Genomic DNA, 72,089 nt, shown 5'->3' on the forward strand with positions numbered 1-72,089 from the left:
TGGGGTATACAATAAAAGATGCTTGTATTAAAATTCTTCCCAATGCAATGCACAGACTGGGGTATACAATCAAAAGACGCTTGTATTCAAAATCTTCCCAATCTTGGAGTTCCGTAAATACAAAAAGGTTTGATGCCTAATTACAAGCTACTCCTCATGGCGCAAACGGCGAGCAAGCTGCATATCCTTGGGCATAATGGTTACACACTTTGCATGGATGGCATAGAGGTTAGAATCCTCGAATATGCTAGTTAAATATTGCTCTTCTGCCTCTTGGATTTCCTCTAGGGCCACGGCGCCCATCCGAAACTGAGTGTTGTACAATTGCAAAACCTCCCTCCATAGCCTTGCGAAAGGGGCCCTCCGAATCAAGAGATCGGTTCTCTTTTGATAGTGTCGAATCTCCGCAAAATCACGGCTGCGCTTTCGTACCTTCTGAGGTCGATGTGGAGGTGCATTTTTGGCACGAGTTGGGGCAGCTTGCTTCCTCTTCTTGTAGACAATGCTCTTTCTCTTTTTTTTCTGCACAGGCACTTCCAACACCTCATAATCTGATTCCACCCACTCTCCATCTGATTCGTGCTCTTCACTATTGACCAGATGTGATGGTGTAGGTCCACTCCCTTTAGGAAGTTTCTTACCCCCAATAGACATGTGAGCCTGATAAGTTTGTATTTCGACGCCGACCCATGGGGCATCTTTATCCGTTTGCGTCTCTTTGGATCCTTCTGACGGTTGCTTTTGGCTGTTTGTTTCTTTGCCCTGGTCGCTCTCATCCTCCCTGTTGCCATCAGAATCGTTGGAGTCCGATGAATAGACAACAAGGCGATGCTTCCATCTCTCTTTTGCTACTGTAGAGGACTGGCCATGCTGATTTGAAGCTCCAGCTTCTTCTGTGTGGACTTCACCTTGAGGTTGTGAAGTTCCAGGTTCTGTTGCTGTACCTTTGAGTCGTTGGCCATCCGGCCCCTCTAGATATGCAATCCTAGCCATTTGTTTTGTTCTTGACATGGTAGCACCTGGTAGGGAAAATGACAAAATGAGCACCTTCAACCTTTAAATAGGTTTTTTTGAGATTTGGGCCCTTTCACACTATGCGGCCAATTGAGTGAAACTCAAATAAAGCAATTGAATTTAACAACTAAACCTGGATCATGCGGACGGCTGACGCAACGCCCAAACGCTGCCTTTTCGATACTTAGTTGCACGCCAAGCTTCATGGCCCAGGGACGCTCGCGAGCGTTTCCACTTCTCGGATGCTGCAGTACGGGAGGCGTTGCGTAACTGCTTTGCTAACATCGACTCTCTTGCTTTCTCAATAGTACGAGTTCTCCCAAAGGTGTGCCTAAAAGACCAGTTAAACATCTCTTGGAGGTAGTTCGAGTGTGAACTACCACCACCATGCCGAGTATTCTTGAAGTAGACTCCTTTTTCTCGATAGTGGGACTTCTCCATGCCTTGTGTACTCCATATATCAAGCGAACCATAGCGGTCCATGAAGTATGCACCATGCGCATAGAGAATGTGCTAAAACAACCAAAAAGGAGATAAGCTAATAGAAAAGTTGCATTTTCAAACATTGCATATGTATTAAGTCCGTTAAAACAAACCATGTAGTGTGTAATCTTGCTTTTAGACCATCCGTCCTTAGCGGCCTTTGTGAATTCATAAAGCACCTTCTTGAAATCCTCTCGCTGCTCAATGGTGGTTCTTGAAAGATTCATCATTTGCACAACCTTTTGAAAGGATGACCATACTAGCTTGCGTTGGTTAGCAACCTCCACATTGGGATCTTTGTCCATCGTGCATGAACACAAATCTTTCCACAACTCCCACTGCTTCTCACTTGCTAGATCGACACTTTCCTTGGATACCTGCATTGGAGACTTTGACATCTTCTTGAAAAATCGAAGTGCCTTGGCTCCATTCATGGAAACCTTCTGTGCCACCTCATATGTCTTCTCCCTACAAGTCTCTGCTACAATGTTCACCCTTGATCGGTGACATCCAATCTCATTAAGGAGCGTCTCCACCCCCTGCAAGGAGTCTTTTGACTGTTGAAGGGGATTCATTGTGAAAGCATAATCAATGTGATTCTTTAGGATCCTATCAAATATTCGCATAAACGCATGCAATGTACAAAAGTGAACATTGTTGAGGGAGAAGGGAATTATGGGGTTCCACCCAGGATGCTACCTTCCAAGGATGGATGAATAGAGTGTTTGGTCCCTACTTGGGTAAGTTCATTCGTGTTTTCATGGATGACATTGGGTGTTATAGCTCAAGGGTCACACATTTGGAGAAGCTGAGGTTGAGTTTTGAAAGGCTTCAACAAGAGGGTGGGCAACTCAACCCAAAGAAGTGTAAGTTTTCTCATGCCAGAGTCCATTTGCTAGGACATGTGGTTTCCCAAAATCTGACACCAGAGAGGGAGAAATCGACAAAAAAACCCTAAAAAGGGGATTTTGGATCATCGCGCGCGAGGGACCCTATGGAGAATTCTAGATGACCCTCTGCGTGACGTGATCCAAAATCTCCGCCCCCCCGTATGCCGTAAGGAAAAATCTCCATTTTAGGGGTATTTTGGCAAGTAGATAGATGTTCTTAAAGTTTTTGGTCATTTTGGAAGCATTGACAGTATCAAAAACTTTAAATTCTAACACCAACTGATAATTTTGTGTATTTTTAAATTTCAATGATGATCAAAGCTATATTGAATGAGCGTCGTGTACTTCATGAAAACGACACACGCATTGAATTGAAAAGTGACCCTTTTCAAGTATTCCGTTGTCCTTTTGAACGTACGCAACAAGTGCAAGTATATTTTAAGAACATTTTCTAGAGAGAGAAATAGAATTTCTTAGAAGGCCCTTCAAATGACCTCCGAAATCTCCTAATGGCTAATGTCCCGGGAGACTTTAGGTCTATGTTCTAAAGCACACAAAGCACACAAGATTGTGTCTATTGGGTGTCAAAATTAAGGTAGCATACATGGGTTTTCCTAGGGTGACTATCAGCTATTTTATAAATGGACACATGAAGGATGGGCCATTTATGAGTTCTACCCAGAATGAACTTTTTATCATATGCTCTTATTTAATACATTTGGCACATTATAGCTATTGTTCTACTCTAGGGAGAAGAACTTCCAACACTCTATGTCCACCACAGAAAAATATTTTTTTTCACAAATGCATTATGAAACTGAGTGTCTGTAGCCACACTAGCCATGTCTTGGATAGTAGGAATATTTCTAGTAAAATACGACATCCTTGTACTATTGTTGAGAATATTCATTTTCATCTATGCAGCTTTTTCTATTTCTCTCTTTGTCCACTTAATAAGTATGTGACTATCACATGAGTTTAACAGAAGGGGTTATTAAATTTTGATTTTTCTCACATTTCACTAACCATAAAATGGTATTGGAAAAAAAAATTATAGGAAAAGATTGTTTATTACTTGTCAAAAATTTACAAATAAAAAACTTTAGAAATAGATGTTGAATGCATGTGATATACACATTATAAACATAATGACCCATGAGGACATGGCTAGGGGTTTGTAGTAGATCATTCTCTCAATGCACATTTTCTATCCAAAGAGTTACTACCAGGATACTTTGTCCATAGAGAATCTTTATGAGACATTTTGGCATCACTACAAGCATTTCTATGGTCATGTTGCATACACAACACCTTTAGAGATGCCAAAATGTGTTGATTCAGAATATTCATTTTCAATTATGCAGCTTTTTCTATTTCTCTCTTTGTCCACTTAATAAGTGGGGGTCCACTTAATAAGTATGTGACTATCACATGAGTTTAACAGAAGGGGTTATTAAATTTTGATTTTTCTCACATTTCACTAACCATAAAATGGTATTGGAAAAAAAAATTATAGGAAAAGATTGTTTATTACTTGTCAAAAATTTACAAATAAACAATTTTAGAAATAGACGTTGAATGCATGTGATATACACATTATAAACATAGTGACCAATGAGGACATGGCTAGGGGTTTGTAGTAGATCATTCTCTCAATGCACATTTTCTATCCAAAGAGTTACTACCAGAATACTTTGTCCATATAGAATCTTTATGAGACATTTTGGCATCACTACAAGCATTTCTATGGTCATGTTGCATACACAACACCTTTAGAGATGCCAAAATGTGTTGATTCAATAATGTATGGGCATCACTAGTGACCTTAGGGTAAAACACTCATTAAAAAGTGAGGGACCCATCTATCCCCAATACTAACTTATTATGTGTGTGGAAGTCGTGATACACAAACAAGTTATTGGTAGGGTGCATAAGGTAGATGAAACAAAATCATAGAAGTATGATCCAGAGTTTGAGCCTTGCAGATGCATTATACTTTCATTCAACAGATCCCAGCTTTTCATTCACCCCTCATTTTGTTACATAGGAAAAATGTAGTTTCCTCATTGGTCGTGTGTGTATTATCATGTAGGCTATGGATTTTTTTGCTAGTACATTTGGCATGTCACCACACGGTCCTTGATCTGACCTCCTAGCCTAAATGACAGCCCCGACTTAATGGATTGCTAGAGAGGGTGTCACAAAATTTTCCTAATTTGGTGGCCTAATAGTTCACTCACCTTTTATTTAGTATTATCCATGGGGCGAGACTTGTACTTAGGGCCCTATGGAACCAAGCGTCAAGGGTCTTCCTTTTAGGTTGTTGATAGTCAATCTACAATCAGAGGTATTTTTATCGTTGTAAGTTGCAGAGCTCAAGTTTTATGTTTAACACATGGATGCATATGCTCGTGGTGCTCAATTACCATAGACCTAACTTCCATCACCAGCTTGGTTAAAGGTTTTCCATTACTTTTCAATTTGAGTCTCTTTAAGATGGTTTTAAAGGAATGACATCACCTAAATCCCTATTTGTACTTACGACCCTATGGAACTAAATGTCAAGGGTCTTATAGCCAACATACACTCATAAGTATTTTACAACCGTAATCTACCCTTCTCCTAATCTCAAGTTCTATCTTTAACACATGGATGCATACACTCCTGGCATTGAATCACCATAGACCTACCTTCTATCACCAGCTCAGTTTAAAGGTTTTCTAGTACTTCTGTATTTTAGTCTCCTTAAGAAGGTTTCAAAGGAATTGCATGTGAACATCAACTGACTTCATGATTTGTACTTAGGGCCCTATCGAACTAAGTATCAAGGGTCATCCTTTTAAGGTGTTTACAATCAACCATAATCAATGGTATTTTATCACCGTGACCTAACCTTGTCCTAAGCTCAAGTTCTATGTTTAACACATGGATCCGTACGCTCTTGGTTAAACGTTTCCTATTACTTTTGGATTTTAGTATCCTTAAGATTCATCTTTTAAGAAATTATGAACATTCAACATATTTGAAATTTGCAATGTGTTGCTTGTTCGGATGCTCTTTCAATTGAGTATGCTCATTGTCGATTCTACTCTGATTTTGACTACTTGGTAAACCTATTGATTTGAGCGCGTTAAATAGTGTTTTTAATGTTACGACTATAGGAGAATGTTCATAAACCCTAGGAAGGCCCTCTTGATATGTTCAATTGCAGTTTTTGAGACCTCAATTATGATCAATTGTGATTTTGGTATGTCCTCAAAATGTGATCAAACTCTATAGGTTAGTGTCCCTAAGTGTGCAGGACATCCTCCTAAAGTTTTGTGGAATTTGGAGTCCCTTTGAGTGCTAAAATAGAGAAGGACATCGGTAAATTACCAGAACTAAGAGCAAGATTTGCATGTGTTAGAGATAGAAATATTCCATTGGTTCACTTCTTGAGGTTGACACCCTCAAAGAGTCCTGTGCCCCATCTGAGTCGCTTCCCTGAGTATTGGCAATGTGTTAGTGCCAAAAAGATATGCAGCTACAAACGTCCAATCAGGGCCACCCGCTAACAAGAGTCAATACAGATCCCTTTGTTTTACTAGAAAGTAAAAATGAAGGTTTTGATGAACATGTTATGGATAAAGATGAATAAAGAGAGGGCAATGCATTATATTTCTTTTAAAATAATGATGAAATTGACATTAAATGAAGATTGAACTTGCAAGAGATATGTGTGGCACATGTCGACCAATGTGCAAGTTTAGAGGGGATGGATGTTGTGAAATGACATATTTACAATGTGAATCTAAATTTTCACTCCTCTCTTTGTGCTTTTTAATATGAGGGACCAAACACAACAATTCACATAATGTCAAATGTGTGAGAACAGGTGCCATGACTATTGTCTTATATATACCTCACTGAGGCGACGAGGCACTATGGATTGTTTTATCACATTAAACTATGCGCAATTAATTGGATTATAATTGTACAAATTTCAAGTGTGCACGCTTGTTTTGCCAAAAAAGTTCAATGGGGGCGATCTTAGTAGCTCATTTGGGCTTTTTATGATTAAAAAAGGAGCATTGTTTAGCTAAATTTGGCAAAACAATAGTTATAAAATGCTAAAAAATGACTCAAAAATGGTCATCACTCATGGTACCATGACTATGAGAGCCTTAAAAAATAAACATTAAGAGATATATATGTTCATTCAGTCTCTTTGTGTGAAGGGTTACCTAGCTTGCTTCTATGGTATACTAGTGTAGTCTTGTGATGTTTCCACTACAATTTTTAGACTGTGAGGCCATCAATTAGGGTTTTCTCTCTTAAAATATTCAACTGGGCTTGTCGAATGAAGTTCTAAAGCTTTTATAAAATGGTTGTAACAAATAATTCTAGCATTAATCTAAGGTTTTTATCAGGGCGAAAGAGCACTACATCTGTGTAATTGGGAACGAGGCTAGCTACACCAAATCTTCACACACACAAGAGTTTTAAGTTATATTTTGTTCTTTTTCAACACTACAAGACGTGCTTAATAGTAGCGACGCTCGTAGTGCGACGCTCAAACATGAAAAAGCACGGCGTCGCTATGAGCGTCGCTATGTTACAAGTAACATAGCGACGCCTATATCGACGCATGCAGCGACGCCGCCAGGGCTAAAAAACATAACCAAGAGCGTCCGAAAACTCAGATCTGATATCTGAGTTTTTGACGCGTGCTCAAGCAAGCAAGGTAACGCTCTCCCTCTCTCTCTCTTTCTTCTCCACACACACACACGCACGCACCCTCTCGTGAGCCAGGTATGATCCTTCCCTCTCGTGACTCTCATGTTCCCTTCCCCTCTTTCTCTCTCCCTCTCTCTCACACGCACCCACACACACGCGCACACACACACACACACACACACACACACACACACACACACACACACACACACACACACACACACACACACACACACACACACACACACACACACACGAGGAGAGGAAGGAGAGATAGGTATTCTCCTTCCCTCTCCTCACTCTCATTGTCCCTTTTCCTCTTTCTGTCTCCCTCTCTCTCTCTCTCTCTCTCTCTCACACACACACATTGTGTTTTTGAGAGAGAGAGAGAGAGAGAGAGAGATAGAACTAGAGAGAGAGAGAGAGAGAGAGAGAGAGAGAGAGCACAAGAATAAACAAAAAACGCACAGACACATGCATAAACAAAGAGAGCACACACACATTGAGAGAGGAAAAGAGAGAGAGAGCATGCATAAACCAAAAACACACACATGCATAAACAAAAAATGCACACACACATTGAGAGAGGAAAAGAGAGAGAGAGAGAGAGAGAGAGAGAGAGAGAGAGAGAGAGAGAGAAGAAGGAGAATAAGAAGAGAGTCTTAACATCCTAGGAAACTATCCCAAGAGACCTTAAAGATCTAGTAAATAGTTAAGTATGTAAATAGTTAACATCCCATTTTAGAATTTATGTGCTTGGAAGCTCTCATGTAAGTTATGTGGCTCTGGCAGGTGATATTTCATCCTACAAAGTCTGCATCAAACTGGTGGTACATCATAGAGGTAGCCCCTCGTAGTGCACGGACGTATGAAGGATACCATGTGCCAATCACAGCGGCATCAATGGAGGAGATCGGAGAAGATGCTCAATCAGAAGCCATGGAGGTGGTGCCAAACGAACATCAAGCTTCTACTCTCTATGGGGTGCATGCAGATGATCTACAAAATGAAACAGAGGACATCTGTTTAAACGGAGAGCTCTATATAGATATAGGAAGTTATGATGAGCTATGCCAGGATGAGAGAGAGATCTCTTGAATCCATAAATATTATATTTGAACAATTTTTCTCCGTTTTGTAAATTCAGAGTTATGCACTTGCCTCTTCCATCACTCAAGTTGAATATAAGAAGAACGCTTTGTGTTGCTGCTAGCCTTTAAACATTCCACAGCTACAAGCACATTCAAGTTCTTGTAGGATTCTCCGTTTTGAACAATTTTGCTCCGTTTTGTGAAAACTATGGCTCTTTAATTATTTGCGTCATTCGTCATTGTATTTATATGCGTCATTGCGTCATTGTATTTAATGGTCTTTGCGTCCACTCCAGGTACGTATGCTCTAGGTATGTTCTCATAAGTAGAGAGGACAAGCACCTCCTCTCTCTCTCTCTCTCTCTCTCTCTCTCTCTCTCTATCTATCTATCTATCTATCTATCTATCTATCTTCTTTGTCACCCCAGCAGAGACAGTGGTACGTGGAGCATCATCGCTCTGGCGCACCATCGCGCGTTCCTACTCCATCTGCATCTCCCTCTGTTTTGGAGTCCTCAGCGCGCTCCGAAGCTTTGGTGTTGACGAGACGATCTTCACACTCGTCTAGGCACCGACGCTCTAGTGGTGGCGGTGGCGGTTGTTGTGGGGGTGGTGCCACCGATGCTTCGACACCCTCTCGTGTTCGATGAGGCTCTTTACCCTCCCCTTATTTGCCCATCTCGACACCGGCTACGTCATCGCCATTGACACCAGGTTTTACGCGGCTGACTGCCATTCCGAGTAGCTACATACCACTAGCTACTCCTCCAGGAGTCACTCCAATGGACACTCCTCGCTTCGGGGCTCAAACTCCAGTTGACACGCCACTAGAGACCCCTGCCGAGACACCCAGGTTTACGCGTCAGCGGCAAGAGGGCTTGCCTTACTCCGTCGACTTCAGCGGCGGCATCATCTTGGATGATGAAGGCAAATGAAGGCAAGAAGGTGATTTCATGCATGCGCAGTCTTTGCTCTCAGGTGTTTAGACACTACATACTAAACACCTGGAGTGACGTACCGAATGAATTAAAAGATAGATTCATCAACATGCTTCATGACGAGTTTCCCGTTCCAACACCAGATGACCGCTTCAATGAAGATGTGATGAAGGTTCGAATGCGCGAATACTGCAAGCATAACCGTTCCGAAGTGCAAAAATCAATCAAGCATGGGTGGAGCATACCAGATTGGCTGGCCAAAGAAAATTGGAAGCATGCGAAGAAAGAAGCGCGCCAGAATCTCGACAAGTGGAAGTAACAAAAGGAGGCAGCCAGAGCACGAGTAGAGGCAGGGAGCTCGCACCACTTGGGGAGCAGCGGGTGGGCATCATTGGACGCCGATTTTGTAAGTGTTTTTGCATCTATGTTTGATAGTTTAGGGTTTCTGGGATTTGAAATTCTAACATAATGGATTTTTTGTATGTTTTGACAGTGGTCGTTTATAGGATGTGATCCCACACCGTATGAGCATGAGTATGCAGGCAGGAAGGGCTTAAACTCCCTTATTAACATCCCGAGTTCTCGCGGCGGCATGGTTAGTATTAGGGTTTATTCTTTTCTATTTATTGTATTGTTTTATAAACGTCGCTCTATGTTTATACTTACAAAAAGCTATCTTATTGTGTTTTTTTTGCAGAATCTGACAGATACGGCGCTTCGACGCGATGAGACGTCTGATTAGACAACGTCGGTTTAGCCATAGCTAGATAGCATTAGTTTCTTTTTTTCATAGAGCATGTATCATGAGACGACTTTTATACGTCTTTTTGAAAACCATGTATGTTTTTTAAATAATGACAATGGTTTGTAACTATTACATTTGCAATGATTAACAATCAAGTGATTTTGCCCATGTGTACAATTGTCATTGATTTACCTTCATCAATTCACGCTTGTCATTTTTGTATGTTTCATTTGCAAACAATACGTGCTATGGATAATGGAGTTAATGATTATATTCTCTTGTGGGTGACTATTTTGGGTCTATATTTACCTTTGCATTTTTTTTCAAATGTGAATAGACAAATGAAACATTCAATATGGTTGATGGGTGAATGCCCTGCCACCAAAAAATTTTCATTTCAGGCGTCACTATGACCGTCCCTATATAAGGCTCTGCAGCGTCACTATAAGTGTCGCTAATGATGGCCCTCCAGCGTCGCTATATAGAGACGTTTATAGTGACGTTTATAGCGACTTCCATAGCGACGCGTATAGTGACGTCCCCATATCGACGCTTATAGAGACGCTCTTAGCGACGTCGGGGTTTATAAAAACACAGTGTATTTCCATCGCTAAAAGCGTCACAAGAGCACACAACCTCTTGTAGTGCAAAGTGAAACTTTCATGACTAGAGTTTTGGTCTTTATGAGTGTGCCTTTAGCTTCAAATCTTCTATGACGCGCTTGATTTTATTGCAAATCCTCACAGTAAGAGGCCGGAGGCTTTCCTAGCCACAATGCACATTTCTTGACAATAGTCATAAGACCATTCTATCATTACAAGGATCAAATCCAAGATTGAATTTTAGATAGCAATAGCATACTTCAATTTGAAAACAAAAATCCTCAAAATGCTTGATCTTAGGGCCATGCTTGAAAAGGTAATGATAAGGATCAATGTGAAGCTAGGAATCTTGCTCCAAATTCCTAGTATATGGAAAAGTCTTGAGTTCCAAAATATATATCATGCTCACAATACCATGCATTCTTGCTTAGGTTTTGGATTTTGATATCTACAATTATAATTCTTTATGAATCATCAAATGCATAACCCTTCAATATCTACAATGAATTGAAATCTCTTTCTTCAAGTGAAACGTCATATATCAAATATCTGTGTAAAATATTAGATGATGGATAGTATTCTCTCTACAAAAACATCATGTAACTCTTAGTAGATTCAATAAAAGAAAATCTTGATTTCATATTTATCATACATCATACACAATCATGCATCGAAATATATGTGATACACATAAAGAGTAAATATGGAGATCAATCAAATTATCTACTTCTTTCAATATAATTGAAAATGATGTAGATTCAATATGCTTACTCTTGATCTAACTTATTTCATAAAAACCAAATTTCGTATGATGCATGAAAATCAAATCTAAGAATCATGCAATAGGAAATTCAACGCGTATCAATATGTAAATCTAATTGAATACATTGTAATTTCAAATAATTAACTTTTGACCTAATTTCTTTTATGCAATCTGAATTATATATGATGCATAACAATCAATTCAAACATTCATAACAAGAATCTTAATACAAATGGATTCAAAAATATAAAACATGGCCCAGTAATGTATCTTCAGTGACCAAAAATTGACATTTTTTGGGATTGAGTTTCAAACGTGACTCCTTGCACCCGAGGAAGACGGTTGAGAGTTGGGCAAGGTGTTCCTCTAGATTCTCCACTGAGGTCGAACATTGAGCACCCGAATCATCCATGAAGATGCAAAGATGATCCATAAGCAAGGACAAAATATGAGATATATTCTACGATTCAAAGAGGGCGGACCATGTTTTTAGCCCAAAAGACATTCTGATGTAAATAAAAATGCCCCATGGAGTGGGAAAAACCGTTTTGATCAGATCACGCGGATGGATGCCTAACTGATTGTAACCTCTGAAGCCATCCATGAAACTCTACAGTACGTGCCCTGCAACATCTTCAAACACTCAGTGAAGGGGGTGGGGAAACCATATGGGATAGTTACCTTTTCAACGCACGGTAGTCAGCGCACACGTGGATTTTATCTGATTGTTTTTTAGCCGCGATGACCATGGCATGTTAGCCACTCAGAGTGCTCCACTGGCAGAATGATCCCTACTTCTTGCATCTTTTCTAGATCTTTCTTGAGAGCTTCGGCATACTTAGGGTTGATCTTGTAAGCCTTCCCTCTAACTTGCTTGGCCCCTTCAACGAGAGGGCTAGTATGGACACCCAGTTCTGGTGGGATTCCTTCCAAATCCTTGTAAGACCATGCAAAAACATCTTTATAGGAGTACATCAGTGAGACTACTTGATCGAGTAGTGTGGGATGATCCCATAACCAAGAGGCTAGGAGGATGTGCTGAGGGTCGTCAGGGTCACCTAATTTGACTTTTCTAATCAGGTTTGAAGGCATCACTAGTAATGAGTGCATCAGAGGATGAAGGCTAAGCCGCTTCTTGCAGCTTTGAAACATCATGGGCCGGAGTTAATCATACGCTAATTCTTTAGCACATTACTACATGCTACATTCTCTTGGATGAAAAAACCTAAAAAGAAATGAGAACTATGTTTACTTTTTGTATTCTAGCATGGTCCCAGGACCAAGCATCCCATCTATACCTTTCCTTCTAGCATTCTCTTGCATAAACATTGGTCAATTGTTGCATTCAATAGATGTCATGGTTCTTACGTGTGAATTTAACATCCTCTTAAGATCATGCTCATGTTTCACATTTGATGATTTGTCCTAACATCAAGAATTGCTAGTAGATTTCATGTGACCAATCATCCTAGTTTGGAGATATTTACTGTGGTATGTAGATTAAGCAAGGTCAAACTTAGCACTTTCTTAAATTTTGCATGACCAAGAATTTGCTATTGGTATGTGCTTTTGGGACCATGATGACTTTGAATTTTAATTATGATATTATGAACTCAAAAAGGTCTTCAAGACCTATCTTTCTTACATGGAACTAGATTGTTTGGCATGGTTTTATAACTCTATCACCCTTATGTGGTCCTTAGGTTAATTGTATACCTTGGTTTAGAGACTATTGATACATAAGGGAGATAGGGTTTTGCAACCCTATGACACTTATGTGGTCCTTGGGTGACACTTTATACCCTCGTTTAGAGACTATTCATACTTATTTATGCATGGAAGCATGGACATGGAAGCAATAATCTCAGCTTCAAACTAGAATGGTAGCATGTGTTGAGCTTATATGTGAAGCTACTCTAAATATATCCCTGGGTCAGATATATATATATATATATCATCATCATCATCATGTGCATGTATCCTATGCACTTTGCGATTGCACATTTTTCATATCATCTTTTTGCTCTTCATTCTCTCTTTCTACTCAACAGGGTATTAGAGTGTGGTTGCTTTTTTTTTTCATAGAAATAGGACATGTTTTGCCTCCCGTGGTTTCGCGCAACGCATACGTAGCAAGAATCCAAAATTCAACAAAACATAAAATTGTCATAACTTTCAATTTGAAACTCCAATTTCAGCATTTGAAGAATCATTCTAAAGGGGTGGGGAGTTTTGGAGCTGTTCGTCATGATAGATTGGCCAGATTCTACACTAGGATGAAATGGTAATTATTTTCAATACGTTTTCAATTGAAACCATCAATTCCTTTGTAGGCCATATAGGGTATCATCGACGATTCATTAGGATGAATGCCAATGTTGCCCAACCCGTGACCCGCCTGACAAGTGCTGATGTACCATTTCAGTGGTCCAGAGCTGAAGCTTAAGCCTTTGCTTAGCTGAAAAAGCGCCTGAATGAAGCTCCGATTTTGGTAGCCCTTTATTGGTCTCTAACTTTCCATGTATATATTGATGGTAGTCAGACAGCTATGGGTGTTGTCCTCACTCGGCCTAGCAAGGATTTGAATCTCAATTGTCCCATTCACTATGCAAGCAGGTTGCTCACGAAAGCTGAGTGCAATTACAGTACTACTGAGAGGGAAGGTTTGGCCATTGTTTATGCTCTTCAAAAATTTTAATTAACCAGCCCAAAAGGCATTCTTTTGTAGGCAAAACAACCCCAAGGAGTAATGAAGGTCGTCTTCAATCAATCTTCAATCGCTATCAAGATCTGAAAGTAGCCAGAAAATCCATCTATGATTGAGTAAAGTTCATGACCTGCAACCTGATTGAGGATTTCATCTAGAAAGGGTAGTGGATAATGATTCCTTTTTGTGGCAGCATTCAAAGGTTTGAAATCAACACATATCCTAAATCTTCCGTTCGTCTTGGGCACAATAACAACTGGAGAGACCACTTCGGACTCCTCCACTCGAAAGATGAAATCTGCTTCCAAAAGCTTCGTCACCTCTTCATGAAGTGCCTTCTCATGAATGACCCCCAACCTCCTAATCTTTTGAACCTTTGGCTTGGCACCTTCTTTTAGATTGATTCTATGCTCGACTCCTTTAGCTCCTTGCAACTCTATATATTCAGTGGAAAATAGCTTTGGAAACTCTATAAACATGCCTTCATACTCCTTTTTTTGTTTTTCTATCAAGTCCTCTCCTAGCATGCTCCTTACATTCACTTTGGTAGGCTCTACAATTGCTTTTGGACTATCCTTCTCCTCCTTGACCTTCACATCATGCATTGATGCTTCCTTTTCAACACTTATCCTAAAAAGATCAGGACATAATTGCATCAAGCCTTCCTCTACACTTTCTTCTGATGATGTAGACGAAGCATCACTATCGTATGATGTGGTTTCCGTCGAATCCGTATCTTGCATCTCCACTAGGGGCTGTGTACGGCTCTCGTGTGTCTTCATGTTGTAGACAATGGTCCTTCCTTTCTCTTTGTTGGGGATGGTGATCAAGCCCGTGCCCCAATCCTGCTTAGCACCAAGGGTTATAAGCCATGGCCTCCCTAAAATGATTGGATACGCATTCTCACCCACTTGCATCATGTAGCAATCACGTAGAAATCAACCAAGCACTCACATCTTGAGCTATTCCAAGACACCTTGCCTTTTTGTGGTTGGCCATTCTCATATGGATCGAAGCATTCACTAACATCTTGATACCTGCTTCTTTCATGATAGCCTCGGTCATGACACACACCTGGGCACCACCATCCACATATGCTTGCACTTCCGTCTTCTTTCTTAGCATGGCTTCAACTATTGGCACCATATCCACTGGGTGACCAACCCTTAAAGATGACACCATGCTTTGATGCTTTTCCTTCTTGAAAGGAAGCCGCGTACTCACACACTTGGTCCATTGCCTCCTCAATTCATCATTCAAAGCCACCAATTGACCAAAAGATATATTTTCCTTTTGATTTCGTATGTCGTCCACAAAATCATAGTCTTCAACACCTTGGCCAAGGAGGTAGTCCTTTGGACCAATTTTCCTTCTTCGTCGCCTCTTACTACTTTCTGGTTTGTCTTTTACCTTAGCCTTTCCTTTTCTTGCTCTTGTTTCCCTCTCTTATTCTTTCTCTTTCTCCCTATCATGCCTAGCTCTCTTATTGGCCAAAACATCCACATCTTGATGCTCGAGGGTAATGATTTTGATAGCCCTACCTTCTCCATTTGCAGGCAACGGTTGCGGTTGTTGTTGTGGAGGCGGTGCTGCTAGTGCCCGTTCTTGATGATTCTCTTCTATTCTTCCTTGACCACGTCCATATAGGGGATATATCCCTCCTCTCTCCCTTGGTGGTTCAGGACAATCAGGGGTGTAATGACCCTCTTCAAAGTTAGCATGAACATCTTGCAGCAAACCTCTCAATTTTGTTGTCGCTTCTCTTGCGGTTAGTTTCTTTCCAAACCTGTCAAAAATGAAGTGCCTTCTCATGAATGACCCCCAACCTCCTAAGCTTTTAAACCTTTGCCTTGGCACCTTCTTTTAGATTGATTCTATGCTCGACTCCTTTAGCTCCTTGCAACTCTGTATATTCAGTGGCAAATAGCTTTGGAAACTCTGCAAACATGTCTTCATACTGCTTTTTTTATTTTTCTATAAGGTCCTCTCCTAGCATGCTCCTTACATTCACTTTGGCAGGCTCTACAATTGCTTTTGGACTATCCTTCTCCTCCTTGTCCTTCACATCATGCATTGATTCTTCCTTTTCAACACTTATCCCAAAAAGAGCAGGACATAATTGCATCAAGCCTTCCTCTACACTTTCTTCTGATGATGTAGACGAAGCATCACTATCGTATGATGTGGTTTCCGTCGAATCCGTATCTTGCATCTCCACTAGGGGCTGTGTACGGCTCTCGTGTGTCTTCATGTTGTCGACAATGGTCCTTCCTTTCTCTTTGTTGGAGATGGTGATCAAGCCCGTGCCCCAATCCTGCTTAGCACCAAGGGTTATAAGCCATGGCCAAGCACTCAACCAAGACTTTTATCACGTAGCAATCAACCAAGCACTCAATCCCCAAGACTTTTATCTTCACATCTTCAGCTATTCCAAGACACCTTGCCTTTTTGTGATGGATTGAAGCATTCACTGACATCTTGATACCTGCTTCTTTCATGATAGCCTCGGTCATGACACACACCTGGGCACCACCATCCACATATGCTTGCACTTTTGTCTTCTTTCTCAGCATGGCTTCAACTATTGGCACCATATCCACTGGGTGACCAACCCTTAAAGATGACACCATGCTTTGATGCTTTTCCTTCTTGGAAGGAAGCCGCGTACTCACACACTTGTTCCATTGCCTCCTCAATTCATCATTCAAAGCCACCAATTGACCAAAAGATATATTTTCCTTTTGATTTCGTATGTCGTCGACAATATCATAGTCTTCACCACCTTGGCCAAGGAGGCAGTCCTTTGGACCAATTTTCCTTCTTCGCCGCCTCTTACTACTTTCTGGTTTGTCTTTTACCTTAGCCTTTCCTTTTCTTGCTCTTGTTTCCCTCTCTTCTTCTGTCTCTTTCTCCCTATCATGCCGAGCTCTCTTATTGGCCAAAACATCCACATCTTGATGCTCAAGGGTAATGATGTTGATAGCCCTACCTTCTCCATTTGCAGGCAACGGTTGCGGTTGTTGTTGCGGTGGCGGTGCTTCTACTGCCTGATCTTGATGATTCTCTTCTATTCTTCCTCGACCACGTCCATATAGGGGATATATCCCTCCTCTCTCCGTTGGTGGCTCAGGACAATCACGGGTGTAATGACCCTCTTCAAAGTTAGTATGAACATCTTGCTGCAAACCTCTCAATTTTGTTGTCGTTTCTCTTGCGGTTAGTTTCTTTCCAAACCTGTCAAAAATGAAGTGCCTTCTCATGAATGACCCCCAACCTCCTAAGCTTTTGAACCTTTGGCTTGGCACCTTCTTTTAGATTGATTCTATGCGCGACTCCTTTAGCTCCTTGCAACTCTGTATATTCAGTGGAAAATAGCTTTGGAAACTCTGCAAACATGTCTTCATACTCATTTTTTTATTGTTCTATCAAGTCCTCTCCTAGCATGCTCCTTACATTCACTTTGGCAGGCTCTTCAATTGCTTTTGGACTATCCTTCTCCTCCTTGACCTTCAAATCATGCATTGATGCTTCCTTTTCAACACTTATCCTAAATAGAGCAGAACATAATTGCATCAAGCCTTCCTCTACACTTTCTTCTGATGATGTAGACGAAGCATCACTATCGTATAATGTGGTTTCCGTCGAATCCGTATCTTGCATCTCCACTAGGGACTGTGTACGGTTCTCGTGTGTTTTCATATTGTAGACAATGGTCCTTCCTTTCTCTTTGTAGGGGATGGTGATCAAGCCCGTGCCCCAATCCTGCTTAGCACTAAGGGTTATAAGCCATGGCCTCCCTAAAATGATTGGATACGCATTCTCAACCTCTGGCATCACATAGCAATCACGTAGCAATCAACCAAGCACTCAATCCCCAAGACTTTTATCTTCACATCTTCAGCTATTCCAAGACACCTTGCCTTTTTGTGATGGATTGAAGCATTCACTGACATCTTGATACCTGCTTCTTTCATGATAGCCTCGGTCATGACACACACCTGGGCACCACCATCCACATATGCTTGCACTTTTGTCTTCTTTCTCAGCATGGCTTCAACTATTGGCACCATATCCACTGGGTGACCAACCCTTAAAGATGACACCATGCTTTGATGCTTTTCCTTCTTGGAAGGAAGCCGCGTACTCACACACTTGGTCCATTGCCTCCTCAATTCATCATTCAAAGCCACCAATTGACCAAAAGATATATTTTCCTTTTGATTTCGTATGTCGTCCACAATATCATAGTCTTCAACACCTTGGCCAAGGAGGTAGTCCTTTGGACCAATTTTCCTTCTTCGCCACCTCTTACTACTTTCTGGTTTGTCTTTTACCTTAGCCTTTCCTTTTCTTGCTCTTGTTTCCCTCTCTTCTTCTGTCTCTTTCTCCCTATCATGCCTAGCTCTCTTATTGGCCAAAACATCCACATCTTGATGCTCAAGGGTAATGATGTTGATAGCCCTACCTTCTCCATTTGCAGGCAACGGTTGCGGTTGTTGTTGCGGCGGCGGTGCTTCTAGTGCCCGTTCTTGATGATTCTCTTCTATTCTTCCTTGACCACGTCCATATAGGGGGTATATCCCTCCTCTCTCCCTTGGTGGTTCAGGAATATCAGGGGTGTAATGATCCTCTTCATCACAATTGTTGCATCTACCTTGTAGCCTTCGTCCCCTGCCTCTCCCAGCTGGACGGTCCTCTCTTTGGTTCCTATTCATTATGTTAATTCTTAATTCTTGCGACTGACCAGCAAGATCATGCAAAACCCGGGCCGTAATGGGATCTGGACCTTGAACCACTCGTTGCACTCTATCATCTGTTGTCACAGGGACCATTGGTTGCACCACAACTGGCTCAGTATGTGTCAGGCCTTGCTCCCACCTTCTCTTGATCTTCTTGCTCTTGGCCTCGGCAATTTCCACAGCTCTTTCAAATGTAGCAGGCTCATCTTGATCGACCTTCTCCCTTACACTTGGATGGAGACAATCCATAAACTGACACACTTTAAAGAAATCCCTTGGAGGTTCTTGGGATGCCGCCTCTAATTGAACCCAAAGCCCTTTGAAGTGTTTCAAAAACTCTTTAAAGTTAGCATGAACATGTTGCTGCAAACCTCTCAATTTTGTTGTCGCTTCTCTTGCGCTTAGTTTTTTTCCAAACCTGTCAAAAATTGCCAGCTTCATCTGCTCCCATGTTTGATTTTTTTCTTCCTCTAAACCTTCAAACCACTTCCGAGCTTCTCCTTTTAGCGCAAGAGGAAATACATGAAGCTTGGCTTCGTCATTCACAATGTGCATACCTAGCGTATGCCACTCGAAGTCCGCAATCCAATCCTTCACATCCTCATTCGCTCTAAACACTCGCCGACTATATGCCATCCCTTTGAAGTCGCTTCTCCCTTGCGTAAGTAATTCCACAAAAGTTGAAGTCTTGCACCTCAACCAAACCACCACTTTTCTTCAATGAAGCTCGAACTTCACAGCAAAACTGCTCCACCTGGGTGCACAACCGGCAAATTTCCGCTCCCTAGCAGGATCGCCAAAGGATGATGGAGCAAAAGATGTCGTGCGCACACTCACACACCCAGACAACTCCACAAACACAAGGAATTTACTTGAATTCCTCAACTCACTCACTACCACTCAAAAGCTCCCTAAAAACTCTACCCACAAGCTCAATTCAAACTCCAAACACCTCGACCTACAAGCCCTTGCCTGCCCGCAGACACTACAAGGTGAGTCGAGGTGATCAACACTTGAAATCACGCTTGATGGTGACCAAAATATACAAGAAAAACCATGAAAAACCAAAAACTCCAGCAACAAAAGTCCACTCTCAAACCATTGCAAAAGCTTCACCAAACTCCACTCTGTTGGACTCATTGGAGTAGCGCCAATCCTAATGGTACCGATACAGGGTCACATAGTCTTGCAGAAAGCCGGTGCACACCTTCTTCCCTCAATTTCTTGCACACACACATCCCTAGAAACCTCAAAACTCCCATAGACTCTCCCAAGTGCAAAATTGAAGAGAGAAAGCTCTCATTCACTCCTCCACAAACTCAAAAACAGGACGCGAACGCTACAGGACTACACTAGACCACCTGTAGGAACCCTGCTCCCTCCCACACACAGAGGGGTGAAAGTATTAATATTGCTCTTCAGAAGTACTCCCTCAGTGTGGACCATCATGGCACCATGAGTGATGTGGAAATTTGAAGCCATTTCACACCTTTTTTGACCATTTTTTGACCTTTTTTGGCCAAGTTTTGGCCAGTTCTGTCCCCTGGTGGGCATTTTTCGCAGGAAAAACCCCAAACGGACTTCAAAATTCACCAAATTTCGCACGCTTGATCCTCGATACCCAAAGAACATTTTGACATCCCCACATTCCATTTTTTACCACTTCTAGGACGATGCACGTATCACCGCAGATCAAGCGCCGCAAATAGACAGTTACCGCAGGTGCCAAACTTCTCGAGCGGGATGAGAGTACCTACACTTGTCACTTGCATTATTTACATTCTAGAAAGCTTAAACACCTTATCTAGAGCCAAAATAAGCCACCTAGAACCATTTCAAGGCCCCGATACCCTATCCAGGCATGTACGTAGGCTCGATTGCCGACACGCAAGCACGCATATTTACAATGTGCACACGTTGCACCTTTTTTCGAACTTGAAACCACTTTGCAAAGCTCCCAAATGCATGTATTTACATCTTTTTGTACATATGAACATGCATATAAATGCTACTTTGTACACGCCAAAAGCGGTCTATCAACGTAAGTCTACATCTAACCTAATCTTTAACATCTTTTGGGATAGTTTCCTACGACGTTAAAACTCTCTTCTTCTTGTGTGTGTGTGTGTGTGTGTGTGCCAATAAAAAGAGAAAAATGGTATAACCTTTCTATCACCCAAGTGTGGTAGATTGGTTATGCCATTTTCCCTCTTCAATAACAGATAAATAACCTAAATCTAATCTAATATAACATAAATAAACCTAAATCTAATCTAATATAACTTAAATCTAAATCTAACGTAAATAAACCTGAATCTAATCAAACGTAAATCTAACTAGAAATAAACCTAAATCTAATCTAGTTGAACTTAAATACACCTAAATCTAATTTAACGTAAGTCTACATCTAACCTAATCTTTAACGTCTTTTGGGATAGTTTCCTACGATGTTAAAACTCTCTTCTTCTTGTGTGTGTGTGTGTGTGTGTGTGTGTGTGTGTGTGTGTGTGTGGGTGTCTGTGTGTGCCAATAAAAAGAGAAAGATGGTATAACCTTTCTATCACCCAAGTGTGGTAGATTGGTTATGCCATTTTCCTCTTGAATAACAGGTCTTGAGTTCAACTCCTCGTCAGCTAGATTTTAGGTCTCTTTAATTAGTTTCCTATGACGTTAAATTAAACTCTCTTCTTCTCGGTTGTGTGTGTGGGTGCACGCCAATAAAAAAAGGAGAAAAATGGTATAACTTTTCTATCACCGAAGTGTGATAGATTGGTAATGCCATTTCCCTTATGAATAACAGGTCTTGGGTCAACTCCTGTCGACTAGATCTTTAAGGTCTCTTGGGATAGCTTCCTAGGATGTTAAGACTCTCTTATTATTCTTCTCTCTCTCTCTCTCTCTCTCTCTCTCTCTCTCTCTCTCTCTCTCTCTCTCTCTCTCTCTCTCTCTCTCTCAATGTGTATGTGCATTCTTTGTTTATGCAAGTGTGTGTGTGTTTTTTGTTTATGCATGCTCTCTCTCTCTTTTCCTATCTCAATGTGTGTGTGCTTTCTTTGTTTATGCATGTGTGTGTGCATTTTTTGTTTACGCTTGTGCTATCTCTCTCTCTCTCTCTCTCAAAAACACAATGTGTGTGTGTGTGTGTGTGTGTGTGTGTGTGTGTGAGAGAGAGAGAGAGAGAGGGAGAGACAAAAAGGGGAAGGGACCATGAGAGTGAGCAGCATACCTGGCTCTCCTTCATCTCCTCGTGAGGAGAGTGAAGGAGCATACCTGGCTCTCCTTCCTCTTCTCGTGTGTGTGTGTGTGTGTGTGTGTGTGTGTGTGTGTGTGTGTGTGTGTGTGTGTGTGTGTGTGTGTGTGTGTGTGTGTGTGTGAGAAAGAGGGAGAGAGAAAGAGGGGAAGGGAACATGAGAGTGAGGAGAGGGAAGGATCATCCTCGTGTGTGTGTGTGTGTGTGTGTGGAGAAGAAAGAGAGAGAGAGAGGGAGAGCGTTACCTTGCTTGCTTGAGCACGCGCCGAAAACTCAGATCTGAGATCTGAGTTTTGGGACGCTCTCGGTTATTTTTTTTAGCCCTGGCGGCGTCGCTCATAGCGACGTCGTGCTTTTTCATAGCGTCACACTACGAGCATCGCTACTATTAAGCACGTCTTGTAGTGTTGAAAAAGAACGAAATATAACTTAAAACTCTTGTGTGTGTGAAGATTTGGTGTAGCTAGCCTCATTCTCAATTACACAGATGTAGTGCTCTTTCGCCCTCATAAAAACCTTAGATTAATGCTAGAATTATTTGTTACAACCATTTTATAAAAGCTTTAGAACTTCATTCGACAAGCCCAATTGAATATTTTAAGAGAGAAAACCCTAATTGATGGCCTCATAGTCTAAAAATTGTAGTGGAAACATCACAGAACTACACTAGTATACCATAGAAACAAGCTAGGTAACCCTTCACACAAAGAGACTGAATGAACAAATATATTTCTTAATGTTTATTTTTTTAGCTCTCATAGTCATGGCACCATGAGTGATGTGGAATTTTGAGCCATGTTTGACCATTTTTGAGTCATTTTTTAGCATTTTATGACTATTTGTTTTGCCAATTTTAGCTAAACAATGCTCCTTTTTTTTATCATAAAAAGCCCAAATGAGCTACTAAGATCGCCCCCATTGAACTTTTATGGCAAAACAAGCGTGCCACTTTGAAACACTTGAAATTTGTACAATTATAATCCAATTAATTGGGCATAGTTTAATGTAATAAAACAATCTATAGTGCCATCTAGTGCCTCGTCACCTCAGTGAGGTATATATAAGACAATAGTCATGGTACCTGTTCTCAGACATTTGAAATTATGTAAATTGTTGTGTTTGGTCCCTCATATTAAAAAGCACAAAGAGAGGGGTGAAAATTTAGATTCACATTGTAAACATGTCTTTTCACAACATCCATCCCCTCTAAATTTGCACATTGGTCGACATGTGCCACACATATCTCTTGCAAGTTCAACCTTCATTTCATGTCAATTTCATCATTATTTTAAAAGAAATATAATGCATTTCCCTCTCTTTCTTCATCTTTATCCATAACATGTTCATCAAAACCTTCATTTTTACTTTCTAGTAAAACAAAGGGATCTGTATTGCCTCTTGTTAGCGGGTGGCCCTGATTGGACATTTGTAGCTGCATATCTTTTCGACACTTATAACACATTGCCAATACTTAGGGAAGCGACTCGGATGGGACGCGGGGACTCGTGTCAACCTCAAGAAGTGAACCAATGGAATATTTCTATCTCTAACACATGCAAATCTCTGGCTCTTAGTTTTGGTAATTTACCTATGTCCTTCTCTATTTTAGCACTCAAAGGGACTCCAAATGCCACAAAACTTTAGGAGGATGTCCTCCACACTTAGGGACACTAACCTATAGAGTTTAATCACATTTCAAGGAGGTACCAAAATCACAATTGATCATAATTGAGGTCTCAAAAACTGCAATTGAACATATCAAGAGGGCCGTCCTAGGGTTTATGAACATTCTCCTATAGTCGTAACATTAAAAACACTATTTAACGTGCTCAAATCAATAGATTTAGTCTACAACCAAGTAGTCAAAAATCAGAGTAGAATCGACAATGAGCATACTCAATTGAAAGAGCATCCGAACAAGGAACACATTGCAAATTTCAAAACTGAAATATCATTATCATAGCTCAAAATGTAATGATTACAAGTTCTAGAGTAGAAGTCACTCTCAGCCGTACGCTTTCAACCTTTTAAAACTTGATAATGATCCCCCCTTCCCACTTTACACCTTATGATTTATACCTAGGGCTCTCTTAGCTAATGGCCAACCATACAAGACTCAATTTCATTATAGACTCTATAACTTCGGTTCTCAATGTTTTCCCATATTTAATAAAAAATGATCAAAATAATTACAAGGCTTCCAAAAATGAATAGAAATACATCAAAATTTTAGGCTCTTAGAAGAAGGGGTGGACTTGAAGGGCACCCGTCTGGCTTGACTGCCAACATTCCCCCCTTCCTCGTCTTTGTACTCCCTCGTGCAAACTGCATCTGAAGGTGAAAATTCCCTTGATGGTTAACAATTCCTTTCTTGATCAACATGTTTTGATAGCTCAACTATCAGAATTGAGTAAAAATTTCTCCATGTTGAATGTTAAGGCTATTTACATCTTGGTGGATCTCATAGAGAGTCTGCAAGAATGTATCAGATTTGTGAGTAAAGATATAGTAGCTCAGAGTAGATGATATGTGATTCATGATCACTAATGCTTACATGCAATGAAAAAATGATTTCACTTGCACACATGTAGAGGAAAGTTCCCTAGCCAAGAAGGTGACTAGAAAGCAAAAGCGGATTAGTGTACAGTATGCTGAATGTTCATAATTATTTTATAACCTGAATCTAAAGGATACTAAAATCCAAAAGTAATAGGAAACCTTTAACTAAGCTGGTGACAAAAGGCAGGTATATGGTAATTGAACACCAAGAGCGTACGGATCCATGTGTTAAACATAGAACTTGAGCTTAGGACAAGGTTAGGTCACGGTGATAAAATACCATTGATTATGGTTGACTGTAAACACCTTAAAAGGATGACCCTTGATGCTTAGTTCGATAGGGCCCTAAGTACAAATGAAGAAGTCGGCTGATGTTCACCTGCAATTCCTTTGAAACCTTCGTAAGGACACTAAAATACAAAAGTACTCGAAGTGTATGCATCCATGTGTTTATGATGATTCAATGCCAGGAGTGTATGCATCCATGTGTTAAAGATAGCACTTGAGATTAGGAGAAGGGTAGATTAAGATTGTAAAATACTTATGAGTGTAGCTGGTTGGCTATAAGACCCTTGACATTTAGTTCCATAGGGTCGTAAGTACAAACAGGGAATTAGGTGATGTTCAAGATTCCTTTAAAACCATCTTAAAGAGACTCAAATTGAAAAGTAATGGAAAACCTTTAACCAAGCTGGTGATGGAAGTTAGGTCTATGGTAATTGAGCAGCACGAGCATATGCATCCATGTGTTAAACATAAAACTTGAGCTCTGCAAGTTACAACAAAAATACCTCTGATTGTAGATTGACTATCAAAAGCCTAAAAGGAAGACCCTTGATGCTTGGTTCCATAGGGCCCTAAGTACAAGTCTCGCCCCATGGATAATACTAAATAAAAGGTGAGGTTAACTATTAGGCCACCAAATTAGATAAAGTTTGTGAGACCCTCTCTAGCAATCCATTAAGTCGGGGCTGCCATTTAAGCTAGGAGGTCGGATCAAGGACCGTGTGGTGACATGCCAAATGTACTAGCAAGAAAATCCATAGCCTACATGATAATACGCACATGACCAATGATGGGTCCCTCACTTTTTAATGCGTGTTTTACCCTAAGGTCACTAGTGATGCCCATACATTGTTGAATCAACACATTCTGGCATCGCTAAAGTTGTTGTGTATGCAACATGACCATAGAAATGCTTGTAGTGATGTCAAAATGTCTCATAAAGCTTCTCTATGGACAAAGTATCCTCGTAGTAACTCTTTGGATAGAAAATGTGCATTGAAAGAATGATCTACTACAAACCCCTAGCCATGTCCTCATTGGTCACTATGTTTATAATGTGTATATCACATGCATTCAACATCTATTTCTAAAATTGTTTATTTGTAAATTTTTTACAAGTATTAAACAATATTTTCCTATAATTTTTTTTTCCAAAACCATTTTATGACTAGTGAAATCTGAGAAAAATCAAAATTTAGTAACCCCTTTTGTTAAACTCATGTGATAGTCACATACTTATTAAGTGGACCCGACTTATTACGTGGACAAAGAGAGAAATAGAAAAAGATGCATAGATGAAAATGAATATTCTTAAAAATAGTACATGGATGTCGTATTTTACTAGAAATCTTCCTACTATCCAAGACTTGGCTAGTATGGCTACAGGCACTCAGTTTCATAATGCATTTGTGAAAAAAGATATTTTTCTGTGGTGGACATAGAGTGTTGGAAGTTCTTCTCCCTAGACTAGAACAATAGCTATAAATGTGCCAAATGTATCAAAGAAGAGTATATGATAAGATGTTCACTTTGGATAGAACTCATAAATGGCCCATCCTTCATGTGTCCATTTATAAAATAGCTGATAGTCAACCTAGGAAAACCCATGTATGCTACCTCAATTTTGACACCCAATAGACACAAATATTGTGTGCTTTAGAAAATAGACCTAAAGTCTCCTGGGACATTAGCCATTAGGAGATTTCGGAGGTCATTTGAAGGGCCTTCTAAGAAATTCTATTTCTCTCTCTAGAAAATTTTCTTAAAATATACTTGCACTTGTTGTGTACATTCAAATGGACAATTGAATACTCTGAAAAGTGAGCCTAACCTTTTAAAAATCCTTGAAAAGGGTCACTTTTGCATTCAATGCGTGGTCGTTTTCATGAAGTACACGACGCTCATTCAATATAGCTTTCATCATCATTGAAATTAAAAAATACACAAAATTATCAGTTGGTGTTAGAATTTAAAGTTTTTGATACTACCAATGTGTGCAAAATGACCAAAAACTTTAAGAACGTCTATCTACTTGCCTCAATCTGACAGCAAGAGAGGGAGAAATTGTCAATATACCCCTGTATAAACATCACATTTCAGGTCCATTCTCGCGCAGTGTACAGCTTTGTAGAAGGAAGGTTCTGCAAATTCTGAGCGGTTTGGAAGATATGAGCTGACAGGCTGCAGGGTATTCGAAAAGTTGAAGATTATGTATGCATATTGTGGTGATTTGCTACATTCAGAGAGCTCTGATTAAGCTTTGTCATTCTCTTGTTTCGCGCATTGATGTTTTGCCCTCAGTGAAGAGAGTGTGGGTTGATATTTTCAACACATTTATGAGCACATATTGAGAACAGTTCGTGGATGTATGCATTCTTGTGGAGTCTTAGGTTCGAGAGTGGTTTCATCACAGGTTATGTGCATTGACTTATGCGATTGAGCAGATTTCGGAAAGTGTGGTGATAGATTTGCAGAGAGTTTTGCAAGCATTTTTAGCATGATTGAGAGCTGAAATTTCAGCTGATTTGGATGTTCATTTGCTACACAATTGATACATGCTTGATGCTCGTTTATATTGCCATGTGGATGCACATGATGTGCACTTTTTGGCGGATGGTATTCTTTGCCTTGCAATGGCATATGTGGGCTGATTTTCAGCTGTTTTGAGCATCAATTTGTGTCACATTTTGGTTGATTTGCATCCAAGTTTGTAACATTCAATGGCCTAATAACTTGTGTGTAGCGGAAATTAACATGAACATAGTGGGCATTTCATTAGAATAGATTTCTAATGAGAATTACAAGAGTGCTTGGGTGGAGAGAGCAACAAAAAGCATAACACCTAGTTATATAGCATCAACAATACTTTCAAAAGAGAGAAATTAATCTATTGACAACAGTTGAGGACCCGATTTTCATGGAGCCGCTCCCCCCTCCAAAAGGCCTCGTATTATGGTTTCTCCCATCAAGAGAGACATTGTACAATACAATTCTTTGTGTTCCTTCAAGACTAGCTAGTGCAATGAAGATGAAAGCTTCATGCACTAAGAAAAACACTAAGAAAAACACTTAGCAAAAACAACTTTAATTATCCCCGTTCTCAGACCCAAGACCTCACACACCTTCGAAGATGGTGAGAGCTAGCGGGGTATGAGAGTAGATTGAGAGGAAGGAGTATCTTACGAGAAATATGTACATCTCCTCACATAATCACCCATATTAGCATAGCTTTAGCTTAGTAATTAGCTTGGTAGAGGATATGAGCATGCATTGAAGCTTGGATCTTGGTTGGATTTACATCCACAAGCCAAGAGTGTGTCGATGTAGGCTTCTATCTCACAAGCTTGGAGTAGGTGATGAGCTCTCCATTAAAGCTTGGGAAGAGATAGTCTTCTCTTTCTTCACACATGAGATTGTGTGAGTGTGTGTTTGATAATGCTTTGCAAAAATCAGCCCCCTATCTCTCTCTTGGGTGAGCCCTCTTGCTATTTGCTCTTACTCCAACCTCATTCGCCCTCCCCAAGTCAAGCCAATGACCATTAAGCAGCATAAGTGATAGCCTTTTGACATGTGTCCCCCTTTCCCCTTTTGTGAGAGCTTTAGGTAATATAATACTTAAACTAAACTCTCATTGGACCCCTTTGCCTCCTGGCCAATAGGAATCAGGCAAGCCATTGGGCTCCCGAATGCTCATTGGACCCCTTGGGAGACTGCCCAATAGTCTTCTAGGAGACTTAATTCTCATTGGTTCTTTTATTACGTGTTTTTAAATTAATTAAACTAGATTTACTCTATCCTAGTTCCCTTTGTGTAAAGGGAGCCTGTGTGTGTGTGTGACTTTCTCTCTCATCCCCTACTCCCAAGGCTCGCCCCCTCCTATGTAGGGATTTGAAAAGACTTTTTGGTCACACACAAAGCAACCAATTTCCCCTAGGGTTGACCTTTGGACACAACCTTTGAATTTTGGAACCTTAGCATTTTGGAAGTCTTAATGGGCTGAACCTTAGGGTCTTTTTAGCCCATTGTTGCACATGGCTCTTTTGCAGATTGCCCCTCTTTTGGATCCCTATTTTCCCTGCTTTGGACCCCTACAGTGGCCGGTCTGCTAGCTTAACCAATATTCTAGCTTTTTCTCCCCTGGCACTTCCCCACATTAAATGATCAGTTTAATATGAGAAAATCATTTAGGAGAATTAGATATTGATTAATATGACATTACCTCTCTCTTGAAATCATAGCCGTCCTCGACTATGGTGTAGAGAAGATAAAGCATATTCATGAGTCCTTTTCTTAGCGGGTAGAGGATCCCTATGTTACCCTACGACATCATTCCACAATGGATGACTAGTCCATTTGGTGCTTGAGAGCCTGAGGCTGTCGCAAGCATGTCTGCACATTAGTCCAATCAGTCTTCCATAGTAGAGTGACAAGCTCTACTTGGTGTTTGGGAGACGTCGTCTCCGCAAACTTGATCTAATAATGCATACTACTTCATTTTTGTGCACAATAAAGAAAAAGAAAGTCTTATAAGATAAAAAAACTTTGTTCATTTTTAACATTTTGTACATTTGCCTACTCTTGGGAAGCATTGTAAGCATTGACAAGGTTTAGGTTATCCTTTAATTGTATGCCTTGCATCCATCTAGCATCTTCAAAAGGATAATTTTTAAACTTAATAAGATATCGTCGGATAGTCTTACCGCCTCTGAATACCTTGTCTTCATGTCGGAGAATGGACTCGGGCTGCAGCACCTCCTCTTCGTCCTCGATCTCCGGTGGGTCTTCAATAGTTGGTTCTTGAGGTGGCTCTCCTTTGTAAGGCTTTAATAGGCTCACATGGAAATCATTGTGTATGAGCCAGTGATTAGGCAACCTAAGTTGATAGGCCATTTCATTGATTGGCCTATGAATATATCTAAAAGGGACCATAGTACCTTTTTGCTAGCTTAGCATAGTACTTTTGGTGGCTCGTAGGATTCTTGCCCGTCATGTGCCTTAATCGAGCCTTGGGAAACTTTAACAAGACCCATTCGTTTTCTTTAAAGGCTTGGGCTCTTCTATGCTTGTCAACAACAGCCTTTTGCCTTTACTGTGAGATAGAGATAGCATCCTTAATCTTTTGGAAAGATTCTTGTAGGTCTCGGCTATACTCATCTATAGTGAAGATCTTCCCATTTACCTTAAGTAGAAAGGGACTTTTTTATCTTCCCTCAATTACCTCGAAAGGTGCTTTTCCCGTGGAAGTATGTACAGTGTTATTGTAAGCATACTCCACTAAGGGTAAGTACTTCTCGCATTGGGATCTTTGATGTACTTCCATTACATAGGCTTTTAGTAGATCGAGAATGGTTAGGTTAGCTCTTTCACTTTGGCCATCCGTTTGTGGATGATAGGCCGAAGAGAAGTTTAGCCTTGTCCATAAATTCTCAAAGAGACCCTTCCAGACATTACTGGTCATTCTAGGATCTCTATCCGACACTATGGACATTGGCAAGCCATATATGGTACTTGAAAATTTGTGAAATGAAGAGGGTTGCCATTTGATGGGCTTTGATAGTCTTTTTGACAGGTATAAAATGAGCTTGTTTATTGAACCTGTCTACTCTCGTCCATATTCCCATATTCCCATGGATAGACTTAGGAAATCCAAAGATAAAATCCATGGATATGCTCTCCCATGGTGAATTAGGGATTGGCAAGGGTTGAAGCAATCCAAGTTGCTTCCCTCTATAAAATTTTGTCTTTTGGCATACCAAACATTTAGAAACATACTCTTGTATGTTCACTTTCATGGTAGGCCAATAGAAATATTTTTCAATTCCCTTTAAGGTAGACTGAATCCCTCTATGCCCCGCATAAGGTGGACCATGAGATTCATACATTACTTTCTCACGTAGTAAGTTAGTAACGCATATTCTATTGCCATAGAGAAGATAACCATCTTGTAAAGTAAATGGTTCTTCTTTCTTCCCTAATGCAAGGGATGAAATCACATCTCTAAAATCAAGATCAATAGCGTACTCCTCTATCATTGAAGATAGATCATTGTGAGTTTCTATGGAAACCGCATTCACTCTTGGCCATCTTGAGAGTGCATCAGCTACTTGATTATGCTTGCCAGCAATGTGAGAAATATGAAAATGAAATTTTGAAAGGAAATTTGCCCACCTAATTTGTTTTTCGGAGAGCTTGGTCTGCGTCATGAAGTACTTAAGACTTTGGTGATCCGTTCACAGAATGAAAGGAGTCCCCAATAAATAGTGCTTCCATGAGTCTAAGGCATGTAGAACTGCAAGGAGTTCCTTTTCATATATGCCTAAAGCTTGCTCAACAGGGTTGAGCCTTCGACTCTCATAGACTATGGCATGCCCTTCTTGGAGCAAAATAGATCCAAGGCAATCACCAAAAGCATCACATTGGACCTCAAATGGTTTTGAGAGATCCGGTAGTGTAAGCACAGGTTGAGAGATAAGTTTTTCTTTAAGCTTTTCGAAAGCATTGTTCTCCTTAGCAGACCATGTATACCTAACTATTTTCTTTGTTAGGTCATGTAATGGTCCCGCAATTTGTGAGAACTTTTCTATGAAGCGTCTATAGTATGCACACATACCTATAAAGCTTCTTAGTTCATGAAGATTCCTTGGTTTAGGCCATCCTTTTATTACCTCTAACTTTGATGGATCCATTTGGATTCCATCTTGAGAGATAATGTGACCTAAATACTGAATCTCTTGCAAGAAAAAATCACTTTTCTTTCGATTAACATAAAGCCTATTCTCTCTCAAAACTTGAAATATTACCTGGAGGTGTTTCTTGTGTTCGTCTAATGAATTAGATTAGATGATGATATCATCAAAGAACACTCCAGTGAAGGTTCGATGAGGCCTGAACAGCTTCTCCATCAAGAGGTTGAATGTGGCTAGTGCATTAGTCAAGTCAAAAGGCATGACAATGTATTCGTAAAGACCAAATGTGGTGCGAAATGCGGTCTTTACAATGTCTTGATCAACTATCCTTATTTGATGATAGCCACTTTTTAGGTCAATCCTACTGAAGTAGGTTGATCCTTGTAGCTTATCAAATAGGTCTTCTACCCGTGGAACGGGAAACCTATTCTTGATAGTGATCCTATTTAGTCCTCTATAGTTGACACACATACGATATGTGTCGTCTTTCTTTTGCACGAATAGCACAGGTGAGCAAAATGGAGATGAGCTAGGCCTAACCATGCCCTTCTCAACTAACTCATGCACTTGCCGCATAATCTCCTCTTGTTGAGCTTGTGAAACTCTATAAGGAGGTTTGTTAGGCGGTGAACTTCCTGGAAGAAGTTCAATTGCATGGTCATCATTACCTCGTTTAGGAGGTAGCTCACCAGGGATGTCGTCAATAAAAACATCTTGAAACCCCTTGAGAAAATTGGATAACTCTAACTCATTTTGGTTACTTTTTTTTTCCTTTGCTAAAGCATTAGGTTATTTTTGAGAATCTTTAACAAAAATCATGTACACGGAAATAGAGCTCTTTATTGACTTGTTGAAAGCTGGTGTATGTACAATGGGGATAGTGTTACCCATTTCCTTAGCATCTATATACATGTCTTTTTCCCTGAACTTAAAGGAGATTCTCCTTTCAAGAAACTTAACATCGGCAGCCAGGCGATCAAACCATGGTGCCCCTAGCATTACATCCTCATGCTTGAGAGGAGAGATAAAGAAGTCCTCTTTGTCCACATAGCCTTGGACATGAAGCCTCAATTTCCTGATTAAGGGAGTGACTGAAGCTTCTTGCCCCTTGAAGGCACTGTCTGCGGGTAGGACATCTCCCATCTCGTAGGATTGTATGCCTAGCTTGGTGGCCAACTCTATAGATATAAAACTGTGAGTAGAACCAGGGTCAAAGAGAGTCTCCTCCTCTTGGATTTCAACCAAGGAAACTCTAGGAGGATCTTGGCGGTTGTTCTTTTGGGGACAAGCGCGGTACACATGCCCTTGCTCGCCGCACTTGAAACACAGGTTATCCTTACGATAACGCTCAAGCTCTTCAGGAGAGAGTTTGTTCTTACCTTTGTAAACTCCCGTCTCTTTAGCTTTGTTGGAGTTGCCCTTAGGAGACTATTGGACATTGTCCTTCCCCTTACGCTCATTGGAACCCTTGTTTTCCATGGGCTTATTATTTCTTTTAGCCCCCGTTTGGAAATTGATTCGAGAGGCCACCATAGTATGGTGTATTACCACCGATATGGTACATGGCATTTGGGAGTTGACATACTCTGCCATTTCTTCGGTTAAGCCTGCACAAAATTGTTGCTTTTGTTCTCCAAAATCCAACTTTTTGAAGACAGTGGCTTTGAGTTGTAGGTCCCAAAACTTTTCTACATATTTGTGGATGGATTCATTAGGAGAGATCTTTAAGCTTCTCCATTCGATGAGTACTTTGTCTTTGGCATCGGTGGCCAAAAACTGCTTCATAATGGAAGCTCTTAAAGCTTTCCATGTTCGGGGAGCTTCACCGTTGGCTCGTAGGCTAGACCACCATTGTCTGGCGGACTTTTGAAAGTGCATAGCTACATGGCGTAGCTTAGAGGACTCCGTGAAGCCCTCATCTCAAAACGCCGTATCGAATTGATGGATAAAGGCCAAGACTTTGTCTGTAGCACCAAAGGTGCCATCATAGGTAAGGAAAGAGATGCTCTTCCCTCCCTCTTTGAATTTCTTCAGTTTGGATGATGTCTTCCATGCAGCATAGGATTTCCTATGGCCTCTTCTTTTTTATGGTTCAAAGGTTGCACCATCACTTTCTTCAGAAGGTGAATAATTTGAAGAAGGCAGAGAAGAGGGTGTCCTCTTTCTCGCCTTTTTCTTCTCTTGCTTTTTATCATCCCTCTTTGAATTATGGCGTGGAGAAGAGTGTGATGGTCTTCTCCACTCTAGTGGTGATGGAGAGCGTTTAGACCGCCATTTTCGTGGAGCCATCTCCGCCGAGGTGGCGGAAGACTCACTTCTTTCTCATTCCTTCGGTGGAGGCTCTTGAGTTCTCCTTTGGGAAGGAGATGCATCATCAAGAAGTAAATTCTTGATCCCTTCATATGGATTCTCTTCTTCTTTCCGAATCGGAGAGAGACCTCTTTTGGTAGTCTCACAAGGAGGCTTCCTAGGTGTTCTCTTGTCATGGTGATGAGCTTGGAGAATCCCGTGAGCACGAAGCTGCCGTTGCACTTCACTGTGAAGAGATGGATTGCCCATGGCTTGTTGAAGCCTAGAAACAAGATAGTTAACAAGCATTGAAGCATCATTAGTAGCTTGCTCATGAGCAAAATCAAAGTTATCAACATTAATTTCACTCTCTTTACTATTGTCAGCCATTCTAACAACTTTTAGGTGTAAAATGTTTAGGTGTACTTTGGCACTTCAAGCCCTAGTTGCTACTCCTCTTTACCCCTTTAGAAAAAGCACTCAAGCTACTGTACCCGCGGCTCGAATACCATTAATTGCAAGGAATAGAAGAGAGGGTCTTTCAACACCAAAACAACCCCGGCTCCTGTCAAGCTTCTAATAGCTCAATAGTGGTTAAGCCGTAGGCAAGCCCCGTAGGATTCCACTATTAAGACCATAGCTCCCGACGGTGATGCCCCGTTAACTGCACGAAGGTAGGCGCACTGCAAGGCTGAAAAATCCCTATTCTACTGACTCACAGGCAATTAATAATACCAACCATTCATAGCTAGCTTGAGGACCTCCCTTCTTGAGCAAGAAAAGAGAAACCTTGTCCTCTGATACCAATGTAACATTTAATGGCCTAATAACTTGTGTGTAGCAGAAATTACCATGAACATAGTGGGCATTTCATTAGAATAGATTCCTAATGAGAATTACAATAGTGCTTGGGTGGAGAGAGAAACAAAAAGCATAACACCTAGTTGGATAGCATCAACAATACTTTCAAAAGAGAGAGAAATTAAGCTATTGACAATAGTTGAGGACCGCATTTTCATGGAGCCGGTCCCCCCTCCAGAAGGCCTTGTATTATGGTTTCTCCCATCAAGAGAGACATTGTACAATACAATTCTTTGTGTTCCTTCAAGACTAGCCAGTGCAATGAAGATGAAAGCTTCATGCACTAAGAGAAACACTTAGCAAAAACAACTTTAATTATCCCCGTTCTCAGACCCAAGACCTCACACACCTTCGAAGATGGTGAGAGCTAGCAGGGTATGAGAGTAGATTGAGAGGAAGAAGGAGTATCTTACGAGAAAGATGTACATCTCCTCACATAATCACTCATATTAGCATAGATTTAGCTTAGTAATTAGCTTGGTAGAGGATATGAGCATGCATTGAAGCTTGGATCTTGGTTGGATTTGCATCCACAAGCCAAGAGTGTGTCGATGTAGGCTTCTATCTCACAAGCTTGGAGTAGGTGATGAGCTCTCCATTAAAGCTTGGGAAGAGATAGTCTTCTCTTTCTTCACACATGAGATTGTGTGAGTGTGTGTGTGATAATGCTTTGCAAAAATCAGCCCCCTCTCTCTCTCTTGGGCGAGCCCTCTTGCTATGTTCTCTTGCTCCAGCCTCATTGGCCCTCCCCAAGTCAAGCCAATGACCATTAAGCAGCATAAGTGATAGCCTTTTGACATGTGTCCCCCGTTCCCCTTTTGTGAGAGCTTTAGGTAATATAATAATTAAAATAAAATCTCATTGGACCCCTTTTCCTCCTCGCCAATAGGAATCAGGCAAGCCATTGGGCTCCTGAATGCTCATTAGACCCCTTGGGAGACTGCCCAATAGTCTTCTAGGAGAATTAATTCTCATTGGTTCTTTTATTAAGTGTTTTTAAATTAATTAAACTAGACTTACTCTAGCCTAATTCTCATTGGTCCACCTCCAAGGCCATCCAATAAGAATTGGGCACACCTTGTGGGCATCTGGGCTAGGGAGCGGACATGTGTCCCTAATTCCCTCTGTGTAAAGGGAGCCTGTGTGTGTGTGTGTGTGTGTGTGTGACTTTCTCTCTCATCCCCTACTCCCAAGGCGCGCCCCCTCCTATGTAGGGATTTGAAAAGACTCTTTGGTCACACACAAAGCATCCAATTTCCCCTAGGGTTGACCTTTGGACACAACCTTTGAATTTTGGAAGTCTTAATGGGCTGAACCTTAGGGTCTTTTTAGCCCATTGTTGCACATGGCTCTTTTGCAGATGGCCCCCCTTTTGGATCCCTATTTTCCCTCCTTTGTACCCCTACAGTGGCCGGTCTGCTAGCTTAACCAATATTCTAGCTTTTTCTCCCCTGGCACTTAATCCCCACATTAAATGATCAGTTTAATATGAGAAAATCATTTAGGAGAATTAGATATTGATTATTATGACAAAGTTTATGCTAGTATATGCTTCGCTTGTAGAGTGTGGTTGATGCACTTTGTGTTTCGGATTACAGGATTGTTTTCCAAGTTTACGGAGTTGAGACTTTGGGGTAGCTCATGTATACTTGAGTGCAGATTTTGCGCATGATTTGCTCATGGTTTTGAGCATGTTTATGGCATGTATGGTTATTATGTTTAGATAGCCAAATATTGTCGAAACTCTGCCGGATTTTTCTTGCTAGTTTATTTGTTTATGCACATGGTTTGCAATCGTGTTTTGATTGCATTTGGCACTGAGTGGTTGATTTGCCATAGTGTTTTGGCATCGCATTGTGAGAGTGTTTGCTCATCGGATTATGTCATTTGACATACATGTGGTAATTTTCATGAGGGAGATTGTTGATGATAGTTTCATCGTTTACCACATAGTGCTCTTGGATTAGAGGGGGTGTTTTGGCATCATTTGAGTGGTTTTGCTCACTTTTTTTCGTTACATTGATTGCCATATTTGATGATACTTCTCTTAGATAGCTTATGCCATCTTATGTTGTATTTTGACAGTACTTGGTGTATGAGTTAGCCAGTCTTTGGCTATTGTCAGTTGATCGATTTGTGCTTGGTCTTGTCACAGGTTATCGCCATGGATTTTGCATGTACATCATTGTCAGGGTTTATGCTTTACCATACATAGTTTGATGGTTCAAACTTTGAGCATTGGAAAGCAAGTATGCATGATGCATTGACTCAGTTGGGCCAAGTGTTTCCACTACAAGGCATGGATGCTAGGCCAGAGTCAATGAATGACGATGAGTGGGAGGACTTGGATGAGCTTGCACGTTTGACGATCATGTTACACCTTGGTGAGTGTCTATCGCATTGGTTTGGATGAATGTACAACTAGAGATTTATGGCGAAGATTGTGCAATGCTTTTGGCACAAATGAGTCTAGAGAGATATCTACAGTCAAAGGACGATCTTGCAGACATAGAGATGTTGTATGTTGGCATTGTGGTCATACAGGGCTTGTACATAGGCGTTGTTTTCGACGGATGAGACAACGCATGAGACAACACAAGAGGGATGCTATCACTTTGGATGATGTGGGAGTAGATGTAGCGTATGTGGCTACGCATGACGGAGATGTCAACTTTGATTCCATGTTTACTCTTGACTTTCTCATGTCGGTTTTTGAAGACACATTACCTTCGCATTGGATACTAGATGTGAGTGCTACGTTTCATGTCACACCGAGTCGTGAGTGGTTTAGCACATATGCTAGTGGTATGCTTGGACATGTGTGTCTAGCTGATGGTTCAGTGCATGACATAGTTGGTGCAGGGGATGTCATACTATCGTTGCCGAGTGGTGCATCATACGTGTTGCGAGATGTACACCATGTGCTAGGTTTGACGCAGAGCTTGATCTCTGTGAGTCACTTACGAGACAGCGGATGCTAGGTAGTGTTGGATGAGCACAGTTTCAGATTGCATCATGGACAGCTAGTCATAGCTAGAGGTGCTAGTGTTGGCACGATTCATGTGATGCGAGTATGTTATGTGCGAGATGGCACAATTTTTGTGAGTATGCAGCCATGCAAAGAGACGAGGCATGTCTCCTTTGCGGATAGGTTGCATGCGTTAGGAAATAAGACGTAGCTAAATAGATAATTGAGTAGATTACTTAATGGAGAGAGACAAATTTATATACACGAGATTATAGAGTAGAGAGACAGAGAGAGAGAGAGAGAGTACACACGATATACGTGGTTCACCCAATGTGGGCTACGTCCACGGGAAAGCAGCCACTCAATGGATTTAGTACTTCAAAACAAGAAGTAGTTTACAAAAGGGACTATACCCTTAATGGAGCTCCCGCCTTGCTTCACTCTCACCACCTCACACTCACCTTGTTGCATCAACTTCACACTATGAAATGTGTGTAGAAATGGCCTCCTTTTATAGGCCAAAAGGGCTGCCCTCTCTTATGAGAGATAGCCATGTGTAGCCGCCCTTGTGCGAATAAGTCCAAATGGGACCCTCCAATCCGCCCATGTGTGGCCGCCCTTGAGAAGACAAGTCCGCTTTTGAATTCGGCCACCGGCCACCGGCCATTGACTTCCGACCACCGGCCATCGGCCATCGGTCTTTAAAGTTGCCCCTGATTCTTGTCCGTGAAAATTTTGGTTTCCGGTGAGTGATTTTCCTTCACGCACGATGGCTTCTCCTCATAATGGGGGCCTTACAAAGGTGCGCTTTTACCACAGAAAATTACAAGGGTAAATCAGGCTCCATACTTAACAATCTCCCACTTGGAGACTGATCTCCAAACCAAACCTGTGACTGCTTTCCATTCTGGCTTCTTATCCTTGAATGTCGATTGAAGATAAGCAAAAGCTCAACTTCTCCTTGTTGATCACCTTTGTAAACATGTCTACAGGATTTTCACTTGTATGCACCTTTCGTAACTTTAGTTGTCCCTCTTCCAAAAGAGTGCGTATGAAGTGATATCTCACCTCAATGTGCTTTGTCCTTGAATGAAAGGCTGAGTTCTTTGCAAGATGGATAGCGCTTTGGCTATCACTTTACAAGACACAATTGTCTTGTTTGAATCCAAGCTCTTCTAAGAATCTGTGAAGCCACAGAATTTCTTTACTTGCCTCCGTCATTGCTACATACTCTGCTTCCGTGGTAGAAAGTGAAACCACTTTCTGCAGCTTTGAAGCCCAGCTTACTGCTTTGCCTCCAACCATGAACACATAGCCAGTAGTGCTCCTTCGAGTATCTTTGTCACCTATCATATCTGCATCAGCATACCCTTCTAGAAAAATATCAGCTCCTCCAAAATACAAAGCATTTGTTGTTGTCCCTTTTAGATACCTAAGTATCCACTTCACAGCTTGCCAATGCTCTTTACCTGGGTTGTCCATGAACCTACTCACAACTCCCACTGCATGTGCAATGTCTGACCTTGTCCAGACCATATCCTTCGTTAGTTTAAAATGACCAGCCAAAGGTGTAGAAACTAGTTTTGAATTTTGCATTGCAAACCTTTCTAGTACCTTCTTGATGTAATCTTCTTGAGATAGATTTATTGTCTTCTTTGTCCTGTCCCTTGATATTTTCATACCAAGTATCCTCTTTACAGCACCTAAATCTTTCATTGAAAAAGATTTGGACAGCTCCTCTTTTAGGTCTTTGATGTCCTGCATGTTAGCACTTGCAATCAACATGTCATCAACATACAACATTAGGATGATGAATTTCCCATCTCCCAAATTCTCCGTTTAGACACAGTGATCCGAGTTGCATCTTGTAAATCCGTGATCAACCATCCATCGATCAAACTTCAAGTACCATTGTCTTGATGCTTGCTTTAAACCATACAAGCTCTTCTTTAATCTGCAAACCATTTTCTCCTTACCTTTTACTTCATACCCCTTTGGTTGAAGCATGTAGCTTTCCTCCTCTAAGTCACCGTGAGGGAATGCCGTATTTACATCCATTTGCTCGAGATTTAGATCATGAGCAGCCACAAGGCTTAAGACAAGCCTAGTTGAGTTCATTTTTACAACAAGAGAAAATATTTCATTGAAGTCAATACCTTTCTTTTGAGAAAAACCTTTTACCACAAGTCTAGACTTGTACCTTTTCTTCCCACCTTCTTCCTTTAGCTTGTACACCCATTTGTTTTGAAGTGCCCGCTTACCTTTAGGCAACTCAACCAACTCCCATGTTTGGTTGCGATGTAGTGAGTCCATCTCCACTTTCATGCTCTTCGTCCATTCTTCTTTGGATTCATGTTGCATAGCTTCTTCATATGATTCCGGCTCTCCAGAATCTGAGATCAAGAGATGGTTGAAGGAAGGAACAAACCTTTCTGGAGGTCTACTTGCTCTTGTAGATCTTTGGGGAATAGGTTGAGGCTCCTCATTTGGTTGACGTTGTTGCACATTGTCACCGTTTGCAGTCCTTGAGTCTTCACCGTCCTCAAGCTCCATGTACTCATCACCTGTTTCTTTTGTTTGTTTTCTTTCCAAGTAATCTCTGTACATATTTTGTTCGTTAAAAATTACATCCCTACTCCTTAAGATTTTACCATCTTCAGGATTCCATAGGCGATACCCAAAGTCTCCTTCTCCATAGCCAATGAAGAAACAAATTTTTGGACTTTGCATCTAACTTTGATCTTAGGCTTCTATCTATGTGCATGAAAGCCTCACACCCAAACACTTTGAGAAATGCATAATTCACCGGTTTACTTGTCCATGCCTCTTCTGGAACTCCCCCATCCAATGCCGTTGAGGGTGACCGATTGATTAAGTACACAGATGTACTTACAGCTTCCGCCCAAAGCTCAAGCGGTAGGCCTGCATGTAGCCGCATGCTTCGTGCTCGTTCCATGATTGTCCTGTTCATCCTTTCCAAAATCCCATTTTGTTGAGGTGTCCTTGGGGTTGTCCTTTGCCTCCAAATGCCATTGCTAGCACAAAAGCTTTCAAAAGCTTGGCTGCAATATTCGCCTCCATTGTCGGATCTGAGGCATTTAACCTTGGTACCTGTTTCATTCTCCACAAAGGCTTTCCACCTTTGAAATATGGAAAATACATCGGATTTATTCTTCATGACATAAACCCATGTTTTTCTAGTCGCATCGTCTATGAATGTTACATAGTACAAAGAGCCACCAAGTGATGGTGTACTTGCAGGACCCCAAACATCATAATGAACCAACTCAAGTTTTTTATTTTTTCTTTCATTTCCTGATTTTTGAAATTTTACCCTCTTTTGTTTACCATAAACACAATCTTCACAGAACTCTAAGTCCGCTTCTTTCAAACCTGGTAGAAGCTTCTTTGTTTGAAGGATTTGCATTCCTTTGGCACTCATATGCCCAAGCCGGTAGTGCCACACCGCACTGTCAACTTTTGTAGTTGCTGCACAAGCTGAAGGTTGCGTGCTAACAGTACACAAGTAAAGTGTACCGACTTTTTCACCCTTGGCAACCACCAAAGATCCCTTTGAGATCTTCCACCGTTTGTTTCCGAATGCAATGTTGTGACCTTCATTGTCCAATTGTCCTGTAGAGATCAAATTTTTGCGAAGAGAAGGAACATGCCTAACATCTTTAAGCTTCCATTCATTTCCGTTAGCAGTTTTGACAGAAACTATACCTTTGCCGACAATCTCACAAGCTTCATCATCTCCCAAGTATACATACCCAAAATTACCTTTGGTGTAGTCTTGGAAATGTTGCTTGTGTGGTGTCGCATGGAATGAAGCCCCGGAATCTACTATCCAGGAATTAGACACATTGTCTAATGAGAGAATTAGAGCATCTTGCTCTACTTTACCTGCCACATTGGCCTCCGATGTTGGCTTGTTGTCTTGAGACTCTGTCTCCTTCTTCTTCTTGGACCAGCAATCCTTCTTGACGTGGCCCTTCTTGCCGCAGTTCCAACATTGAAGAACTGACTTTGTGCGTGACTTGCCCCGCCTTGAGCGATCACGACCCTTTTGGTTATTGAACCTCTCCTTAAGCCTTCCTCTTGTTTCCACTGATAGTGCAGCACTTGATGATTCTCCTGTGCTTCTCCTTCGCATTTTCTCGCTTAGGAGAACACCCACAACATCATCAAACTTAAGAGTATTTGTGCCAGAGATAGAATTACTTAAAGCCATCACAAGGCTGTCCCAACTATCCGGTAGAGATGATAGTATAAGGAGAGCTCGCACTTCGTCATCGAAATTGATTTTCACTGATCGAAGTTGACTTATGTTTGTGTTAAAGTCATTTAGGTGTTCTGCAACTGAACCATTCTCTGCCATCTTTAGATTGAACAAGCGCTTCATAAGAAATACCTTATTGGATGCCGATGGTTTCTCGTAGAAGTGGTCAAGTGACTTCATCAAGTCCTCCATGGTCTTCATCTCCGAAACATTGAAGGCCACCGTTGACGCCAAGCTTAACCGGATTGTTCCCAGTGCCTTTCGATCAAGGACAATCCATGCTTCATCTACCATTGTTGCGGGCTTCTTCGCAAGACCGCCTAGTGGCAAATAGAGGTCCTTCTGGTAGAGATAGTCTTCAATCTGCATCTTCCAATGCTGGTAGTTTTTGCCGTTGAACTTCTCAATCTTGAGCTTCCCTTCCTCCGCCATAACTCCCACTCAATTCAAGGAATCCTTTCCTTGAGATAATTTAGCTACGAGCAAACCTTGCTCTGATACGAGTTGTTAGGAAATAAGACGCAGCTAAATAGATAATTGAGTAGATTACTTAATGGAGAGAGACAGATTTATATACACGAGATTATAGAGTAGAGAGAGAGAGAGAGTACACATGATATACGTGGTTCACCCAATCTGGGCTACGTCCACAGGAAAGCAGCCACTCAATGGCTTTAGTACTTCAAAACAAGAAGTAGTTTACAAAGGGATTATAACCTTAATGGAGCTCCCGCCTTGCTTCACTCTCACCACCTCACACTCACCTTGTTGCGTCAACTTCACACTATGAAATGTGTGTAGAAATGGCCTCCTTTTATAGGCCAAAAGGGCTGCCCTCTCTTATGAGAGACAGCCATGTGTAGCCGCCCTTCTGCGAATAAGTCCAAATAGGACCCTCCAATCCGCCCATGTGTGGCCGCCCTTGAGAAGACAAGTCCGCTTTTGAATTCGGCCACCAGCCACCGGCCATTGACTTCCGACCACCGGCCATCGGCCATTGACTACCGGCCACCGGCCAACCGACCGGTTGTTTTACGACCACTTTCTGGCCGCCGTCCGGCCATAATATTCCGGCGAAAAAGAATATTTCGGTGAAAAAAAAGGCTCGGGGGCTCCGCCCCCGAGGGCTTCAAAGTTGCCCCTGATTCTTGTCCGTGAAAATTTTGGCTTCTCCTCATAATGGGGGCCTTACAAATGTGCGTTTTTACCACAAAAAATTACAAGGGTAAATCAAGCTCCATACTTAACAGCATGATGCTCCAGTTTGTGAGCACGTTGAGCCAGTTGTGCAAACAGTTGTGCATTAGGGCATGTCATTCATGGATATGATGACAGATATGGATGGCTTGAGTGCTGAGGATTCAGCCGTGATTCAGTCATTCATGGATATGCTTAGGCCAGAGGCTGATGTATGTGAGTTAGAGCTAGGCATCGCTCTTACCACACAGGGTTCAAGATAGATAGATGCTCTTGGTACGCATGTGACATGCGATGGACACGAGGATGGATTCCAAGGATCGGAGTTCGGGTGTCAGGGTGATTTCCATGAGTGGAGTTCTGAGCCAGATTTGACTGAGATGGTCAGATTGGCAGATACTGCTAGGATTGCATCATCATTCAGGAGTCTCATGTACGAGATACTCATCTCGAGACCCGAGATTTCATTTGCAGTGGGAGCAGTTAGTTGTGTAGTGAACGTTGGCCTTGAGCAAAGGGATACTTTGCAGCGTATGGTGAGATACCTACAGGATATGTGCGCTTTGGTGAGGAGTATGGTGTCGATCACTCTATACTTCGTCTACAATTAGAGCTGGATGCACACTGATTCAGTGCGCCAGTGGGCGTTGGCTGAGGTCATACTTGTGATGGCCCTGTACATGTTTTGTACGGTTTTTTTTTCTCCCTCACGGCCACATTGGCATTTACATGGGAGGTTGTTGGGGTAAAGACCCGTGTGGCTAGTTAGGCCAGGTGCCCACCCACTATACTTATTCATTATGTAAATAATAGAATAAGGGGGCTCACATGTAGAGAGTGAGTTTCAGCCCCTGCAAACACAAGGTCTCCTCTTCTTCTCTCTTCTCCGTTGCTGCACACACACACACACACGCTCCCGCTCGCACACTGCCCCTGCAAACACAAGGTCTCCTCTTCTTCTCTCTTCTCCATTGCTGCACACACACACACACACATACGCTCCCGCTCGCGCACTTCACTTATGAGTGTAGGTTGGCTATAAGACCCTTGACATTTAGTTCCATAGGGTCGTAAGTACAAATAGGGATTTAGGTGATGTTGAAGATTCCTTTAAAACCATCTTAAGGAGACTCAAATTGAAAAGTAATGGAAAACCTTTAACCAAGCTGGTGATGGAAGTTAGGTCTATGGTAATTGAGCACCACGAGCATATGCATCCATGTGTTAAACATAAAACTTGAGCTCTGCAACTTACAACGATAAAAATACCTCTGATTGTAGATTGGCTATCAACAACCTAAAAGGAAGACCCTTGACGCTTGGTTCCATAGGGCCCTAAGTACAAGTCTCGCCCCATGGATAATACCAAATAAAAGGTGAGGTGAACTATTAGGCCACCAAATTAGGAAAAGTTTGTGAGACCCTCTCTAGCAATCCATTAAGTCGGGGCTACCATTTAAGCTACGAGGTCAGATCAAGGACTGTGTGGTGACATGCCAAATGTACTAGCAAGAAAATCCATAGCCTACACGATAATATGCACACGACCAATGAGGAAACTACATTTTTCCTATGTAACAAAATGAGGGGTGAATGAAAAGCTGGGATCTGGTGAATGAAAGTATAATGCATCAGCAAGGCTCGAACTCTGGATCATACTTCTATGATTTTTTTTCATCTACCTTATGCAGCCTACCAATAACTAGTTTGTGTATCACGACTTCCACACCCATAATAAGTTAGTATTGGGGATAGATGGGTCCCTCACTTTTTAATGAGTGTTTTACCCTAAGGTCACTAGAGATGCCCATACATTGTTGAATCAACACATTTTGGCATCGCTAAAGGTGTTGTGTATGCAACATGAACATAGAAATGCTTGTAGTGATGCCAAAATGTCTCATAAAGCTTCTCTACGGACAAAGTGTCCTGGTAGTAACTCTTTGGATAGAAAATGTGCATTGAGAGAATGATCTACTACAAACCCATAGCCATGTCCTTATTGGTCACTATGTTTATAATGTGTATATCACATGCATTCAACGACTATTTCTAAAATTGTTTATTTGTAAATTTTTGACAAGTAATAAACAATCTTTTCCTATAAATTTTTTTTCCAATACCATTTCATGGTTAGTGAAATGTGAGAAAAATCAAAATTTAATAACCCCTTCTGTTAAACCCATGTGATAGTCACATACTTATTAAGTGGACCCCCACTTATTAAGTGGACAAAGAGAGAAATAGAAAAATATGCATAGATGAAAATGAATATTCTCAAAAATAGTACAAGAATGTCGTATTTTACTAGAAATCTTCCTACTATCCAAGACTTGGCTAGTATGGCTATAGGCACTTAGTTTCATAATGCATTTGTGAAAAAAGATATTTTTCTGTGGTGGACATAAGAGTGTTGGAAGTTCTTCTCCCTAGACTAGAACAATAGCTATAAATGTGCCAAATGTATCAAAGAAGAGCATATGATAAGAAGTTCACTTTGGGTAGAACTCATAAATGTCCCATCCTTCATGTGTCCATTTATAAAATAGTTGATAGTCACGGGGCCGGAGATTTTGGATCACGGCGCGCAAAGGGTCATCTAGAATTCTCCATACAGTCCCTCGCGCGCCATGATCCAAAATCTCCTTTTTAGCGATTTCTTGGCAATTTCTCCCTCTCCGGTGTCAGATTGAGGCAAGTAGATTGGAGTTTTTAAGGTTTTTGGACGTTTTGGATGCATTGACGGTGTCAAAAGCTTCAAATTTCAACATCAATATATTTTTCTACGTAACGTAAGATCTTCTTTCATTGGAGGAGTGCTTTTTCCTCTCTCTTCTAAAAGGCCCTCCAAAAGACCTCCTAAATCTCGTAATGGATCAAGAGATATGATGCTTGAACATTGGTCGCATATCTCAAGCTGGGAAATTGGGTTGGGTCCTAGTGTGGTTGTGGTCATTGAGGGCCTTTTGAAAGCCTAACCATCCCTCACTGCTTAAGATTCTACTCTTAGTCTTGTCTTTTGTGGATGTAAGATAATGGTTCCCTACCGTCAACAGTATTAAGCCACTTGTGCCTCTCCTTTAGATGGCTTATGCTCCAAAACTTATGGACAATTGTTTTGGAAGACAAGTTTGGGCTCTTTAAGTCATCCAAGTGGTGTTCTTCCTAGCTATGGGCTTTCTTCAAGAAAAAATCTTGTGAATGCTAGTGAGAAAAATAAGAAAAGAAAAAGGACCAAGGAGGTTGAGGACGTACTCTAAAATTACTACATTTAAAAAACCTTGCAAAAATAAAACCTTTGATTCTAGTAACTTCAGCCCTTTAGTGTATGATATATGCCATAAAACTTCTTGAATTGAGACCATAATCACTTTAGATGAGGCAAAATTTATCTATAATAAGCACAATGTTCGGAAAGATGAGGGAAAGACCCACATACTATCAACATAGAGATTCAAATAAATTATGTAGAAGATGGTGAGGGTCCATGATATAGTGATTGAATAGTATTGTCCACTCTTCCCCATGAAGAGATCTCCATATTGAACATGAAAATGCACTAAATGATGTGTCGTGCATAGGATTGCATTACTTTGGCATTGGTTGCGTACTTTTCATTTACATGAGGGCATACTTGGAGGGGATTTCACCATGGTGCTAACAATAGAAGATACTACCTTTGGTATACTTGTGTTAGGTCCAAATCTTGAGAGAATTTGGTAAGTGTACATCACTAATAGATGCATGGTTTTTTATTCACCATACTGCACAAGGGTCGCATTCCATCCTCGTACGCATCCTTTATCTAGGCTAGATATAATGTATTTTTTAAGTATTAATTGGTGACCTAGCTCTAATGTATTGAGTTAGATGTGGGCTCTATTTTTCATATCACTACCTTGCTACTTTATGCTTGACTGATATTGAGTGTTCTGGCGAGATAGTGGAGGTGAAAATGGCCTTGATGGTTAACAACTCCTTGCTTGATTAGCATGTTTTGACAACTCAACGATCAAACTTAATTAAAAAGGGTCCATGTTGAATGTTAATGCTTTTCAGAAAAGGTGGAGCTCAGAGAGATTTTGCAAGAATGTATCAAATTTGTGGGTAAAATATAGAGAATCTCAGAGAGAATGAAATGTGATACATGCTCATCAATGCTTACATGCAATGAAAAAATGAGCTCACTGGCAAAGATGTAGATAAAGAAATTATCCCGGCTAAGAAGGTGCCAAGAGAGCTTGAGAAAATTAATGTACAAGAGGCCATAATGTTATGAAGAATCAAGGAGTTAGCTGATGTTCATGATCCCCTTAAAACGTTCCTAAGGAGACTACACTCCAAAAGGAATAGCAAACCTTTAACCAATTTGGTGATGTAAGGTAGGTCTATGGTAATTGAGGACAAGAAGCGTATACATCCATGTGTTAAACATAGAACTTGGACACAGGACAAGGTTAGGTTATGGCGATAAAATACCACCAATTGCACATTGACTGTTAACACCTTCAAAGGAGGAACCTTGACTCTTAGTTCCATAGGGCCCTAAGTACAATTGTCATAGGAGGAAACCAATTAAGCGCCCCATGTCTAATAATTTCTCTAAAGCGAGGTGCACTATAGGGTCAAACCCCCAATAGCAGGCCCCCTAGGATGCACAATGAATTGCAATTGATGTGCTACAGAGTTTGCTGATGAAGGGGTGCATTCGAAAGCTAAGAGTCAGATGTACTAGCAAGAAAAGGCATAGCCTGCGCGCTAGAATAGAGGCGACGAATGCGAGCAATACATTTCTCCTGTATAAGAAAATGAGGGGTGAATGAGAGGCTGCGGTCTTGTGAATAAAAGTACAATGCGCCAACAAGACTGAAACTCTGGATCTCGCGCATCAACGGTTTCGTTTCAGTCACTTTATGCACCTTACCGATAAACCGTTTGTGTACCACGGCTGGTGCGTCAATAATAAGTTAATTCTCAGGATAGACGGTCCCTCGCTTTTTATTGTGTGCTTCACCCTCAGGTCACTAGTTCAGGAAAAGCCCACGAGACACTCTCTAGCAATTTCATGAAGTCAAGCTGTCATTTAAGCTAGGAGGTCGGATCTGGGACTGTGTGGTGATATGTGAGATGTACTAACAAGAAAAGCCATAGCATGCACGATGATACGCAAGCAACGAACTAGGGCAATACGTTTTTAATTCTGTGAAACAAATTAATAAGGGGTGAATGAGAAGCCAAGGTTGGGTGAATCAGAGTATAATGTACCAGCAACGCCTACAGTTAGTATTAGGGATAGAGTGGTCCCTCTAGAGGACCCGGCTTTCTAATAGGGAAAGCTGGCGAGACTCTCTCTATATATAAGCGATTCATTTTCAAGTCGGGCAGGGTCGACTGCATTTAAGCAGCTAGCAGGTCGGATTAGGAACCGTGTGGTGACATGGCAGTATAAAATGGTGACTTGGCAGTACAAGGTGCTGCCAAATCAGGCAATGCCAGTAGCGTTAATCCTCCTCAGCGCCACCTCAGCCAATGCAAGTAGCGTTAATCCTCCTGATCAGTGCCACCTCAGCCTCCTCTCTCGCTCTGCAAACAGATCGGGTACGTACACGGGCAGTCGATATTTTGCATTGGGGGTGAAGATTAATATATCGCAGAGTTCTGTTTATATCGCTGCAGGTACCCAAACTAACTAACTAACTAACGCATTCATGCAGGGTCTTGGAGCTCTGATCACTGGCCAAGTCCAGAAGACGATAAGGTTTTCATGTCTCTATTGGAGCACTGTTTTGAGAGCTAGAGACTTACTACAATATAGGAAACGCAAGCCTGTGAAGCTGGTTCTTGTATCTGATTATAATTTGTGCAGGTAATTAAGAATGGTATCTCATGATCCCAAGAAGAAACCGGCTATGAAGAGCCCGGCCAGTAGCTGTTGCAAGAACAATATTAACATGTTAATGGGTCCCCGACGGGTAGCAGGACGTAAATGGTGGGGAGAGGTGAGAGTGCCAGCTGATGTGCCACAAGGCCGCTTTAGCAATGCAAAACCGCGCACCAGCATCTCATGCGGCTCTCATCATAGCGCGCAGGCCGTGGCCAAGGCCCGAGACTTCATTGTGGCTTTCAGCTACCAGGATGAGGACCACTTTGACTACCTCCTCAATTATCCCCAAGATGCCGATCACCTCGGCAGGATCGTGAAAGAGATTGCAGGGTCTCAGAGTTCCCACCCACGAGAATACATCGCCAGCCTCGCCCGTAATGTGGGTGCGTCTTATGACCACCAGATTCATCCTCATGAGCTTGAGCAAGAGCGGGATGCAGAAGACGCAGAAGCAGAGCCAGAGTTGCAGGTGAAACCGGAGCCGAAGCCAAGCCAGCTAGATCTAGAGCTGAGGTTGAGGAGTTGCATGTACAGTAAACCATTTGATCCTCTAGAGCGAGAGGTGGAGCTGAAACCGAAACCAAAGCGAGAGCAAGAGCTTGTGGAGGGGCTAGATCTAGAGCTGAGATTGGGAACAAATTTACTGTCAAATTAGATGTTTACAGAATGAAGAAAACGTTCAAATTCTGCATTTTTGTGAGTAAGGTACTTATTTTTGAAAGCCGTGAGGACTTATTATTATCTTTTTTTCTTAACCTGGAAGATTCAATCAATCGGCATCAATCGGCATGTAGCGGGTCAACCCAGCTCAACTTTAAGTGACCTCCTTCATTGTTGAATCTGACATTTATTGCGCTCTTAGTAGTGTAGCAAGCAGTACGTCATTCGAGCTTATTGACTCTGCTTTTGATAACATTGTTTTTTTTCAAAATTATGCTTATTACAAATCGAATATGGAATAACCTCTTTTAATGACCTCAGATCAAAAGTACATCAAGTTTGTTCGTCGCCAATGATAGCGAAAGCTTACTTCTGATGTTCTTTATCTACTTGATCACATGATCTTGACTCGTTGTTTTGAGGATGCACCTCTATGCATCGGGCTTGAATTAAGCTTGGTCATTTCTACACAATTTATACATGGTCAAAGCTAGTGGAAACCCCCCCTACATCGAGTCCTTTGTTCTTCTTTCCTCAAAGATATGTTGCTTTTTGTTTACTTCTCTACACCATAAAATGATAGAAATGGTTCGCAATCCTCGAAACAGTACATTCCACCCAAGTGTAGCAAGCAGTACTTCATGCGAGCTTACTGACTCTGCTTTTGATAACATTGTTTTTTTCAAAATTGTGCTTATTACAAATCGAATATGGAATAACCTCTTTTAATGACCTCAGATCAAAAGTACATCAAGTTTGTTCATCGCCAATGATAGCGAAAGCTTACTTCTGATGTTCTTTATCTACTCGATCACATGATCTTGACTCGTTGTTTTGAGGATGCACCTCTATGCATCGGGCTTGAAATTAGCTTGGTCATTTTTGCACAATTTATATATGGTCAAAGCTAGTGGAAACCCCCGTGAATCGAGTCCTTTGTTCTTCTTTCCTCAAAGATATGTTGCTTTTTGTTTACTTCTCTACACCATAAAATGATAGTAGGTTAGCCTAACATTTGTAAAGAAGAAAGCTTTCTAGGATACAACAAAGAAGCATACTTCTGGCTTGCTATAGGCTAAATGTACATGAAAATATGTTTCTTTTTTACAGATTTCAATGGTATTGTACTAGGTACATGTAGATATAGGTTTCAATGGCATTGTACTAGGTACCTGTAGATATAATTTCAACTTACATGCATTCATGAAACTTATTTATTACTGGGGTTATAACATAACTTTTCTTTCTCCTTGGAGATCCAAAGTATATAATGCACACATAGACAAGGAGATGTTACTATTTTAGTAATGAAAATGGGAACTACACAACCTACAATGCTACTAGATCGTCTCCGTTGGACTTCTTACCGAGCCTTGGGATGCATACATTGCTCCATCTAGTCATTTTATCATTGCCCAATTTATATTTTGTGTTCCTCTTAATCGATTATCAATTTTACCACATCATTTTACCAGCCAAGAGCCATGCTTCAATGCTATGCTAGCCATCTTCTTCATCTCCATGCCTATGCTACTATGCTATGCTAAGCTCTATGAGAAATGGTATGAGAGGACACTTTTTCTTTCTTGAAAGAACACTTCTTCTTCATCTTCCCTTACCCTCATTCCTTGGTATCTCTCTCCACCTTTAAAGGTGTTTGGTGTCTTGGGATTGAGGCCGGTGTTGGGTTATAAAGCCCAATGTGGTCGCCCAGGTAAGTGGGCGGGCCGCCAGGTATGTACACATATTCTTTTGTAAAAACCTAATAAGAACTCACTATGCTCTACACATTACAGTAGAGCGAGTTCACCATATCGTCGTGCTCTTCTTCTCGCACTCTCTCTCGCGTCGCACTTCCGCTCGTACTCCTTCAACTGGTATCAAAGCTTAAATCGAGGCTCGGGGCAGCACTGCAGGAGGCTAGAGTCACCAGCTCAGATTGGAGTGAAATTCGACAGGCAAAGAAACGGCCCCAAATCTTGTGGAAGAACCTGTAGGCCTTGGTGTGCTCAGAATTTCATTCTGAGGTCATCTCGGTCACCGTTCGGCTTCGACAAAGTTCTGCGCAGGTCATTTTCGACTACGTGGTCTCAGCGAGTGCAGATCCGACTCTGCAAATTTGGGGTTTTCGGCCTACGACTGCAGGTGCTCAGGATATCGACACTCCCTGAGTGCTGATTTGTGGCTGTCTACACATCGAAGGACGGCTCACAGTTCTTGGAGGCGTGTCACATACGACACGGGCGCATCTACACACAGACTGTAGGCGACATCCACTAGTTCATCAGGTAGCTTGTGCTTGCTGCTTGATATTCCAGATTTCATCCTGACATTGCAGGTACTTTCACATGGGATGTATTGTCAGAGATGATGTATGTCTGTTGAGGGTTTGCTGGCTGTGAGTCATGCAGCAAACAACCGCCGCAGCGATTACAACATATAGTGGGAAATTTGTGGATGTATGACTTTGTGGGAAGTCTATGTATTGTCAGATTTACTGCAGTCTTTGTTGAGGGTCGAGTGAGGTTTTATTGAGCTGGGGGATTCTCGAATGTTGAGATCCTTTCGGTGATACAGGTCTTGGAGCGATCCCTCGAGCACCCTTAGATAGGAAGCTAGGATGTATTGACTGTGAGTTAGACAATTGGGATTGCATCTTTGCTTTACTGCCGTTGAGGCATTGTCGCAGTCTATGCTTATAGGACAGTGACAGGACAGTGAGAGACAGTACAGGTGCAGGACAGGTTTACCCGCAGTTTACAGTGTCAGAGAGACAGTGTTTTTTGAACTGTTTTTGGGTCTGCTTTTAGTACACCAGAGCCATTTTACAAAGGAGACTCTACCAAAATTTCTGCAGAATCTGAAGCTATCTTGGTTCATTTGACAGGTTGATATTTGTTCAGAGGTCAGTTTACAGGGGAAACTCTCCCGAATTTTTCCCAGGAAAGTAAACCACTGTGAAGCGTAGCTATGGCTGGATCACAGGACACTGCTCTTTACAATATCAAGAAGCTGGATGGAACCAATTTCCCATTGTGGAAGAAGCAGGTTTGGCATGTGTTGGTACAAAAGAATCAGATAAAACCTATAAAGCTCAAGGGGATAAAACCAGAAGATATGGACGAAGATGAATGGAATGAAATGGATGAATTGGCACTTTCTACCATTATGTTGACTTTGGCAGAAAGCGTTTACTTCAATGTAGCAGACGAGATGTCGGCTTATCAAGCATGGTTAAAGCCGAGTGATCTTTATGAGAAGCAGAGTGCAGCTTCACAGGTATACTGGCTTAAGAAGCTTTTTGACTTGAAGATGAAAGAAGGGACACCTATGTCTAATCATCTGAATGAATCCAACACAATCTATAGTCAGTTGTCAGCTCAAGGTGTCAAGTTTGATGAACCTGTTAGAGCTATGTTCCTGTTGATCACATTGCCGGAAAGTTGGGACACTTTTCGCACAGCTTTGAGTAATTCTGCACCTCCAGATGGTTTGAACATAGCAGGTGTAGAAGGAAGTCTGCTTACTGAAGAAACCAATAGAAAGACAATGGACAAAGGCAAAGGAACAGTCTTTGTTGTCAGGGGAAGGACCAAAGAAAAGTACAAAGGTGGAAAGAGGAATCAGTCTCGTAGCAAGTCCCGCAGGGCTAAAGGCAAGAGTGACATAGAATGCTACCATTGTGGCAAGAAGGGTCACATGAAAAGAGACTCCAGAGAATGGAAAGCAGAAAAAGGCAAAGAGAAAGCTGAAGACCATGGTGAGAAGAACAAGTCCTCAGTGAAGATTCAAGAAATAAATGTGACAAACAGTGTTGCAGAGGATGACAGTCTAGTGTCAGGAGATATCTACTTTTTGAAGAATACAATGGACTCAGGTCTTCTTACAACATCTGATGGAAATGCACTGAGTGACTGGATTATAGACTCAGGGGCATCACTTCATGTGTCTCCAAACAAGGAGTGGTTTACCTCTTATGTGACCACTAAAGATCATGTTCGGATAGGCAATGGGAAGACATGTGAGATCTTAGGTGTTGGAGATGTTCAATTAAAGTTTCAAAATGGCTCTTCTTTCACGCTGGAGAATGTAAGACATGTTCCCGCAATTACAAAGAGCTTGATCAGCACAGGTTTACTTGATGATGCTGGCTACGTCACCACTTTTGGACAGAACATGTGGAAGATATCCAAGGGTTCTATGACAGTAGCACATGGAGTAAAGTCTGGAGGACTTTACATGATTTGTGTATCAAATGTCTCTAAAAATGTAATAAATGTAACCGAGCAGCCGAACGTTTCTTTGTGGCATAGCCGGTTAGGACATATGTCCAAGACGGGAATGGAAATCTTGTCTCGTTTTGGTTATTTGCGTGGCTTTTCATTTAATGATTTTGAATTCTGTGAACATTGTCTGTATGGTAAGCAAACACAGTAGCCACATAAGCATAGAAGCAGTAGAAGAGATACACAGTTGGCACTTGTTCATAGTGATTTGTGTGGACCTATGCCTAACCTATCTCTAGGGGGAGCTTCTTACTTTATGACATTTATAGATGATTACTCGAGGAAAGTATGGGTTTACTTTCTCAAGCACAAGGATGAAGCGTTTAGTGTTTTCAAAACGTTTGTGACACATGTGGAGAATCACAATGGTAAGAAGCTTAAATGCTTACGCACTGACAATGGTGGAGAGTATGTTTCAAAGGCCTTTCAGGACTTTTGTGAGTCAAAAGGTATAAAACGTGAACTTACTGCTCCTTACAATCCTCCTCAAAATGGTGTTGCTGAGAGGATGAATAGGACCATACAAGAGAAGGTCAGAAGTATGTTGTCTAATGCACAACTGCCAAATGGGTTTTGGGCTGAAGCTGTATCAACAGCTGTTCATCTTGTAAATAGATCTCCTAGCAAGGTTTTGCAGAAGGATTCAGTGCCAGAGATGGTATGGTCAGGCAAAATGCCCTCATACAAGCATCTGAGAGTCTTTGGCTGTGAGGCATATACTCACGTTCCAAAGGAATTTAGGAACAAACTTGAGCCAAAGAGTAGAAAGTGCATCTTTCTAGGCTATGGTAATTCTGGTGAGATGGGGTACAGACTTTGGGATCTCGAATTCAGAAAGGTTGTCCGCAGCAATGATGTTCACTTTAATGAATCCAAATATCATTCTAAACCAGAGAGGGTTGAGGAGATTAGAAGAGTTGTCTTCCAAGAAGATGGACCTGCACGTGCAAGACAAAATGTCAGGGCTCAAGAGGAGCAAGGACATGATAGAGTGGAACCACAGGTTGTGGATGAGCCAGAGCCACCTATTGTGCGTATATCTGGACGTGTCACGCGACCTCCTGATAGGTTTGTTCCATCTATGAACTATGTCATGTTGACTGATTGCAATGAGCCTTCATGTTACAAGGAAGCAGTGTAAATGAAGGACTCCGGGAATTGGCAATTGGCCATGCAGTCAGCGATGACAGCTCTGCATAAAAACCAGACATGAAAGAAAGTTAAATTACCACGGGGCAAAAAGGCTCTACCCTGTAAATGGGTTTATAGGTATAAGATCACCGCTCATGATAGTCAGCCAAAGTACAAAGCAAGGCTTGTTGCCAAGGGCTTTAAGCAAGAACAAGGCATTGACTTTGATGAAGTCTTCTCTCCGATGGTCAAGATGACTACATTGAGATGCTTTCTTGCATTGGTTTCCATATTAGATTTGGTGTTGCACCAAATGGATGTCAAGACAGCGTTCTTACATGGTGATTTAGATGTGGAAATTTACATGCAGCAGCCAGAAGGGTTTGTTGAGAAAGTCAAGGAAGATTGGGTATGCCAGTTGTTAAAGAGTCTTTATGGCTTAAAACAATCACCGAGGGCATGGTACCATAAATTCCACAAGTTTATGCTTTCTCAAGGCTACAAACGTAGTGAGTTCGATCACTGTCTATATACAAAGAAGGCTAAGAATGGAACTTGGCTCATCCTTATTTTGTATGTGGATGACATGTTGATTGTTGGCAAGCACTTGGAAGAAATTTTAGCTTTGAAGTCAAAGATGTCAAAATCGTTTGACATGAAAGACATGGGTGAGGCAAGTCATATACTTGGTATGCGCATTGAGAGAGACAGATCAAAGAAGTTGATTTGGTTATATCAAACAGAGTATATTGACAAGGTTTTGCAACGTTTCAATATGGAGAAGGGAAAGGCATTGAGTGTTCCATTGCCACCATATGTGAAACTTAGCAAACAAGATTGTCCTGTGTCTGAGGAAGAATGGGCTGAAATGGATAAGATTCCATATGCGTCTGCAGTGGGTAGTTTGATGTATGAAATGATTGCTACTCGCCCAGACATTGCATTTGCAGTGGGAGTAGTAAGTCGATACATGTCAAACCCAGGCAAGAAACATTGGGAGGCAGTGAAAGGAATATTGAGATACCTGAAAGCTACAAAGAGTATGCATATATATATGCTATGGGAGTCAGGAGCTAAGTGTAAAGGGTTTTACAGACTCAGATTATGCAGGTGACTTAGACAACCGAAGGTCTACGTCAGGGTATGTCTTTACATTGGCTGGTGGAGCAGTATCATGGCGTTCTAGATTACAAGATTGTGTTACTCAGTCTACTACAGAGGCTGAATATGTTGCAGCATCAGAGGCATGCAAAGAATCAATTTGGCTTAATCGAATAGTAACAGATTTGGGAATCAAAGAAGAGATGCCTGTGTTATATTGTGATAGTCAAAGTGCTATACAATTGGCTCGCAAGCCAGTTTATCACTCAAAGACAAAGCATGTGGATGTGAAGTATCATTTCATCAGGGAAATGCTTGAGGATAAGCAACTTCAGCTTGTCAAAGTTCACACCACAGAAAATCCTGTTGATCTACTTACAAAAGGACTTCCCTCAGAGAGCTTTGCGCATTTTCGCAAGCAGTTAGGTGTAGGGTAGTACATCACTTCTCTACATCTCTTGTATATTAGCTTGTATAGTAGCTTCTCTCACACTTAAAGTACCACATTGGACTTTAAGTGGGAGGTTGTTGGGGTATAAAGCCCAATGTGGTCTCCCAGGTAAGTGGGCGGGCCGCCAGGTATGTACACATATTCTTTTGTAAAAACCTAATAAGAACTCACTATGCTCTACACATTACAGTAGAGCGAGTTCACCATATGGTCGTGTTGTTCTTCTCGCACTCTCTCTCACGTCGCACTTCCGCTCGTACTCCTTCAGCCAGGGACAAGTTAATGCTTTCATTTAGCTAAGTTACGGGCATAATTGTGGTGCATGAAGCTCTCTATCTTCATTGCACTATCAAGGTCTCAAGGAACACAGAGCACAACCTTGCAAATCATGATGAGAGAATATGATATATGACACTATGTGAGTGTGCAAACTGAAATGAGTAGATTGTCCTCCGGAGTTGCAATGTCTGCATGAGAACAAACGTGTTTAGGTACCTGATGGCGCTAGGATTTTGCGAGGGAGTACGCGAGGGTGTTCAGATAGGGATTTAATTGGAAAGGAAAAGGGAGAGGGGTCAGCGGGTAGATGAGGCGGGGAGTACAGAGTAGGTAGATAGGGGCATAGAGGACAGAGAGGAGGAGGGGGTGAGCAAGGCGAGAGACAGGCAGGTATGGGTGAGTGAGGTTACAAAGGGCGAGAGGCATTGGTTAGTGGTGAGTGAGGGTAGATAGGGGCGAGGGAGGGTAGAGAGGGGTGAGGGCTAGTGGGTAGGAGTGAGTGCATTTAGGTAGGGCCAAGGGAATGTGGAGAGGGGCGAGGGCTAGTGGATAGGGGTGAGGGAAGGTAGAGAGGGACGAGGGCTAGTGGGTAGGGGCGAGTGCAACTAGGTACGGGAGAGGGAAGGTAGAGAGGCGCGAGGGCTAGTGGTAGGGACGAGTGAAGGTAGAGAGGGGTGAGGGCTAATGGGTAGGTGGAGGCGAACGTTAGTGGGTAGGGGCAAGGGGTTGAGAGGGACTTGTAGTTGAAGGGGTGACTCGAGAGAGAGAAACGTAGTTAACCCATGGCAATCTGAAGTACTACACAGAGAGAGCAAAGAGATTGGGAATGAATTTTATCAAGAGAGCTGGTGTGAAAAGAAGGGTTATAGAGTGACCCAATATTAGCACTTAGAAAACGATGGGATGATGAAGAAGAAGAAGGAACACCGTGCTTCTGGAAAGAAGAAATGAAAGAAAATTACTGCATAGAAAAAGCCTCCTAGTGACCCATAGTGTTTTACACTTAGAGCCCAATTTGATGAGAAAGTTTGATTATAGAGAACCCATTTTCAATGCCAAAAGTGAGAAGACGGGACAATACAAGGCAATACAACAAGGTAGTCCAATCGCATGGAAAGAATGACCCGATTATAAGAAGTTTAGGAAAAAGCAAGCACCCCAATTACAGTGGTAGAGAAAGTATACCAAAGGAGGAAATGTGGGGACACCGATAGGCATGTCAAAGACTGAGAGTTTGCAAGGGTGTCATCATAACATATACTGTGGTGAGAGGGTAAGTGACAAAAGAGAGAAAGGAGATGCTGGAACATATACTAGAGATAAAAACAACTACAAACAGTGAAACAATTATAGATAGCTTACTAAGAGGGATAATAACATTTGATTTGGGAGCCATTTACCAGTGGCAAGTGGACACCTTCCAAAGTCACTAACTGGACCACTCCTTGTGGAAAAATCTCTTGTACCATGAATGGTCCTTGCCAAGCTAGACCAACTTCTTTGCTTTTTTTGATATCTAGCTTGATACAGTAGCACTAGTGATCTTTTCATTATTTTTGGCTTACAAAGATGGCAATCATTCCATGCTTTGCGAGGAAGCTTCTCTGTTTGCAGCGCATAAAATGCTAACCTGTGGCTTTCATCCAACATGGAGAGAAGAGACAGATTGGCAGAGGCAATCCCTAATGTGTCACGAAGACTACCCACCCTAGTGGAGCCGAAGTTGAATTCAAAAGGGGCGATTGCTTCTAACCCAAAAGACAATTGAAAAGTAGTGTAGTTCGTTGTTGCTTTGTGGGAAGTGTGATACACCCAAATAGTGTCGAGGATTTCTTGAGCCCAAGACGTCGGATGCAGATGAAAAGCCTTGCAAAGTAGAGAAATGAGAACTTTATTGGTGCTCTGTGCCTGCCCATTTTCTCTGGGATAGTAAGAGCACAACTTGCAATGGAAGGATTTGTAGTTGTCTAGTAGTGTGGCGATCAGATCATTGACAAAATGGCTACACCCAAACCTGCAAAATATATTCTCATACAAGAATTTTCTATTGTAGATCTAATGAAATAAATCATTGCTAGAACCTCTACCCATTTAGTGGCATAAGCTGTACCACCACAAGCAAATACTTCAAATCACCTGGCTGGATCGGCGGAGAAATTGGACCCACAAATTCTAGACCCCATCTTTCAAATGGAAGCCATGCCATGGATACATATAAGGGATAGTTTGATTGCTTACGAGGTTTAGGTGCACAACACTGAAATACATCACAGACCTTCACATGAGCAATGGCATCCCGAAACACACAGGGCCACCATAAGACACTTTGTAGAATTATTTGATCTATAATGTGACAAGACAATGGCCACCATTGGGACCGGTATGGGGATCTTCTATGATAGATTCCACTTCATGGGGAGAGACACACCAACTTAGAACACCATTAGGTCCAACCTTATAGAGCTGACCGCCAATCAAAGTGAATGGTCAAGATTTGAACAGAAACCTGCATTTTTACAATGGAGAAGCATTCTCTGGAAACATGCTAGTGGATAACAACTATAGAACATCGCCGTACCACTTTGGAGTTGTATCAATCTAAAATAGACTGCTATTTGGAAAGTCATCCTCAATACCTATAACTTCCTCACCTGAGTGGACGCGAGAGAGATAGTCGGCCATGACATGAAGTTTGCTAGGACAAGGTACCACTTCAAAATCAAACTCTTGGAACAGAAGGAGCCATCACCAGACTCAGCCAGCAACTTGTGGCTTATTGAGCAGGTAACGAAGAGCATGATGATCAGTAATAACTGTGAAGTGAACCCCTAATAAATAGTGCCAAAATTTTTGAAGAGCATAAACAATGGCCAAACCTTCCCTCTCAGTCGTACTGTAATTGCACTCAGCTTTCGTGAGAAACCTGCTTGCATAGTGAATGGGACAGTTGAAATTCAATTCCTTGCTAGCCTGAGTAAGGACAACACCCATAGCTGTCTGACTAGCATCAGTATATACATGGAAAGTTAGAGACCAATAAGGGGCTACCAAAATCGAAGCTTCAGCCAGGTGCTTTTTCATCTAAGCAAAGGCTTAAGCTTCAGGTCTGGACCACTGAAATGGTACATCAGCATTGGTCAGGCGGGTCAGGGGTTGGGCAACATTGGCATGCATCCTAATGAATCGGCGATGATACCCTATATGGCCTACAAAGGAATTGATGGTTTCAATTGAAAACGTGTTGAAAATAATTACCATCTCATTGTAAATCACTCCTAGTGTAGAATCTGGCCAATCTATCATGACGAACAGCTCAAAAACTACCCACCCCTTTAGAATGATTCTTCAAATGCTGAAATTGGAGTTTCAAATTGAAAGTTATGACAATTTTATGTTTTGTTAAATTTTGGATTCTTGCTATGTATGTGCTGCGCGAAACCACGGGAGGCAAAAAATGTCCTATTTCTATGAAGAAAAAGCAACCACACTCTAATACCATGTTGAGTAGAAAAAGAAGAGCAGAAAGATGATATGCAAAATGTGCAATCCCAATGTAACATTTAATGGCCTAATAACTTATCTGTAGCGGAAATTAGCATGAACATCGTGGGCATTTCATTAGAATAGATTCCTAATGAGAATTACAGGAGTGCTTGGGTGGAGAGAGCAACAAAAAACATAACACCTATTTAGATAGCATCGACAATACTTTCAAAAGATAGAGTAGTTAAGCTATTGAAAACAGTTGAGGACCGGATTTTCATGGAGCCGGTCCCCCCTCCAAAAGGCTTTGTATTATGGTTTCTCCCATCAAGAGAGACATTGTACAATACAATTCTTTGTGTTCCTTCAAGACTAGCTAGTACAATGAATATGGAAACTTCATGCACTAAGCAAAACACTTAACAAACACAACTTGAATTATCCCCGTTCTCAGACCCAAGACCTCACACACCTTCGAAGATGGTGAGAGCTAGCAGGGTATGAGAGTAGATTGAGAGGAAGAAGGAGTATCTTAGGAGAAAGATGTACATCTCCTCACATAATCACTCATATGTAGCATAGCTTAGCTTAGTAATTATCTTGGTAGAGGAGATGAGCATGCATTGAAGCTTAGCTCTTGGTTGGATTTGCATCCACATGCCAAGAGAGTGTTGATGTAGGCTTCTATCTCACAAGCTTGGAGTAGGTGATGAGTTCTCCATTAAAGCTTGGGAAGAGATAGTCTTCTCTTTCTTCACACATGAGCCTGTGTGAGTGTGTGTGTGATAATGCCTTGAAAAAATCAGCCCCCCCTCTCTCTTGGGCGAGCCCTCTTGCTAAATGCTCTTCCTGAAGCCTCATTGGCCCTCCCCAAGTCAAGCCAATTACAATTAAGCAGCATAAGTGATAGCCTTCTGACATGTGTCCCCCTTTCCCCTTTTGTGAGAGCTTTAGGTAATTAAATAATTAAACTAAACTCTCATTGGACCCCTTTGCCTCCTAGCCAATAGGAATCAAGCAAGCCATGGGGCTCCTGAATGCTCATTGGACCCCTTGGGAGGCTGCCCAATAGTCTTCTAGGAGACTTAATTCTCATTGGTTTATTTTATTAAATGTTTTTAAATTAATTAAACTAGATTTACTCTAGCTTAATTTTCATTGGTCCACTTCAAGGGTCATCCAATAGAAATTGGGCACACCTTGTGGGCATCTGGCCTAGGGAGCTGACATGTGTCCCTTATTCCCTTTGTGTAAAGGGAGCCTGTGTGTGTGTGTGTGGCTTTCTCTCTCATCCCCTACCTTTAGGGATCACCCCCTCCTTTGTAGGCTTTGAAGAAGACTTTTGTACACACACTAAGCATCCAATTTTCCCTAGGGTTGACCTTTTGGACACAACCTTTGAATTTTGGAACCGTAGCATTTTGGAAGTCTTAATGGGTTGAACCTTAGGGTCTTTTTATCCCATCGTTGCACATGGCTCTTCTGCAGATGGCCCCCCCTTTGGATCCCTATTTTCCCTCCTTTGGATCCCTACTGTGGCCGGTCTGCTAGCTTATCCAATATTTTATCTTTTTCTCCCCTGGCCTTCCCCACATTAAATGATCAGTTTAATATGAGAAAATCATTTAGGAGAATTAGATATTGTAAAGGGAGCCTGTGTGTGTGTGTGTGGCTTTCTCTCTCATCCCCTACCTTTAGGGCTCTCCCCCTCCTTTTTAGGCTTTGAAGAAGACTTTTGTACACACACTAAGCATCCAATTTTCCCTAGGGTTGACCTTTTGGACACAACCTTTGAATTTTGGAACCTTAGCATTTTGTGAGTCTTAATGGCCTGAACCTTAGGGTCTTTTTAGCCCATTGTTGCACATGGCTCTTTTGCAGATGGCCCCCCCTTTGGATACCTATTTTCCCTCCTTTGGATCCCTACTGTGGCCGGTCTGCTAGCTTAACCAATATTATAGCTTTTTCTCCCCTGGCCTTCCCCACATTAAATGATCAGTTTAATATGAGAAAATCATTTAGGAGAATTAGATATTGATTATTATGACATTACCTCTCTCTTGAAATCATAGTCGTCCTCGACTATGGTGTAGAGAAGATAAAGCATGTTCATGAGTCCTTTTCTTAGCGGGTAGAGAATCCCTATGTTACCCTACGACATCATTCCACAATGGATGACTAGTCCATTTGGCGCTTGAGAGCCTGAGGCTGCCGCTAGCATGTCTGCACATTAGTCCTATCAATCTTCCATAGTAGAGTGACAAGCTCTACTTGGTGTTTGGGAGACGTCGTCTCCGCAAACTTGATCTAAGCATGCATACTACTTCATTTTTGTGCACAAATAAAGAAAAAGAGAGTCTTACAAGACAAAATTTTTGTTCATTTTTAACATTTTGTACATTTGCTTACTCTTGGGAAGCATTGTAAGCATTGACAAGGTTTAGGTTATCCTTTAATTGTATGCCTTGCATCCATCTAGCATCTTCACAAGGATAATTCTTAAACTTAATAAGATATCATCGGATAGTCTTACCGCCTCTAAGTACCTTGTCTTCATATCGGAGAATGGACTCGGGCTGCAGCACCTCTTCTTGGTCCTCGATCTTCGGTGGGTCTTCAATAGTTGGTTGTTGAGGTGGCTCTCCTTTGTAAGGCTTTAATAGGCTCACATGAAAAGCATTGTGTATGAGCCAATGATTGGGAAACTTGAGTTGATAGGCCATCTCATTAATTGGCCTAAGAATCAAAAAGGGACCATAGTACCTTTTTGCTAGTTTAGCATAGTACTTTTGGTGACCCGTAGGATTCTTGCCCGTTGTGTGCCTTAATCGAGCCTTGGGAAACTTTAACAAGACCCAATCGTTTTCTTTAAAGTCTTGGGCTCTTCTGTGCTTGTCAGAAACAGCCTTTTTCCTTTTCTGTGAGATAGAGATAGCATCCTTAATCTTTTGGAAAGATTCTTGTAGGTCTCGGCTATACTCATCTGCAGCGAAGATCTTCCCATGTACCTTAAGTAGCAAGGGTCTTTTTGATCTCACCTCAATTACCTCGAAAGGTGCTTTTCCTGTGGAAGTATGTACAGTGTTATTGTAAGCATACTCCACTAAGGGTAAGTACTTCTCCCATTGGGATCTTTGATCTACTTCCGTTACATAGGCTTTTAGTAGATCGAGAATTGTTAGGTTAGCTATTTCACTTTGGCCATCTGTTTGTGGATGATAGGCCGAAGAGAAATTTAGCCTTGTCCCTAAATTCTCAAAGAGACCCTTCCAGAAATTACTGGTCATTCTAGGATCTCTATCTGACACTATGGACATTGGCAAGCCATGGTATTTGAAAATTTGTGAAATGAAGAGGGTTGCCATTTGATGGGCTTTGATAGTCTTTTTGACAGGTATAAAATGAGCTTTTTTATTGAACCTGTCTACTATCGTCCATATTCCCGTATTCCCATGGATAGACTTAGGCAATCCAAAGATAAAATCCATGGATATGCTCTCCCATGGTGAGTTAGGGATTGGCAAGGGTTGAAGCAATCCAGGTTGCTTCCCTCTATCAAATTTTGTCTTTTGACATACCACACATTTGGAAACATACTCTTGTATGTTCACTTTCATGGTTGGCCAATAGAAATATGTTTCAATTCCCTTTAACACTAGGTTGGTAACCTAACAGGACATAAAAGTGTCCTTTCGGGGTTTTGAAAAAAACCTCCAAAACCATAGTAGATCCACTCATTTTGTAAAATCCTTTCATGAGGCTATAGTTCAAGGCCTACTACACATGGAAAAAATAAGAGACTTGTAAAATTTCTCATCTTTTGGTCACACCAAGCCTCCAAAGTTGATGGACCAGTACATTTTCATCAAAACAGTCATTTCTTACGTTTTTTTGTATAAAAATAAGATTAGGGATTTTTATAGGACTTGAGATAAATTCCCTTGTTAACTTCAATGGGTTGGTGATCAGAACATATGATTGCTTCTCACTCACTATTTTTTGTTTTGCCAAAAGAAATAGGTACAAAAAAGTTGAATTTTTACCATTCTGCAAACCTATCATCAAAGTTTCTATAGCCACACTGAATACAAATAATATATGCATGTTTTCTTAGTTCCCTATTGTCCTTTAGGTTCATAAGGATCCATGGAGCACGTCAAAAGAATAATAGATCTCTTACCAAGGGGAATCTTGGGGACAAAGATGAAGTGCTAAATACAGTAAACATGAAAAAACTGGGTTCAACATTATGAGTTGTAGAATCCCATAGAAACTATTTAATATCTAGCCAAATTTGATCCTTATGACTAGATATGGTTACTACCTACAAAATGCATATAGTTGTCACAAGAAACTAGCAATATTGAAAACGCTATACTTGATATACTAGAATGTTTTGTTTTCTTCTATAATAGAAAAAACCAACCATCGTTGTGTACTATGCAAAATAGGGTATTAGGTGCCCAAAAACTCAAGGAATATTAGCTTTATGTTACAATATGGGACATAGAAAATCAAAACTACATTTGGATATCATGAAAGCCACCAAAAAAATCATAGAAGAGCTAAAATTGGCTAAAAAACAGGATTTGATAATTTTTGTAATTTGGTCATAACTTGCAACTTTAACATTTATTTCTCCCTAAAAGCATCAGGACATGTTGAGGACTACTAAAGATAGTTCTCTAGCATCATAGACCTCACAAACATGAATTCTAGAGTGGTATAGTTGCAAAAAGTCAAAAACAGGATCCGTTTTTCACACAGTTTAGGTTGTGAAATGTTGTGCAAGGACAAGGTTAAAGATGGAATTGATATTCCAAAAAAATGTCAAGTTTTTTTCAGCTCATGAGACAACTTTCTAGATAGATAGCACCTCAAAATCCATTTTGAAACTCTTCACATAATTCAAGGAAAATGGTCACTTAACAGGACATAAAAGTGTCCCATTACCAACCTAGTGTTAAGGTAGAGTGAATCCCTCTATGCACCGCATACGGGGGAGCATGAGATTCATACATTACTTTCTCATGCAGGGAGTTAGTAATGCATAGTCTATTGCCATAGAGAAGATAACCATCTTGTAAAGTAAATGGTTCTTCTTTATTCCCTAATGTAAGGGCTGAAATCACATCTCTAAAATCGAGATCAATAGCATACTCATCTATCATTGAAGATAGATCATTCCGAGTTGCTATGGAAACCGCATTCACTCTCGGCCGTCTTGAGAGTGCATCGGCTACTTGATTATGCTTGCCAGAAATGTGAGCAATATGAAAATGAAATTACGAGAGGAAATTTGCCCACCTCATTTGTTTGTCGGAGAGCTTGGTCTGCGTCATGAAGTACTTAAGACTTTGGTAATCCGTTCGCAGAATGAAAGGAGTCCCCAATAAATAGTGCTTCCATGAGTCTAAGGCATGTAGAGCTGCAAGGAGTTCCTTTTCGTATATGCCTAGAGCTTGCTCAACACGGTCGAGCCTTCAGCTCTCATAGCCTATGGCGTGCCCTTCTTGGAGAAAAACAGCTCCAAGGCAATCACCACAAGCATCACATTGGACCTCAAATGGTTTTGAGAGATCCGGTAGTGTAAGCACAGGTTGAGAGATAAGCTTTTCTTTAAGCTTTTCAAAAGAATTGTTCTCCTTAGAAGACCATGTATACCTAACGCTTTTCTTTGTTAGGTCATGTAATGGTCCCGCAATTTGTGAGAACTTTTCTATGAAGCGTCTATAGTATGTGCACATACCTATAAAGCTTCTTAGTTCATGAAGATTCCTTGGTTTAGGCCATCCTTTTATTACCTCTAACTTGGATGGATCCATTTGGATGCCATCTTGAGAGATAATGTGACCTAAATACTGAATCTCTTGCAAGAAAAATTCACTTTTCTTTCGATTAACATAAAGTTTATTCTCTCTTAAAACTTGAAATATTACCTGGAGGTGTTGCTTGTGTTCCTCCAATAAATTAGAGTAGATGATAATATCATCAAAGAACACTCCAGTGAAGGTTCGATGAGGCCTGAACAGCTTCTCCATCAAGCGGTTGAATGTGTCTGGTGCATTGGTCAAGCCAAAAGGCATGAGAATGTATTCGTAAAGACCAAATGTAGTGCGAAACGCGGTATTTACAATGTCTTGATCAACTATCCTTATTGGATGATAGCCACTCTTTAGGTCAACCCTACTGAAGTAGGTCGATCCTTGTAGCTTATCAAATAGGTCTTCTACCCGTGGAACGGGAAACCTATTCTTGATAGTGATCCTATTTAGTGCTCTATAGTCGACACACATACGATATATGCCGTCTTTCTTTTGCACTAATAGCACAGGTGAGCAAAATGGAGATGATCTTGGCCTAACCATGCCCTTCTCAACTAACTCATGCACTTGCCGCATAATCTCCTCTTGTTGAGCTTGAGAAACTCTATAAGGAGGTTTATTAGGTGGTGAACTTCCTGGAAGAAGTTCAATTGCATGGTCATCAATACCTCGTTTAGGAGGTAGCTCACAAGGGATGTCGTCAATAAAATCATCTTGAAACCCCTTGAGAAAATTGGATAACTCTAATTCCTTTTGGTTGCTTTTATTTTCTTTTGCTAAAGCATTAGGTTCATTTTGAGAGTCTTTAACAAAAATCATGTACATGGAAATAGAGCTCTTTATTGACTCGTTGAAAGCTGGTGTATGTACAATGGGGATGGTGTTACCCATTTCCTTAGCATCTATATACATGTCTTTTTCCCTGAACTTAAAGGAGATTCTCCTTTCAAGAAATTTAACATCGGCAGCCAGGCGGTCAAACCATGGTGCCCCTAGGATTACATCCTCGTGCTTGAGAGGAGAGATAAAGAAGTCCTCTTTGTCCACATAGTGTTGGACATGAAGCCTCAATTTCCCAATTAAGGGAGTGACTGAAGCTTCTTGCCCCTTTAAGGCACTGTCTGCGGGTAGGACATCTCCCATCTCGTACGATTGTATTCCTAGCTTGGTGGCCAACTCTATAGATATAAAATTGTGAGTAGAACCAGGGTCAAAGAGAATAAAAGCATCATGTTCTCTTACCTTTCCCCAAGCATGGCATAGAGGAGATCCTTTGTGGTGAGTTTGGGGAGTCTCCTCCTCTTGGATTTCAACCAAGGAAGCTCTAGGGGGATCTTGGCGGTTGTTCTTTTGGGGACAAGCACGGTACGCATGCCCTTGTTCTCCGCACTTGAAACACCGGTTATCCTTACAATAACGCTCAAGCTCTTCAAGAGAGAGTTTATTCTTACCTTTGTAAACTCCCTTCTCTTTAGCTTTGTTGAAGTTGCCCTTAGGAGACTTTTGGACATTGTCCTTCCTCTTAGGCTCATTGGAACCCTTGTTTTCCGGGGGCTTATTATTTCTTTTTGCCCCCGTTTGGAAATTGATTCGAGAGGCCACCATAGTGTGGTGTATTACCTCCGATATGGTACGTGGTCTTTGGGAGTTGACATACTCCGCCATTTCTTCGGTTAAGCCCACACAAAATTGTTGCTTTTGCTCTCCAAAATCCAGCCTTTTGAAGACAATGGCTTTGAGTTGTAGGTCCCAAAACTTGTCTACATATTTGTGGATGGATTCAGTGGGAGAGAGCTTTAAGCTTCGCCATTCGGTGAGTACTTTGTCTTTGGCATCGGTGGCCAAAAATTGCTTCATAATGGAAGCTCTTAAAGCCTTCCATGTTCGTGGAGCTTCACCATTGGCTCGTAGGCTAGACCACCATTGTCTGGCGGACTTTTGAAAGTGCATAGCTACATGGCGTAGCTTAGAGGACTCCGTGAAGCCCTCATCTCCAAACGCTGCATCGAATTGCTGGATAAAGGCCAAGACTTTGTCCGTAGCACCAAAGGTACCATCATAGTGAGGCGGTCCGGGGCGGGCAACAAGAAGAGAAATCTCTAGACACCCTTCAAGGCTCCCGTGTTGCTCAATGGGCTGGGGCACAACACAACACAAACCAAAACAACAAACCCACAGCCAAATCCCAACTACACAAGGGGCACCACCTAGTTTAAGAGCGAACTAGGACGCAAAAGAGGAGAATCGTTAGAGCAACCCACAAACAAGCAAGGAATTTACACTAACCCTAACACCAATGGAACACTCTCACACACTAAAACACGAGAGAGAGAGAGAGAGAGAGAGAGAGAGAGAGAGAGAGAGAGAGAGAGAGAGAGAGAGAGAGAGAGAGCGAGATGGTGTATAACTTAGCTTCAACTTTATATTTTGCACAAAAAGGAACTTAGAGCTTGCGGAATCAAGTGACAAGATTTGGTTATAGAATCACTAGCACATTGTCTTAGGGTTATGGGAGCCCTCTCACCATCCACCCTCTTACAATGGTAGCCAAACAATAGCCAATGAATCACAAGCAACAAAACAACAACCTTCAATGAAACAAGTCACCTTATGAAGCTGAATGAGTTTGCCAAGCCAAATTGGAGGAGAAGCGTGAGCCTTTGGACATGAATGGCACCCAATACTACCAATTCATTGATGTTGGGGTAGATACAACAATGGTAGGAAGAATATCTTCTACTCGCACTCACTCAAACTAGCTCAAGCTTTTCTATGCACCAAGGTGATGGTGTATAGAAAGCTTACTCTCTCTTTACAACCAAGATAGAACTGGCGTGTGGTACGCTCAATCTAGTGTGCAATGGTATAGTGATGTCTTTTACAAGGAGGAATGGGTTCTATTTATAGGTTTTAGAAGCCTTGATTAGGATTAAGCCTAATCAATCTTATTAGGAAAGATCAAGGATTATGAATTTTTATGGATTTCAAATGAGAATGGGATCTCTCTTTTCTCTTGAGTCACATGGATGTGGGCTCAAGTAAGAGAATTATTGATGTGGTGAAAGGAGAGAAACTTCCATGGGAGTGAGTGAATTTGGTTTACTTGTGCGGTTGCCTACTCCATATGTTGATAGTGTGGGTGCATTTTTACAAGAGAAGTTAGTTGTTAGTGGTAATAATCACTAGAATTGTTAGTGATACATTTACAATGGGTAGGATGAGTTGATTTGATGAAGGAAGAGGGGTGAATTAAAAGAGAATCATTGAGATGGTGAAGCTTTGAAGAAGCTTGAACTCACCCTTGTGTAGATTGTGGAAAAAATGATAGCTGGTCTTCTTCTTCTTCTTCGCTTCTTTACGCCACCACCACGGTTGACCACCACGATGAAAAGAGGATTTTTTGATGAAAAATCCTCAATTTGCAGAAGTTATCATGGTTAAGATGCTGAATTTTAGATACTTTTAGGAGAGGTAAATGAAATTGTAACATAGAAGCAATAGAGAGAGACATGGAGAGGGTGTATGTATGTAGAGGTTCATAAAAGAACTATAGGGATGAGAGAGAAGGGTAATGGTGAAGAGGGTGAAAGAAGGTGTACATAGGTTTAATAAAACACACACCTAAGTAGAAATATTTAAATAAAATACCAAAATAATAATAAAAAATCCCTATATTTAGGCCATATATACAATGAGATATTTACACACAAAGAGGCCATAATATACTTTTATTTTTTTATTTTTTTATTTTTTTGGCTCAACTAGCCCAGTGACTAGCTAGCTGAGGGTTTTTAAGAAGATATGGGAAAAACCCCCTAACTCACACACGCCTATGTACAGTGAAATGGTAGGGATAGCCATAGCGTTTAGGTGAATTTGGTAGGGTGGAGTAACTTAGTATGGCAATTATGGAGAGCCGAAAAACGGCTATCATTAGCCCTCCCCCAGGATGATGATATATTCATGTACCATCATAGAGCATCTTTTCCAAAGAGAGTAGAGTCCTTGACGAGATCTTCATTGTTTGGCCCCTCATAATTTTGGCTGGAGTTACACTCATGCTTCATGTAGCAATACTTACATGAGACAGCGGCCTTTGGACAGATCTTTGGTAGATCCTTTGGTAGAAGGCAACTCAAATAGGGCTTCAAGCAATACCTGTTTACCTTCCTGGAGTGCTCTTTACCATTCAAGTCCATAAGCTGATAGTAATTAGAATTGAAAGCCTTCTTGACTATGTATGGCCCTTGCCATCTAGTTTCAAACTTGGCATCAAAACGATTGTCAAGTCGATTGTCATACCTTAGCACAAGCTCTCCTTCCTTGATGCCTTTGTCCTTCAGTTTCTTGTCGTGCGTTTCTTTCGCTTGTGTGGCTTTCCTCTTGTAGCACTCATATGCTGCTTCTCTTTTCCACTCAAGCTCCACTAACGTAAGAAGTCGATCCATCCATACCTCTTGATCATCTTGTGCTCCTTTTCCATGAAGTCGCATTGTTGGAATGTTCAGCTCGATAGGCTGCAAAGCCTCTTGACCATAGACCAAGTGAAATGGTGTGAACTCCGTGGCTTCCCTATATGTGGTTCGATATGCCCACAAGGAATCATCCAAGAATTCATCCCATAATTTTGTCTTGTTTTGCAGCATCTTTCTAATGATTCCTGCAATGACACCATTAGCCTTCTCCACCCAACCATTTGACTATGGGTAGTATGGTGTGCTATGACGATGTAGAATGTGAAGCTCTTCACAAACTTCTGTGAGCAAGCCCTTCCTAAACCATGGACCATTATCAGAAACAATCTCCAAAGGTGTGCCAAATCTACCACACTTTGAGCTTCCGCCCACCTAGTCATATAGTCTACAGCCACTAGAATGTAGAGTTTACCATTTTTTGTCCTAGGTAGAGGACCCATAGCATCAATGCCCCACTTTTCAAAGGGTCCATTTGCAAGAACTATTTGCGTCGGGCCATGCACCAACCTTCTATTTCCATTTATCTGACAATTGTGACAACTTTTACACCAATGTTGAACGTCCACATGCAAGCTTGGCCAAACATACCCCGCAAGCAAAATCTTCTTCATAGTTGATTCTTGGGCAAAATGACCACCACATGCCTCTTCATGCAAACCTTTTAGAATGGATGGAATTTCCTTGATAGTTGGTACTCTTCTGCGCACTTGATCCTTCCCTTTTTGATAGAGGGAGCCTTCTAGGAAGAGATAGAAACTTGCCTTCTTCATGATTCTCCTCTTCTGAGCCTTCGTGAAGTCTTGTGGAAACTCACCCTCCAAAATGTAGCCAATAATGGGAGCCAATGACTCCAATCCTTGGTATCTCGGTTGCTTGACAGCTGCTGCCACCATGATGACCTGCACTTCTCTCTCAACACATGTAACTGCTTGTTGTGCAAGTAAATCGGCATCTTCATTTTGTTTCCTCGGAATATGATATAGTTGCACTTCTTCAAACTGATTAAACATCTTACGAATGGCATGAACTTTTGTCCTTAAGCTTTCATTCTTGCATGCCCAAATGCCTAAAATCTGTTTAACAATGAGAAGTGCATCTCCCTTTACCATGAGACGTTTTATCCCTTGGCCAATGCACATCTTCAAACCATGAAGTAGTGTGTCGTATTCTGCTTCATTGTTGCTAGTTGAACCTGGTAGATTGACCTTCTCTTTCATGACCACCTCTCCACTTGGGTTGAGCAACACTAGCCCTCCCCCTGCATTCCCTATGGCTCGTCAAAAAGCTCCATCAAAGAACAAGGTAAAAGCAATGGGAATACTTTTTGGTGGTGGCAATGGTAGGGTCTTTACTTGAGGCACCTTAATTTCCTTCTCATGTACCCTATAAGTGAGAATCCCTGCCAATTGTGCACGCACACTATCTTCTACCTTGAAAGAGTATTGGAAC

Source organism: Adiantum capillus-veneris, chromosome 29, assembly GCF_014529385.1.
Source record: "Adiantum capillus-veneris isolate H3 chromosome 29, ASM1452938v2, whole genome shotgun sequence".
NCBI lineage: Eukaryota > Viridiplantae > Streptophyta > Polypodiopsida > Polypodiales > Pteridaceae > Adiantum > Adiantum capillus-veneris.